A 63049-nucleotide genomic window follows, 5' to 3' on the forward strand; every position below is an offset into this window, starting at 1 on the left:
TGACCCTTTAAACTTGTTATTAAGAAGGATGACGGTGTCTAACACGACTGCAAAGATCACTGAGTCGGTCAATACGTACAGTGTACAGTGTGTGCTTCTTGGTCTCCATACATGCACGGTAGTGTGTCTCGATGTGCCTACATATGCACATGTGATTTATTATTTATGCGTGAGGGAGTGGAAAGTCACAGCAGGATGGAGATCAGACTTATGATCACAAAACAAGCCCTGTGCACCCTGCTCTGGGATCCCATCTGTCCCATAAAGAAGCTACTGGAGGCAGGTATGCCCTCAGTGAGTTTCTTTATGTGGGGGAACCAGGGGCCAAAGAGACATGTGTTTTCATGCACAGGAAAGAAGGTGTGGAGAGGACCTGAAAGTGAAGACCTCGACAGCACCCATCTTCAGGTTCGCCGAGGAGGTTATTATAAGCAGTTTGTGACTGCCAGAGTGTTTGTACTTTGACAAGCTTGTTAATAACCTACATTAAAAAGTGACAAAGATGTCTCTCCCCCCGCCCTCTTTTCCCTTTGTCTGCCTATTCTCCTAAGCAACATTGCCACCTAAGGTGAGTTCAACTTCTTGGCAACATGTGTTTACAGTTTAATATTTCAGCATGTTTTGGTTCTTAGAAAGAACAATGGTAATTTTCTCACTGCGCCCCGTTATTCATTTCAGTGTGCAGACTGCAGATGAGTCATATGGGTGGTGTCTTTTTTCCTCTGTCTGTCAGTTTGAGCAAACAAGACAATGCTTTTATTCTTCCATATTGGATTATTAGTATTCTTCAGGAAAAAAATTCACAGCTTTCCTCCAAGTGGATCGTGTTGTGTTTGTGCTTCGCCTCTTTTCTTGAGCTTAAGTGTTTCTTTTCTTAGTTGTCTGCGCTTTGTAATCTGCAACAGCCAAACACAGCCTCACATCAAAGGTCATCATACACCATTCATTCACACGGCATCCCTACGGTGCAGATCGACAACAAAGGCCCTGTGCGGCAACCTTTGGAAAATGAGTGGGTGAGGCGACTTTCTCATTAAAAGCACTGCAAATATTAATCTAGGCTAAAGACAATAGTTAGCGTTTGTTCTTTGGAAACCTGTTTTGAGCGTATCGCCTTCACACCGTCTGCGGGCTTTGTGAACGAGTGCTATCTTGTTTAAATTTCCAAACCATCCCCCTCCGTCTACACATACGCACACACATGCACCTTCACTGCTTCTTTCATCCTTTCCCACCTGCAGACAGACTCTCCCTGGTCATCAGCCCCATATCCCTCCCTGTTTCCGCCTCCACAACAGCTTATCATGATATGCCGTGTATTTGCATTGAACTCTACACTGGCATGTTCAGGTTTGTCTGACGTGATCCAGGTAAAGTCTGCCTTGGGACCCACGTGTGCCCTGTAATTACACTGCTCTCATTTCTCTTTAAGCCTAATTTTCCCCTCCTCTCACCTCTCTCTCTCTCTCTCTCTCTCTCTCTCTCTCTCTCTTTCTCTCTCTCTCTCTCTCTCTCTCTCTCTCTCTCTCTCCCCTTCTTCTCCTTCTTCTTCTTCTGTCTCTCTCCGTTCCACTACCGATAACGTATCCACCATCATCGGACCAAACCAGTGATATAAATCAGCCTCAGGGACAGGTGGACATCTGCCAGCCATGAGGAGATCCAGGCAGGAATGTGATCACCGATGCAGCTCAGAGAAACATTTAAATCAAAAGGCACACAGCTTTTCCCAAAACCCCTGCTCCAGCCCCTACACCTCCTGTTCAGTGATCGAGATGACAGGAGCGAGGCGGGATTGGAAGGATGTCTTTTTGTTTCGTTTGCATCCAGGATTATTTTTTTTTAATGAGGGGATAGGGGAAAGCCGAAATGTGAGATAGCAGTGGGAGGATGTTTGATTTGGAGTGATGAAAAGCCCAGTGGGTCCAGTATTCAATGCAATTTTAACTGAAGTGAGTCAATTACAAGATTTTGTGGCCACTTATCGACAGGCTGCTCAAGTTAGAGAGTGTTTTTATGAATGAAATATATAGGACGGAGCCCAGGGTGCTCTTTCAAGCCCCAGAAGCATGTAACACAATAACTGCTCTGCCCTGACGTTGACCAGTTGGGAGAATAAAATGAACACTAGATTTCACTGCTGTGAGCTTTTCTTCCTTATTTTCCCATGAAGAGTCGGGAGAAACGCTAATCAAAAGTGTCACTATGCCCTCTCTGGTGCATGGCTTTAATAAAATTTGGTGGAGGCAAAGCTTAGTTGCTACTGAGATCTACGGCTGAGCCCACAGGTTAGAGCAAGGCTCTTAAAAGTTAAAGAAACGTTGGTTGTTAAGCTGTTTGCAAAATAAGACACGCATGAGTTCAAAGTGTGTGCTGTGAATTCAAATGTTGACAACAATGTCCTGAAACAAGAAGAAGATCATTATTGTCAGCGTTGCGTCAGTTGTGTGGTCGATCGTTGACGCAATCTGCCCAGAGAGTTCTTTCAGCTCGCAGCTGTTAGCAATTAGTACGTCAACTCCTTCAGCATGGGAGTTGACATATTATTGAGATTACATGTTTGCCATGTTTTGTGCGAGGCCACTTTAACAAAACTAAATAGCCTTCACTTTATAGCTGCACACTGCAGTAACATTTCTGAATTAAAAAAATGAAAAAATTAGGGATTCTTCATCGTATTGTAAGCATCATGGCAGAGGACAAGGCATACAACAACACATTTACATCTTCAGACAGTTTGGGGAAGCTTATGACGCTTTTATGCCAGAAAATTGTAGTTTATGTTGCATGAACACACTGAGAGACTTGATGAATATACAGGCTCGTAAATATGAATGTGTTTCTTTTTTATTTTCATCCAACAGAACCAGAACCAATGCATTTCTTCATATTTCTTCATATTTCTTCATACATGATTGAACTGTCTCCTGTAAAGGAAACACGCTTATTTGCTTCCTTGTCAAGATTCATATGAGAACAATAGCTCTCATATCCCACCAGTAAATTATAGGGCTGCAGCTAGTTAGCCCAGCTTAGCATAAGGACTGGAAGCAGTCAAAGCTAACCGGCTGCTGGCACCTCACATTTAGCTTACAGGAGCGAGTGGTACCAATCTTCTCGATGAACTTTTACCAAGAAACAGAGGCGTATTTCCAAAAATGACAAACTGTTCCTCGTAGACTTACAAAACAACTCACTTGTTGTGAAAGTGTGCTTTAACAGCAGCAGCTATACACGTTGTTGTTGTTCTCTTGTCACACTGAACTGTGCATGGAAATCTAAGCTATTTTGCCTGGAGTTGCTCTCTGTCGGTTTCCTTAACAACAGAGGCAAAGCCCCCCCCCCCTCCCTTCTTTTCCACACACACCACACACACACACACACACACACACACACACACACACACACACACACACACACACACACACAGCTCTCCTCCCTCCCCTCTTCCCAGAGCGTGCCCTTTTTAGGCTGTTCCTTTTTTCCATCTGAAAAGGGGGATAGTATGACAGCTTTTCCTGCTTCTTATGGATTGGAGCCGGGAGAGAGAAAACTCTCTTACTCACCCCGTCTCTAACTTTGAGAGGAAGTTACCACCTCTTCCCCAGACTCTGTACACACACACACACACACACACACACACACACACACACATAGACACACACGCACACACTCTTCAGGACATGACCAAAGCAACAACAGGGAATTAACTGAAACAGTCGGGACTGTTTGAAATGCTGTGTGTCGTTCTAAATTTGGAGGGAAAGAAGGTTTTGCCCGAAGCTTTTCTGTGTGGACTGAACCGCTTCAGAGGGACGCTTCTTGTCATCACAGACCGGTGAGTTTGACAGTTTTCAGTGTGCGTGTATAGTACCATAGAAACCCCAGTTAACTGTAGCTTCTCTGTCACTGAGCTTGTACAGTGGGGGAACTTTCTCTGTAGTCAAGGTTCTGCAGTGTTCTGGCTTTGCATCTCATATGAACTAAAACGTTAGTTTGGCAGGCTTTGTTATTGGTGCTTATGTTTGGAAAAATTGTCGTGCTATAAACTTTGATTTCTGGTTTCCATTGCAGAAGCTCTAGTAAGTTTTTACTTTAAATGAATTATGATTTTCTTGCCTGATTGTTTGTTTTTATAATACATTGTGTTTGAATATGACAGAGAAGTGAAAACGCTCTGGTAAAAGCAAAATAAACTCCTTTATAAAGCACTGTTATGCATGCTGTTGATTTTTGTTTACAGTAATAACCATATCTTATTATGGTGTAGCACTCTGTTTTGTCAATATCAATTCAGGACAAGATTAAATATTCACATCCATTCAGGCAGTGTCAGTGCATCAGTGTAGTCCTGGTAAATGTGTGTTTTCTGCATGTATTTGATTTACCGCTGCCAAAGAGGAGCTGATGCTGTATTTAGCGGCACAGCCCGGGTATGGCTTTCCTGTACAGCTGCAATTGCTTAACCTTGTGGTGATTAATTAGCTGTCACCATGCTACAATCAAATCAAACATCCTGTCGCTTTTCGTGTTTCTCGGGAGGCGTGAAGGAGCAGACGTCCTCTAATCAAAAACAACTGAGGTGGGAGACGTCAGAGTCTCCAAATGAGACATGAAAAGTGTCCACATGGTGCATGTGGCTCTGTTTCTCTTTCAGCTGTTTCTTTTTTATTTTTTTTAAATGTGAACTCATAGAAACTTTCATAAAGTTGACAACTTGCTCTCTCTCTCTCTCTCTCTCTCTCACTCTCTCTCTCTCTCTCTCTCTCTCTCTCTCTCTCTCTCTCTCTCTCTCTCTCTCTCTCTCTCTACTGGTCCTATGTGGTTAGCACCGCTTATCAGGGAGAAGGCAAGATGAGGGAACAGGGAGGTGATGGGTTGACGCTGGAAAGGGCTGAGCTTCTCTCAGAGGTCTCCTTTAATTCACACAATCTGAGTGTGCCGGCAGCACTTTAACTTGTTCCTCCTCCAGTCGATCAGATAACCGTCCATAGGATGAGTGTGAATGCTTGGTTAAGTAACCCTTTCAAGGCCGACTGGGAAGAGTTGACTTCTGTGTGACCTCTCCGTGCTATTCATGCCAGCAGACTTTCCTTTTCACCAAACCACTGACTCAGTTATCAGTCGTCCTGTATTATCAGTCCTGAGGATGGTTGTTAACTTACTCCATTTACCCAGAGGTCAGAGGTCAGACTCTGATTGGAACTGCATGTCTAAACTCCAAGGGTACCAATCTGTTTACAGAGGGAGACACTGACCACCGTTTTTAATATTTATCACATTAAAGAAAATAAATAACTCCTCAAAAAAAGCCTGGAACAACTCCATAGGCAATGAATTTGGCTGATTTAGCAAAAAATAACCTCAATCGCCCCAAGAGATGTTGTCCCATTCAGACTATAAAGCATCTTATTTAATTTTCTATTCTAATTATTAGCTAATATTAGCAAATAAATTATCTTAGGTAATGAGGTAATTTGCAATTAAAGTTTAAGTTCAGCAATTAGGTCTTTTATGTCCCAGTAATACCTGGACACACAGAGAATTCTGCAAACAGAGGAAATGGAAAGGCTTTGACATACATACATTAGAATCAGCTTTCATGCTTACTCCTTTTCTCAAAACTCTTTAAGGCTAACGAAACACCGTATGACTTACAATTCAGCCTGACCATTTGCAAGACTGTAGCCCACCAGTGGCTCCTTTACACATTCCAGTCTGTGCTTTGGCGGAAAATATTTCCACTTTTACCCAAATCACACCTCTCTGAACTGACCTATGCCTCTGATTGGCCTCTACTTAAGACCAAGAACCGTCTTATCTTCACTGGAGAGATGAGTGATCAATGAATGAAACGTGGAGATACTGTGATAATAGATTTCATGGAGCATCTTTAGACAATGACATGCAGCCATTCAACCAGATCACCTTATCTTCAGCTGACCTCTTTGAAGCAGTCTTTCCCATAACAGAGGGGGCAGTCAACGCCTGCCATTCACTGAGAACTGAAAATGCATCATGGTGGCTATTACAGGTCATTAGAAGTCACACAGGCCTTTTTAAATAGCACAAAACATGGACCATCCTTCACTTTTACTACACCAACTTAGTTCCTGTCACAACAACATTTCTGAACCTCCTAAATCTTGTGGAGCCACACCATGTTCATGAGCTCTATAGAGTAAATGCTACGGACCCAATCACACTAAGGGCAAACATGTGTTTTGTGTCACGGACTAATCTGTAGGGTCCATGTAATTGATACAGTATGTGGTGTTGGCATGCTGCTGGATGGTGGCCCAGATCGATGAAAAGGGTGAAATCATGGCTCTATTTTTGGAGCTCTAAGTTTAGGTTCATCTAAAGCCCACTGCTTTGGAGAACCATGGAGGAACGTTTACATGAATCAATTTCAACATATGGGAATGTACGCAGACAATCAGTGACTACCAACACACAGACACACACAAATAAACCACATCAGCAAACACACACACACACACACACAGCCGAAGTTTTAATGTGGCTTCTGGATGCCATGAGCGCTGCTTGATTGGTACCGTGATAGCGACTCTATGAAGATGGAACAGGTTATCTTTGATTTACATAGTAAAGCATTCAGACTCTGCCTCACATCGGGAACATCTGGGTGCTATTAACCACTTGCCCTAACCCACAGCTTACTCCCATATCTCCCATTACCTGCCATTGTCCACAAAATGTGCTCTTCACAGGGCAAGCAGTGCATCATGGTTCCCTTTTTTTGACCTAAAGAAAAACAGGGATTCATTGGGGCAAGGGTTGCAGTTAATTTGAACAAAGCTGGCATCACAGATGCATACTGAGACATGTTCAATTTGCAACACTACTCTTGCAGAAAAGTGCAGTGTGTAAAGTAAAAGTATAAGTTGCCGACAATGCCTGACTGGGTTTGAGTCTGTGTTTATTCCTGAAAAGGTTTTTTTGTACTTGAAGCTGAAGCTGTTGTTCATTGAGTCTATGTCAAATAAAGTGCATGCCCAAAGCCAAAGACATCACCACATGACTAAACAAAGCTTTCTTTCAGAACTATATCAAACACCAAACCATATTCAAGAAGTTTGGATAAGATCAACTTGTCTAATGGAACAAAAATGTCAAAGTTTGAATGCTGAACAAACAACACAGGTTTATATCTCTATGTATTTTCAGTTAAGGCCCACTCAGGACGAAACTTAATAAAAGTTGGGCAAGTTCTAACTTTCCATTCACTGGAGCTGTTTGTCTTTGCAGCTGGCAGGGCACTGGAGTTCAGCAGAGGGTCAAATATGATTTGAATTGTGTTTGATTCATTGTTTTTACCTCCAGAGAGTGTTGGGTGGGTGGGTGTTTTTCAAATCAGCATAATTTAGTGTCATCTCTCTTGAATTAAAGCTCAATACATGCTGTCTCTGAAGCCGTCGTCAGCAGATGCAGATCTCGGACTTTGTCTAATTTTATTCATCATGGTTGAGGGTTGGGTCGTTCATTGTTGATCTCCTGTCTGCATGAGGTAGACATTGCCCAATGCGCTCCTATTGCTTATAGGATTGGTGCAGGGGTCAACTATCTTGCATGTACCTGGAGGTACATGTGTGGATGAAAATAAAGCAACAATTACAAACAAATAAAGCAAACTACATCTGCTGTTGAAGATGTGTGATATGGTTGAAAGCTCCACAACAAGCGAGAAAGGGGACTTTTGTTTGAGGTGTTTTTGTTGCTGCTGTTTATAAGTCAAGGTTAATAAACTCTCATTGACTACCTCAGGCTTTTCAACAAGCAGGGTTTGCATCACCCCATTTGTGTAACCTTTGGTTGAAGAGAGGGAAGCAATATGGACAACAATTGTCAGAAATCAGCTGAGTTTTTTTTTCTTATACTTTTGCGTGTAGCCACTCCAACTTGGCTGGTTTTACAGAATAAAAAAAGGTAAGGGTATTTGACCAGGGTCCGTCCGAGGTCAACATCACCTGGGGCTCCACATCGCTGTCCTGATGGCAACCACATGCCTGTCCTGTTTCCAAATGCAACACTTTTCCTCTCAGTCAGATACTCTGGCAGGCTTTGACAAGGAGGAAGCACCACAAACCGTTTGCACAGCTTGAAACTCAAGATCTTTATGTCAAGAGGAACTTGGAAGAAATGCGCTCTTACTTTCTACAGAAATGTCCGTTGCAACCTTCTTGGATGTGAAGAGAACTCAATGCGGCTTCCACGAGAAATTACCTTCATCCTGTCGACATTCATGAATGTTTCCACAGACAGCGTGAACGGAGATCTTGTTTTGGACCATGTTCCTGTTGACCGAATGGAACGTAATCGCCTGCACCTTTGCTGTTCAGGGAAGAGCTTAAAGTTCCATTTCGTTTCAGTACTTGGAGTCAGTTTTCTGGCTTGACCACCGGTGTGTGATGAATGGCTAGTGAAGATGTTCAGCAGACACTTTTGTTATACAGCTTGAAGGTTGCTGTTAATCTTTCATCAGCTGAGCTCTCCATCAGTGAGAGAATAACTGTGCCAAGACCGAGCTTTGATTCAGTATATTTATTTAAGAGGAACATGCAGAGTTTAAGAATGTGCTCCGCAAGCTGAAAATAGTGAACGAATTCCCCGGATTGGCTTTGTTTGATGCTGTGCATCATGAAGTTCAGCCACAGAATCAAAGCAGGAACGCTTTAATGAACATAATCAAGAGCAAAGACACCGTGTTAGATGCCTTCAATACTAATGGGTGCTTCTGGGATCTCCCTCAGAGTCTGTGTGGAGACTTAAGTTTGTGTGATTACATTCATGTTGTCATTCTGTGAAGCTTTGTCACAGGCGAACCACAGAAAGATCATCCGTTGTGCTAAGAATTGTTGCGGCTGCACTGAATATTGACAATATTTATTGCCGTGTGTCATTACAATGATGAAATAACACAGACTCAAATAACACAGACTCGCTCCCTTGTGACCTTTCCATCTTCAGCCTATAAATCAAGGGTGTCTTGACTCCCTGCATAAATTCCAGTGAAGGGTTACGTCTTTGATTTCATCATTGTGGAACGGGAGTTTTGTGGATGCTTTGTGAAACAAGTACTGGTGAAGTGTCGAGGGAAAGGGCTTCTATTCTGTGGCATACTTCAGCTCAAGAGGTCTGCCCCTGTGCAGAAGACAGCTTAGTCATTCTGTCTTTACATACTTATCTTAGACAATTGCAACGATCCTGATGGAGGGCTTTGACCTGAATGTTGTCCTGCGGAAGAGACAGACCCCTATGGGAAGGAAGCGCCATTGTGGTTATCACAAAGTGGATGACAACGAAAATATCACAATAGATGATAGTTTGGAGCGTTTCTTCGGCTCCTCAAAACAAACAATGCTCAGTCAAAAATAGTTTTTGACCTCTTCTCGGGCCACCTCTACACACCATGTGGTTATGCTGCCTGCAGTCTGAACACGTCTTCTCCTCTGACCTTACATAAATATCACATCGCTGATATGAGCTGAGCAAACCAATCATATGTTACTGGGATTATATTTTGTTTTGATTTAATATGAAATGAAGAGATGGAGACATGTTTTTCTGACATAATTTAAGGCAGGATGGGTTAAGAGATTATTTAATAGTCTGCAGCGTGCAAAGGACTCAGGAAGGGGATGCCTGAGTGTTTGACCTCAGGATATGAGACAGAGAAAGACAAACGGTAAGCTTGCTGGGACAGAAAATAGGACTAAACATTTACGTCACAGAAGCTCGGCCGAGGCACAAAGACACATTTCACCACTTGTTCAGCCAAATGATTGGAAAATATCTTCGTTCTGTTTTGTTTTATGCATTCGTCTCTCGATATGATTATTACTTGGAACTTATCAAATGAAAGCCAGAGAAAGTTTGTTGTAAATGCCATAAATGACAAGGTCCAACAGAATTGATATTGTATGCAGCTTTGCCAGACAGAAACACCATATGGTGTCTCTATTCTTGCAATATTCTCACTTTTCTGGCAGAGCAGTTGGTGTGAATGTTTGTTTTTTGTTTTTTATAAATTGGTTTGGTCTTTTTTTTATCAAGTCATCATGGTTATTGTCAGCATGTGATTGCATCAGGAAACATGAGAAGTGTTGCTTTCATTCATAGACTGTACCAGGCATTTTACGTTTGAGTAAAGCATGATGGGACAAAATTATACGTTATGCATGTTGTAAATGATGTCTTATTCTCAAGGCTGAAGGGAAGGGCAACATCTGCAACAGGCAAGCGAACGGAGTCACTCAGAGAAAATGTCTGAAAGTTGAGTCATAGGATAGCACATACCTGGGGAGTACAAGGTCTGTTAATAATTTCCTTCTTGAGGTAAAACAAAAACACAACAACACAACAAGGCAGGATAATTATGTTTGGATTGGCGTTAAACAGTTCTCCACTTGTCATTAACCAACAGTAACGGATGCCTGAGTGGTGATGAGGCCCAGGTTGGCTGCATTCCAGTGGGAGAAGAGGCCAGTTACTGTATGTAGGTGTCCAGTCATTAGCTTTGACCTTGGCTTGAGGGACTGCTGCAGTCATTTGAGCTCTTCACTTTATTTCCCTTGAGACAAAAACTAAATATCTCACTGAAAGCCTCTGCTCTCCAGCTCTGCTTGGATAATCATGAATAGATTCCATTAGTAGGGAAGGATTATGCTCTGCGGGAGAGAGGAGATGAACTTGTTCTTAATTGCAAAGAAAGGAAGGAAGCTCAGCAGGAAGACAGCGCGTGGGTCCATCCCTACGGTGCTCTGCAAAAACAAAAGGCCCACCGTCTCGCTCCCGCGGGCACAGAGGGGGTGGCCATGATGCATGTTACCATAGTGACCACTCTGTCACTTTGCCCCGAGCTCTGTCTCGGTCAGGCGCTCTGCAGTGTACACAGAATCTGCCAAGAGTCAGCAAGATCAAATCTACCCTGGAAAGCACAAAGGCTCTGTTAAACCAACTACAGCTGGCAGAGGAGCTTTTTCTGCACAGAGCAACAAGTAAGAAAACTTCACAGCGCAGCACTTTCCACAGCCCTCGATCCTCCACCTGGCATGTGAAGCACGAACCCCCCACACGTTATAGGCCTTTTATTGAGTAAAGGAAAGTGATCCTGGGGCCCGTGTTGGAGGACTTTGAGCAGCTTGTCGTGCTTTGAGCTGCTGGGGATGTGAGGGAACTTTGTGAGGGAACTTTGCTGTAGAAGGGAAACTTCAGATTTTGTCACACTCAACCAGGATGTGCAAAAGATAGCATTGTTTCAATGGGTCACTGAAATTTAAATTCTCTCCACTTTTTGAGAGAATATGCAATACATAGTGAATTTGTCAAAGTCAATTTTACAGAAGTTGAAAAATAATGTACTCTATAACATTTGGTTCCAGTTTAAATTGAGTAAAATCTACTTTTTTGACTTTATTTTAAGATAATGTTCTAGTGTTCATATTTAACTCTAAATGATGATGTAGTTAGTAGAATTGGATTCAACTCTAAAATTAGATTCAATTCTATATAGAATTGAATCTAATTTTATATAGAATTAGATGTAATTTTATATAAAATAGGTCATGCTGTTTTACTCCAAAAGATTTAATTCTAAATATTTTGTCTTGCTCTATTGGCTACGTCTAATTATGTTTCAAAATGATGAAATATTACTCCTTTAAAGGAAAATAGTAATAGCTCAGGAAAAATTACTCCTCCCGTTTTTTCCTGTGTATAAGCTACAATTACACTGCAGTTATGACTTTATGTGTCCACTAATAAAAAAGGACAAAACTTGATCGACTTCTGTGGTGCACTATGGTCCGTGGCATATGGGTGCAGAACAACAACACCATTAACTACACCCTCAATAATAAACATTTAGCTGTAGTGTCAACACAAAATGATTATCATAATCTTCTAAAATGTAGAATTTGTAGTAGATGTGTTGTATTCTATTGCATTAAACTGTATTTTTGTACTTAAAAAGTGGCGAGGGTATGCATTCCTGTTTGTTTTTCACTCTGTACAGGCTCAAGTCAGCACAGTTAAACCAGTGAAATATGAAAAGCCCGCCTCCAGTCTCTCGCTGGACCGTGTAGCCTGCAACAGGCCTGTTGTTGTTTGCATTGCAGATGCCTCACTGAGTTTGGATCTAATGTGGCTTGACGTCTGTCTGTGTGTGTTTGCTCTCGTCTCAGGGTGGCTAAATGAGCGCTTTAGCCTGAGGACCAAAGATCACAGGCCCTGATCCAACAGCGAGGGAGAGAGAGTCAGAGAAGCGTCATCATTTTCCAACTTCTTTCACACCATGAGCTGGCTCTGAGGACGTGCTTCATAGTTTCATTTTGTGGTAAGTTTTTTACTTTCTGCTCTCCACTTTCTGTTTACTCCTGCTTTTACAGGAGAATGTTTGCCGTGTTTTAAAGTTCATTAGTGAGCCACATTACATATAGTTTACTTGTGTGGTTTTATGCTTGAATGGAACTACAAATAAGCATTATGCTGCAGAAATCATTGAGGTATTCACAAATCAGGCACTGGGGTTATCAGTAGGTGCACTTTAGAAGTAAATGCATACACAAACATGTTGATTGTACAATATGAGGACATCCATATGTTCTGTCGTTATTGTGACATGTGGTTCAACTTAGAGAAAAGTGTGCACACATAAATGTGGGAGTTCATCACCATTTCACATGAGCAGGGTATTTGTTCTCACAGTCAGCCACAACACAAAGCACATGTTAAAGAGGAATGGTGTTAACATTTAGCTGGAACTATTAAAGGCACTTCCTCTTATTTTGAACTGGACTCTCCTCTGTTGCCATCTGCACTCTTATGTGCTTCATGGTGCCACACCATGATGTCATTAAAGTGCTCACAAAATGGCAAAGTGGAGGGTAAAAAAAGCCAGAGTCAGCAGGAAAGGGCAGCAGGGTGGAGGAATAGTGGAGCTGAGGAGGGGTGACCCAACAGCACAACCAGACCAGGTTTGGTATTTAATTAATGCAGGAAAAAAAAAAACATTTCAGATGAGAAACAGGCTTGTTTCTCAAGGAGACAAAAGCTACTGAGTGAGGAAGTAGTGTGAAGGTAACAGAGGATGTATAATAGCTAGTGTAAACAAAAAAACTGACTGTAAAGGAGAATGGATTTAGACTGTTTGACATCTGGTGCACGGCTCCACAGGTTTTACTTTGGGACTTACCAAAGACTTCCTTGGGAGTGCAAGGAGTCACGGCCACACACGGAATCAGTTTAAAACACAATAGAGCTCCTCAGACAGGCAGGATGCCAGGAGGACAGAACACTTAAATGTTAGGGACATAAAAGCCTAAACACAACGCACAAGTCAACAACACAGAGCTCCTTTCCACTAAGATTCACTCATTTATCTGGGAGTCCCATCAGGCAGGAAGGAGTCCTTTGTGGGCACTTGGAGAGTTGACTCCTGACCTCTATTATAAAGGCCTGTCATGGTTCAGAGAAAATGGCGGAGGCAGAGCGCCATGTGCCAAATGCGTTATGATGATCCCAGATTAAACCAGAACTTTAGGAGGACACAGAGGAACTTTTGTTTGACACTTGGAAGCCTCATCCCACCCACACTCCATGGCCTATGAAGAAGTACTGTGGTCAGTGGGTTTGACATCCAAGCTGTGCGCTGAATGTGACTCTGGAGGAAGGGTGCTTGGGGAAGACTTCAGAGACTTTCAGCACCTGAAGAAGCATGAATATACTGTCTACGTATTGTTGAATTACACAACAAAGTCTGATTTAATATGTAGTCATAGTGTTGTGTCATATGTTTGCTGTTTTTCAGGTGGAAAGAAATCAAAGTCAAGGTCACCATGGATGTAAAGAAAAAAGAAATGGACCTGCTGAGCAACAGCATAGCTGCATATGCACACATCAAAGGTAAGTCACAGCACAATATAGCGGTCATAGTGATCTCTGTCCAAAAGATCAAGTAGCAACATTACACTCCATTTACGTTCTTCATGTTGTTCTTTCCTTAGCAAACCCAGAGAGCTTCGGCCTTTACTTTGTGCTCGGAGTGTGTTTCGGCCTGGTGCTGACGCTCTGCCTCCTGGTCATTCGCATCTCCTGCAAGCCGCGGACCAACGCCGCCCCCGCCACGCCGGAGAAAAAGCACCTAAAGGACATCAGCGAGGAGGACGAGGAGAGCGAGGACGATGAAGATGAAGACCGGGACGATGTAGAGGCACCTATCCCTTTGCCCAGCACAGAAATCCCTGTTGGCAATCATACCAACCAATCAAATGGGACTCTGAGTGTAAACGTATTTACTTCCGCTGAGGAGCTGGAACGGGCACAGCGGCTGGAGGAGAGGGAACGAATCATACGTGAGATCTGGAGGAATGGCCAGCCTGATATCCTGGGGTCTGGAACAGGTACTATCGGAAGAGTGCATTACTACTAAGACACACAGGGCTTCAAGGGAAACTCTGGGAGCTCTGTGAAGGACAGACATTGACCTTGAGGTGGGCCCGATGTCCCTGAAGCCTGTGAGACTTCTGTTAGATTCAATGTGACATCATGGAAGCAGGATGACAGTGAAGAGACACTTTGATATGCCAATACTCAGCTCTGACAGAGCTGAACCGTGTGATATTGCACTTCTATGTAGCAATGCTATTTTCAACTGACTACATGACATATAAACCAAGAGGTGTCTTAAAGGCTGACTGATCCTTATGGAAAAGATGCAGCATGAATGTGGGATCTGACAGACACTTGAAGTATTCAGTCTGTTAAAATGTATGGCGCTTAATGACAAAAATGCACACAGCTCGGTGTATGTATGTTAGAAGTGGAAAATGAAAGCATATATTAGGACAATGTATGTATTGTATGTTGCAATGAAGATTTTTTTAAATTTGTAATGAGGACAATTCTCCTCTGGTTAGTTTGTGGGGGAAAGAAAACACTCTCAGGAGTCGGGAAGGAAGACAATGACATTGTTTGAACAAACACATATCAATCAATCAGATTACACAATATGATGTAAAGACAATTAAATTGGAGTCTTTAATTTATGGGTACATTAAATCCATGTCCTCCATCCTGTGTTTTCAGGGATAATTCCAAAGGAAATGACTGAATTAAAGTATTACGCTTAAATCATTTGCTGTTGTTTCTCTTCATATTGCTTTGAACCGTGAGGGGGGGTGAGAGGGGAGCGGGAGGGAAGGGAGGGAACTCCGAAAAGGAAGATGCTCTGATATCAGAACGAGATGAGTCGGCTTTTCTGGACAGCAGCCTGAGTCACACGTGTCAAGTGCATCTTCATAAAGGCGGCATATTTCACCTGTCACACCTGCTCACTAATGTGCTGCTTCTGCTGCTGCTCTTGTCGTCTTTTTTTGACAAACGTGCCTGAAAATTCCAACTATGTCACGTAATAATAACGGTTTTATGGATTTAAAATCCGTGCATGTGTCGCTCGTCCTCGTCTTTTCCGTTTTGTCACGTCAGCTCTCCACATAACGCACTTTACTTTTTTATATGTATTGTGAAGGCTGTCTTGTGATAAGTTGCTGGCAACAGAGGAAAGCAATGCTGCTTGTTTTTAAGCCGTGCTGGTGGCAAGCCCTCTATAGGCGGTCAGTTGGTCAACCCACTGTGGACCAGACTGAACTTAATGGATTGTCATGACATGTTTTACAGATATTCATCAAATCTGATAAATAGCCATAAAAATTCATTTAAGGATCCCAGATAATATATTTTTTCTTTATTGACTTTGACTCCCTGACTTTTATTCTTTTAATCCTTCTCTTCACTAAAGTAACTTATCCCAATGTTTACTGGAAAGATTGGCACAGACATTCATGGTTTCTTCTTTGAAGCATCTAAAACGTGTTCATTGTTAATTTCTGCACTAATACTCTTAAAATGCTAGCTGCTAATGTTGGCTCACATGCCGTTTAATATGTGCAGTGTGTTTGCATTGGTACTAATAGCTGAATTTATTTCCTGTCAGAGTTCACTTCTCCTCTTGCCTGTTTGGGATGTGCATAATGAGGCGTTGCTGCTTTTTAATGCAGGCCTTATTGGTTTGTGGCATGCTTCCTTCTATGCTGTTGAAATTGTTTTGCAGGGATGCTTCTGGCTTCTGGCACACAGCCTGTTTGAATCATTATTTTACTGCAATGCTTTAATATTGCCTGCATGAGCAAACACAGCATGTCTTATCATTTTCACATTTTCTTCGGACAAACTTTCATCTTCGAGAAATATTCCTGGGTTTTTGTGACGCCTGTTTTCTACTCTTCTGTAACTTCTACATTGCTGCTCAATTCTACCGTTTTCATTGCAGTGATGGTTATCTGGTGCTAGTCTCTGCTACTTAGCATATCTTCGTTGTCAGTCATGTGTCCACATAGCTGGTCTTATGCTCGATTTATTTTGTTTTGGGGGGAAATGTATTATCCTCACTCCCAAATTGACTTTCCCGCCGAGGTCTAAGCTTATCGTGGCCAATATCAACTCTGCATTCATGAAATAAACCTGCTTCATGTGAGTTCAGTGACGCTAAATAAAGACTTCCAGAACTTTGATGACTTGCCCACGGGTGAGTGTTTGTACTGGACCTCATCACAAGTCAATCGGTTAGTGGTTTGTACAAAGTAGTGAAAGCATGCATTCTTGGCATGTCAATGAAGTCACACAAAAGGAAAAATACACACAATACTCATCATGTTCGGTACGTGTCCACAGTCTTTTTGCTTGTCAACTTGGAGGCAGAAACTTTAGTATTGCGTCTTTGTGCTGTGAAGCTGGTGTGGCGTTGCTCGGAGGAAAGTCTTGGTTTGAGATGGAGGCCGGCAAAGAGCTTCTATTGAAGTCATCCTCAAAGTACGAACTGTGCTGGAGGAGAAGACAGGTTTCTCTCAGGTTTGCCTTCGGACCCGCTCTGTTTTCAGATTGAACCCACAACGAAGGCCTCTAATGTGGTCAAGAGCCTACATCAGTTGTGTCGATGCTGTGGACTCCTTAAAGTAGCTTTGTAATTATATTTGTATAAACGTCTTGTGAATGGCGTCAATACTCAACATCGTAGGATTTTTTTTATTTTAAATTGTCTCTTTTTCATTTTACATGATGTAATCAAGATGCGCAAGAAGCAACTTGTCTTCAGCTTATGGTAATTATACAGCTATGAAAAAATACATTAATCAAATTAAGTGATCAGGGAACTCCAGTTGGGGAAAAACCATAAATCTGAACCACAACAAGATCTTTGCAAAGAAGAACATAGAACAGACGTTTTTTGTGGTTCTTTGGCGGATTCCAGAAACCAGCCTTTACAGATGATAACCCCTCTAGCTACGTTTATGCTATTTGTCCATAGCTTTAATTGATGACATTTTATTATAATGGCCAAACGTTTTTCATCTAAAATTGCCTTATCTTCATGGCTCAAAAAAGGATTGTTTAAATATGCTGCTGCATGAGTTAACATTAATAGGCATGCATGAGGTCATGCATTTTGGTCCAGCTCTTTTCTTTGACAGAGGCGAATTGTTCTCCGTCAGCTTAGCTCCTCTTTCTCCATTTCTAATTTTAACTCAGAAGGTTTTTTTGGGGGGTATTTGACCTCTGAATTCCAAAATGCTCCAGTTATCGAGACTCAGTTTTCAGTTCTCCCAACAGGTCCATCTAACTTGTCTTACATTCCTCATAGATTACGCTGCATTGAGTCAAATGTACGTGCAAATATATAGCCTGTTGTATAAGCTGCATCCGTCATCACTGACATTGAATATATTAGAGGTCCCTCATTAAATAAAGTAAAATCTTGTTTTTCTCAATTCATTTAATTTATTTCACCCCTTGTCCAAGAAGGAATGTGCACTCAATGACTGTTATTCAACACAGTTTTAAAAATAGTATATTCCCATGGACGTTTCAATAGCACCCGGTCCCTGATGAGCTCCAGATGTTGTCCAGATGTGCAACACTACTAGGCTTAGACAGGAACAGACCACCACTACCACCACCACTGCCCCTGTTTGTTTGCAAAAACAAATCTATACTCGGGACTCCGAAGATTGTCAAGCTAAATGGCTCTCCCTAAATGGTGGGTGAAAATTATGTATCTTTAATCCTCTTACCTTCTCTACATTCATTGCGATGAATCACTGGGTTCAGGGTTTTCAGAGTGAGTCAGTTTTTCTGAGTGACACAGGATGCCTTTTCCACTTAACTGCAAAAAATGCAGCTGGCCACAACCTCTGTTTTAACTCCTGAAGTGTTTAAACAGCCTTTTATAAAGATTTCGTATCATACAATTATGCATTTACATCAGTCATTTTCTTATGTTTCAACATATTAATTATTTTTCGAAGAACTATGTGTTTTGTTTTCTAATGTGAAGTCACAATTGTATTCGATGTCACCAATCCTACTTTCACTGAAAAGTTTAACCCGGCTCTGTATATAGAATAGTCATACAATGCCCCCCAGTGGATGGATGCAGCATTACATTCTGATGTCAAAACAAAAAGATCTCCATGTCAAACCATGTGTTAGACAGTTGTAGTTAAGGCATTACCATTCATGGAACAACCTCTGGATAACTTACAATTATATTTTAGGTTTTTGCAGGATTGTAAGATGTTCTCTTATGTACAGCTGCATATATTACATATTTTGCCAGGGCATGTGTTGATGTTAAAAGTACAATAAAGGCAATACTTAAGTTAATAAAGGTGAACACTAGAAACAGAACAATGAAAGACATTAAGTTAACTGCCTAAGAACTACATTTCCAGCATTCAAATATGTAAAAAAAAAAAAAATCAAACAGTACATTATTTAAAAGTATTTTCAATTGAGTTTCTCCGGTCCAGTGCAGGATTAGTTTGATTCTATGTCCAACTACACTTTGTAATTTAGCCCTTGCTCATGTCACTGCAGTGGGAGAGCTAGCTTGTCTTTTCCATCTACATTCCATGTCAGACAACTGTTTATCCTGTTTTAAATTTGCAAGCCAACATGCCAGTGTCAGATGCTCAGTCACCGTCTGTGTTGGGATTATTTCTTCCTCAAACTGTGTACTTCCTCCTGCAACGAAAATAATACAAATGTTAACGATACATTTTACCACAGTCACGATCTTAAGAACCACAGTTTCTGTATTGTTATCTTGTGGCAGAATGCCCAAGGCATAGAGTATGATGCATGCAAAATTCAGGGCACGCCTCACCGACCTGCAGTGCCACTCGCTTGCTTCCCTCCTCCCTCAGTTGTTCTCTCACTTCCTGCATGTCTCGGCTGATCAAAAGAGATGGAAGCAAATGATGAGTTTTCAGACATGGGTTTGTCTAAATAGGTCAAGTGAACACTACCAGTCAATTTATAGAAATAAATACAGTAAGAATTTATAATAATCATTTATAATAATAAATTAACAGAAATCTTCTTATCCATTTAAAGCTATAATCAATATTTGTTATATTAAAATAATGTTTTATGCATAATGTTTTATGCACCTTCCTGTAATGACTCCACATAAGCACTAAAGCTGCTCTATAACTGATATGTACAGTAAATGAGCAACTGCCAGTCAACCTAAAATGTGTCAATGTTGTGTTTACAACTTGTTTCCTCTCCCCCAGAGAGACCCAAAAAAATAATCTGCAACTGCAACTTTGTATGTGTCAGGCCGTACAGACATGTCACGGTCTTAGGTTTTGCTGAGTCTGTTGGCTGTTTTCATTCTGAACGTCCCTGCCCCATGTGACCAGTACGATGTTAATTCCTTGCTCTGCCTGATTAGCTTCAGCTGCGTCTCGTCAGCCCTGCAGTCAGCTGACATCCTGCTCACTTGTTCCCGCTTTCACATTAGTCAGTGTCAATCCTTTTGTTCTTTGTAGGCTCATCTTTCATTCCTTCCTCGATATCACATTGAGTTTAGTTTTTCCTCCACTGCTTTTTGGGACAATCACATTGTAAACTCTGTCCTCATTGAAACATTAGATATCCGGCCGCGTGTGTTTTTTAGTGCACCACTGGCTAGCTAATTGTCGTCACTGTGCACTGTGCTCATACAAAGTTTTACCACTGATAAAGCCGTCCTGCTTATATTCCTTTTTTTCAGGTTTAAGCTGAGTGGAGATATACTCAGGATTACATGATGCCACAAAAGTCTCCAAACCAATAGATATGATTCCAGTAGGTTGTGACACTTGTATATGGGCAACAGAACCAACAGCAGAGGGAAGGAGATAATTCAAGCCCAGTTTGTGCACATTTACGTTCACAAGTCAAGATAAGGGAAAGCAACTGTGTGGGTGGACGACAGTTGTGTCGTAGCTTTTAAACAGGATTATATTTGTTTACAACATGCTGTTAAGCATAAATGTAAATATGCCTTTTCCATAATACACAAGCCTTTAAATTCACCTTTAAGCTACTCTGTAATCACCTCATAGCTCTGAAGTTCAGTTGCCAGGAAATCATTTTCCTACAACTGCACACAGTGTAGCTCATGTTTGGCAACCAGTCCTCTGTGATGATCAAAGAGATGCAAAAGATGTAACACTGTTTGTTGTGTGTTTCTCTCGTAGGTTTTGATTAGGCACTTACTGTGTGTGCTAGTGTCCACAAATAACACGAGAAATTAATTTCTAAGCAAAGGAGGAATGTTACGAAGAAGTCCCTCTTTTTGAGTCAAGATGACTGAACCATTTTTTTAAACACCCATCAGCTAACTAGTTAAATTAGTTGCTCAGGTTTTAAACATATCTACATTGTTAATAATAATAGGTCGTACTCACTCGTGTCGCGTTTGTAGCAGCTCCAGAGCCATCCTCAGCTCTTTTATCTCAGCCTGCAGGCCTTCCACAGACACTTCTTCTGTACGAGTCACAGCTTTGGCCTCCACGAGTACTTTTGATGGTGCTGGTCGAACCGGAGGTGACGTTTTAGTCCGATGATCGGGCTTTGCGAGCGATAGCAAGAGATTTTCTGGACTCTGCAGTGAATTTTAGGTGCCTTAGAGTCACAGACCACTGAGCTTCATTTGCTTTATGCTAAAACATCCATGCATCCAAATTACATGTAAAATGATATACAACAAAAATCATGTATATTGTGTTTTCATTCATTTAAACAAGTGGTGTTTTATCATGATTTTTTTTTTTAAATCCCGAAAGAAGTCATTGTCACAAACCTTTTGTAAGCCAGGTAATTTCTCTGTCTGAAACTTATTTGGGGATGATTCGGGTTCTGCCTGGTCAGTGGCCCCCTGAGCCTGCAAAGGAACATAAGCTGTGGTAATCATGGCTTCTAATCATTCCTCACAACCTGCCCTAAGAGCTCTCCCTCTCTTGTAAGTATACCAACCATTCAATTATTCTTTAAGGAATGAATTCCTTCATTTCCTTCATTAAAATCAAGCCCAAACGTGTTGCTGTCAGTGTAAATTGGGCATGTATGACGTATCCATTACCATGGACTTTGTTTTGCTCAAACACATCTGTATTTGTGTGTACAAGTGTGCACTTGTACACACAAGTACAAGTGCAGGTAGTCATTGTAGGAGACTGCCAAAGGTTAGGTCAACATGGGCAAGCCTAGGAAATGAGTTTCTTTAACATTAACCACTCATGGCACAGTTTGTGAAATAAATTATATTATGTAATTGTAAATTGTGCTGGAAATAACTTGTCATGTAAATATATAATACCGCTAAATAACAAACTGGTCCTAACAATTACTATGAATGTGTTCAGCTCCATTATAAGAAAGCAAGTACCTTTACTACACAATGCACAAGCTGAGGGAGTTACCCATTTGTTGCTGCGATAATCTCAATTTGGAAAGGTTGTGTATGCAGCACCCATGTGGTTAAGCAGATTGTCTGTGGTTCCTGCCTCGGCTACGTGTTCATTATATAACTCTTCCCTTGACTGTTCGAGCATGATGTGGGCATACTTGTGTTGCTGTAACCAGGCCTGATGGGGGTCTCCTCTGCGGGGGTTTGGCTCTGTCTGCTGTCGGATGGCAGAGTTTATCAGTCTGTACATCCAATCCATCAAATTGGTCGGTCTCCTTCTCTTCCAGCTGTTTTGGCAAAACAGCAGCCACGTCTCCATTGGTTCTGCTGAAAATACAAAAGATTAAAATGTATGTCAACCTTTTGATTGCACAAAGCAAAAAAGCGGGAAAGATAGATTCAATTTAGAATGAAACCTGCAGTGCACAAACCAGCTGTCTTTTTCAAAAGAAGGAAGAAAAAAAACATTTGTATTTTTTTAAAATATATATTATTTTCCAGTTGTTTTTTTTAACTCCAATGTGTGCAGGTGCAGAAAATAGCAGCTGAAGCACTCTGTCTTCTTTTGTGCCGTCACGTGTTTCACTTTCAGAGCTTTGTTTTCCATGTTGGCCGATCCTCTGATTCACAACTCAACTTAAATCATCTTTATGCATTGGTTAAATCTGACATAAGGTTTATCAATATTCAGACTTAAGAAAAGATTTGTCAAAATTAAGAATGATTCTTAATGAAGCTTAAGAGATGTCCCTTGTAAACTATTTTAATAAAAAGCTTGTTCTCCATTAGATGTCGACTAAAAACAGTGCTGTTTATGTTTTCACAGTTATTTTGTGTGTGTGTGTGTGTGTGTGTGTGTGTGTGTGTGTGTGTGTGTGTGTGTGTGTGTGTGTGTGTATGTGTGTGTGCCCGTTTGTGTATGCTTTGCTCAGGAAACAGGAAATGGGCTGCTCTCATGTGTTTAGGCCCAATCTGACTCATCCCAGAGTTTCCACCGAGCCACTAAAGGTCGGGCATCCTGGCATTCTTCTTTAAGGACACCATGGCAACTATAGCGGCCACCAAAACCTTTAATATCTAAAGGCTCCACTGCCGGTGCCAGACCAAAGGGGAGAAAGTGTTTCTGGCATTTCCTAAAGGCCCTTTGCTTTGGAAAGGTTGCAAATGAATCACTAATCAGACTCTGATTTAGAAGCCATATTCCCGAGTAACTCTTTAGTGTTTTTGCATGGCGATTAGTCGTGAGACACAACATCAGCATTGTGCATCTGGCATCGGCATCACTCACTTGGGTAAAACCTTGCTGGGTTTGCCTTTAACTGGAGGCGGACTGGGCTTATTGAGGGATGGCAGCTTGAATTTGTTTGGAGGATTACTTCTCAGGTCCTTAAATTCTGGTTTATCATCTGTAAAGAAAATCCATCCCGTTACTCCACAGCATTATTGATACGGAATGTGTCATTATAACATAATTGTAATAAAAGCCCTTACCTTTTATCTTTGCTGGACCATCTTTATCCATCGCTGAGGCCTCTGTCTTCACTGAGAAAGCAGAAGTGAATGAACTTGTTGTCACAAAGTTGCCTTTTGTATGTAAACAGCACAGCTGCGTTTTAGATAAAATATCAAAAGTATTTAATTTGCTACGCAAAACCACCCTATTTTCAGGCCCTTTTCTCGAAAATTGCATACCCAAACTATATATATCTCTGCAACCATTGGGGATATTTGAATAATTTGGTTACAATAAAAGGCTACGCATGTGAGATTTTGTTAAGACGTGTAAATATCAGTCAATGTGTTACTGGTTAAGCATAAATAAAGATGACACACAGAAACAATTTTAAAGGTTTCAGGTCCGCCTAGAAAAAAAGCACTTTCAGGATAATTATTTCAGAGAGCAGAAAAAAGTTAGAGAGGGTTTAGTGCAGAGAAAATTCAGACGAGGTCTCCCAAATTGGCATTGGGGCACATTTGCGCACATGTAGCAAACCATATATTTAACTTGTATATTACTTATGGTGTTCAATGTATCCAAATGCAGCAGTTTTGGGCTTTTTTTTCATAGAACAAGCTATAATTTACAGTTTTATGTAACAATCGCTCACTCTGCCCCTCCGAGGGGAGGGGATTGTTGTTTAATTAAGCAATAACGTCCTACTATACGATTTTATCAATATACCCACACTAAGCAACAACTTTGAGGGCCCTCAAACGGCTGTGTATTTGCAGGTGTCACTGTGGGTAACCATATGAAGATAGAGCAGGTTGTTACTAAAAAAGACCACGCATACTCAGCAAATCTGCTATTGATGAACCAAAGTTAACTTTCTTATGCAGGTGAGGCTTCTCCTCTAATATAGTACTGCTACACACTTTAATGTAAGAAGTAGGAAGAAGCCGCTGGCTTATTTTTAGTCGCCACATAATTTACATTTGAAACCTTAGAAAGCATTAGGGTTTAATGTGGTGGAGAACAACATGCCACTGATCTTTCTATGAAACAGCAATCTATGATCAGTTGCATGGGAAGGCAAAGTCGGAGCACACAAGGTCACAGCTGTATCCAATAGCCCTGCAGCAGCAGCTCCCAAAGGTCTCAACAAGTTCATCAGGGACTATCACTCTGCCTTAGCTCATAGAAAGAAATACAGTCCCTGAGAGATCTTGAATTATGAAGGTAATGTGAGAGATTCCTGTTTACCATGCATGTCAAGTGTTCATTTCAAGCAGAAGATGTTTAAGAGCCTGGTTACCACTTTGCCACATACATATAAGCACACATAAATGAAGTAAAACTATGCTAATGCATATAGCCCATATAGCCACAAAATAAAAAGTACTATACTTTGCACAGCGCTTAGAATCAGAGACGACTAATGGACCGAATAAGAACACAAGAAGCCTACCTTGAGTGTTCAAAGCATTGTGCAACATTCCCCCTCAAGCAAACCATCCACACAGCAACAGTAGCTCAAGTGCTGCTTCTTGTGTTGGTTGTGAAAATCTCTGTGACAGAGCTCTCCTCCGTCCCCCCCCCCACCTTCTTGTTTCCTCCAAGACTCCTGAACTGTGTCACATGACCAGTCTAACCATCCCCCATCTTGCTATAGTCTGAGACTTCCTGTGAAATTCTTGTGAGTGATACTGTGTGGGAAAACTGCTGTAATAAGTGTAATAAGGTGGCAGAATGAGACTGTGCTGATATTCAGTTAGTTCAGGTGATGTTGACTTATAATGGCACTGTTTCCCCTGCCTGTTTCCCCATAGGTGTTTTTGACGAGCACGCATATTGCATCTCCAATCGTGGAAAGTGTTTGGGGTCTAAATTTGTAAAATATATGTTTTTGTTTTGTTGGGACAATAATTTGCAAAATGTGCAACTTGCACCGCAGACTGCACTCCTCAGCTGAAACTTCACAGGAAGCCACATCCGCTGCATTTTAGTTTCAAAGGCTGTCAATGTTCCTTTGCTCTTTTTTAAATCAACAATATAAAGGAAATACTGGCTGCAAATACTGGCTGCAATAACTTACAGTACATAAAGAAATCTAAATTTTTAAACTTTAATGTTAACTTTTAGGATGTTAATCTACCACCAAAAAGTTTATAACAAACATCACCACCATTGAAGTGTAAGCGTTACTTTCGTCTGCTACTAGAGATTAGGCACATTGTAATTTGTTAATAGACCGCTAGTTATCTTAATATAATATTTCATCATAATTTATGTATTAATCTGATTTTAACTCTGACTACTAAATCCATTAATTAAATGCAGTAGAATGAAAAGTACAACATGTGCTTACAAATATAAATTAGCGTAAAATGGAAAAACTCTTGAGAAGTGCAAGGATCTCAGAATTACACAGTTCAAGTCGCTTCGGAAGCACATGAAACAATGACATTGATCAAGGGACCATTTTGGGCTGCCACGTGTTAAAAATCCCCCAAACGTTACAGTGGCCAGTTCCTCCATCTGCTTAAACAACAGTCCATCACAGTATATCACAGTCCAAGCGGTCGGTACACTGCCAGGCTAAAACGCCACCGCAGCCAGAAGCCATGAGTCAGAAGAGGACCTCTGAACCATGACGCCGAGCTGCGGTCTCTCATGTCGAACCGTTTGTCCCTGTGCTACTGCGTTTGATCATACATGTGCGTCTCTTACCTGGGAGATTAGTGTTGTTGTTGCGCGCAGGCGGTTGGCTTGTGGTCCCGGACTAGACGAGGAGATACGGAAAACTCACAGGTTGACATGTGCATCCCCGTGTGAATTAAAGCCATCTCTATTCTACACACTCTTTCCACAAAGGGGATTTTCAGTGAGTAATTCTAAAACAGAGGATGTTAGAGACGATCCTGACTCACTGCAGACTTGTTAAAGTAACACAAACAGCCAGCTGCAGAAAAATTGACATCATGTAGTTTGCATTTCAAGCCGAGATCAACAGATGTGAATTGCTAAAGCATATCCATAGTTTCCTGTATGTGCAATGCAATTTTCAAATCTTGAATATTCTCAAGATTGTGTTTTAGTCCACTCACTTGCAGATTGTCCGTTGGTGGTATCAACATGACAAAGTTATCAGGAAAGAAGCCGCTGCGTCCGTTTAGCTCTCCTTCCCACCAGCCTTCATCTTCTGTTTCCTTCAGATGGAGATTAAAGAGTTGCATTAGAAGCTCAAACGGGACAGTGTCCTTCGGGACACCAAATTGCTGCACACAAGGTTACCAATCGGTCAAGGAAGGCATGGCTGCCTTATTATCATGTCATTATGGAAGGTATCTCAGAAATCTATTTCTCTCCCTGATATGATTTGAGCAACTGTCCCGTGCGCGTGTGAAACTAAAACATGTGTTTCACCATGAAACGCCCTTGCCAGTGAAAGCAACCGGTTTGACTGGATCTACAGTATGACGCTTCCACTTACTACTTTCTTAGGAATGCAACTGCAACCAAAGTAATCTGTTAATGGCATGACATCATGGGAAAACAAGGTTGAAACAATACCAGAAAACAGTAAGGAAATGTCCTCCAACCTTTCTCAGTATAACAACAACGTCTCCTATTTTCAGATCCAACTCATCATCCGTCTTGGCCTTGAATTCAAACATGACTTGGCAACACTCCACCACTGAGGAGACGGAGGAGAGGACATGGTTACCAACAATCTGAGCATTATAGTACATGCGTGTCAAGGGTAAGAGGTTTTAACAGCGATGACTAATCTTATCAGCTCTGCATGTAACCTTCACATTGGTAACTCAAAGAAGAACCCGAAAGAGGTTGTGACAAACTGGAGATAAAGGTTGTAAACCTGGATCCCTGAAGGATATTACACACTGACGCAGCCCTCAGTAAAGTGATTCACCCACATTAGCCACTGGACTCCCACAACCTATTTAACATTCAGGTAAAAGAACAGGAAATACCACATCATAATATTACTAACCGTGTTTTGTTTTGCTCCTCACGCTTGTCCTTTGAGATATCTTTATGAGGACAAAACAAATGTTGAGTCAAAGGTAAACAAATCATGCATTTCAGGAACTTTATTTCTGCTTTACATGCCTCCTTGTTGAACACTGCGTCAGTGAGCTTGGGTCTGGCTTTGCCCTCATTGTGCTTGCTGTCTGTAAAAAGAATATCCCTAATAATGAGTGAAACTTCTTTTGTTTTTTAGATGATATGCACAAACAAAAGTTTTGGCTTTACCAACCTTTAGGAGAAACAAAAATTTCTTTGACAAAATTTGAAGGGAATGCTCCAAATCTGCCATTTTTCACCCCCATCCACCATCCGTCTTCAATCTGTTGGGTGAATTATATCAAGGTGAGACGGAACAAAGCAAGGAGCTTTGTAAGAAGAAAATATTGGCATTGTGTGGGTGCGACAACTCTTAGATTATATCTGCAATGTATTCTGTGTGTTCAGGGTTTTTGGCAATCGGTTTCAGATCTCTGATTACATGATGGCATTAATAACCATATGAATTATCAGAACTGCTCAGATCAGTTTGCATGCATTTCAGTATGGATGTTATTTGTCTGGGAAATATGCTTCATCAATCCTGTCATATATTTAAAAAACCCAAACAATCAATTCATAGCTTTTCTTCCAACACTTTATTTGCTCAGGGCAGATTAGCTGAGCAAACGTTTCACCAACGCCCAGATCAATGTACAATACCAAGGCTCTGGCCACCGAGCAGCTTCAGCTGCCAGCAGAGAAATGCTTTGCTTGCGGCTCATTTTGTAGAGCATCATTGTTTGAGTGTTTGAGCAGCAATACGAAGAGACTCTACCTCTCTGATGATCTCTATCGTCTCCCCAACAACCAGATGCAGCTCGTCTTCATTCAAGGGATTGTAGGCAAATGCTACCTCGCATTTCCTTGTTTGTTTCATCTTCTTCGCTGGAGAAAGACAAAGAATCACCAGCCAGCCACATCAACAGGCGGATGTAAAGTTGATAATCTAGCGGTAAAGCTAGAGCTCAGTAATGATGTGTTTAGCATGATGGGACATGTCTAATCCCTCAAAGACTGTTTATTTCTATCTGCACACTTTTCAAACATCATAATTAGGATTTGTGTGACCAAGGATGTGGTATAACATATATTTACAGTCTGCTTGCATGCTGCACAGTTTTGCCGATTGAATGCGCCACACCAACATTTTAAACGCTCAATGTTACAATCAAAAAAGCAACCTGACTTTAAACAGCATGAATAAATATTTCAACTGTGATTTACTGACATAATGTGCCTGGCACTGATGAAGGCAGAGCTCCAGATATACAAGTTTAGACACATTGAATTAGACTTAGTGTTGTACTTTTTCTGATGCTCCGTGGTTCCCTCTTGCTGTCCCCAATCAAATAGACTGGCACCTCCTGCAATGAAAGCCAAAAGGATGTTGATAAACATGAACACCCAGTACAGTAACAGGACAATGCTGTGGGATGTGTAGAGTTCACAGACCGTGACAAAGTTAGCAGGGAAGATCCCTCTCTTTCCTCTCAGCTCCCCCTCTAGCCATCCCTCTTCGCTGGCCTTGGTGACATTTTTGACCACATCCCCCATCGCCACTGTGATCTCGTCTCCCATGTTGCCCTCAAAGTCGACCAGCACAAGCACCTCTGCAGTGACCCCGCAAATAGGGCAGAAAATGAGATTTGTTACTCGCTTCACAAGTGATGTGGCCTGACATTTCTAAACCAAGACAAACCTATACCCAGTAGAGATGAGACAAAGGTTTGGAGGGAATGTAGATTGCTACGGATAAACAGCACTGCTTTTCTTTTGTCCCTCACCATTCCTCACAAGTTAAAACATGTTTTTAATGGTCAAATATATTATCAAATTAGAGAAAAAGTCAGCCAGCGTTACTGGATTTCCAACAGAAAAGAATCTCTGTGTACATACAAAACATACGATTGCCCTTATTTTCCAGAAAAAAACAAACACAGAAAATACACTCAGTCCATACAAAGTTATGTAAGGACATCCCTACGAAGTACCACTGATTTATTTGTATTTGCTTGCCAAATTCAAATCAAATCCTTGGCATTTCGTGCCAGAGATTCCAAACCACTAAATCTTTACTTTTCTTTTCTTTACTTTTCAAATAGTTTCTGTTTTTACCATTAAATCACCAGGAATCCAGCTAACAGACAGCTGATAGGATTAAAACATACAATTCCACCAGTCTACAAGCGACAACACAGACTCACCCATGGCCTCTTTCTGTCTTTCTCCCTCAGATTTGAATATGTGATTCCTTCACAAAGCAGCAAACAAACCCTTGAGTAGAAGGAGAACTGAAAGTGTGTGATCGTGGTGTCTAAGGCTGAGCGATGTGGCAACCGGGGCCCTTCTTCCTACTCGTCAAACATTAACATTGAGCAACTTCTTCTGAAGCTAGTCATGACAAGTTTACAGTAAGGAGTAGGATGGGTCACAGAGAGAGAGGGGGGAGCAAGAGAGTGAAGGAGGACAGAGGGAGGGAATAGGGAGGAGAACAGGTACGACAGGTTTACAGTCAAAGAACAAAGCTTATAAGTGAGGCTAATGGAGCGTGATGTCTGTCATCACAATAACATTGGACGCTGAAAGTCAGCATTCACAAGCAGCACAACACATTTAGGTCTGCTTTGCTCTTTCATACGCCTCCATACTCTATGGTGTGCAACTTAAAGATATATAAATAAAGAAACTCAATGTATGTTTGTCGGGAGGGGCTTGTTTGTTATGTAATGTTGTTTTTGTACATCGCTTGAGGCAAAGTAGATGGACAATTATAGAAAGCCGAAAAGGGGAAGAGAGAATTTCATGAACCAAAATAACATCCTAAAAAGTAATAAAATAAGACATTACAACATAGAAAGATAAAAAAAAAAAAAAAAAATGCTGTTACAATGTTGTCGTAATTCATGCTCTCTGCCATACTTTTGCTCAACATGTTGGGTCACTATGTCATTACTCAAGTACTTCCTCATCTTTCTTGTTACTAACGTAAACAAGTCCTCTTGGTCTAGTCTTCAACATTGTATAGGAAAGGGTGTTGTCTTTTTGATCCTTTTAAAAAGGTTTTCTCCTGGACAACATTTAGTGAGGGCTGTAAAAAAAATGTTTTAAAAGTGTTCAAACTGCTGTTTTTCTAAATGCACAAAAAATAACAATACAATGATAGGACAGGGAGACAACTGGTTGCTCTTTGTACTCAAACATAGATAATAAAAAAAGTCAGGCTTAACAAGAAGGCAATTCACACACTGCAAATATAATAAAGACTATTGTTTTTTTTTTACTATTGTCTTTGGCGTTGGTCTCAGATTTTGGAGTAACTTGATTACTTTCCTAAAAATTCTATAACTGAATGATCGTAGAGCCTTGGTGTACTGTACACAGTAAGAAAGTGTTTTCTTTGACGTTTCCAGAGAGCGGCGGCTGCGTGACGGTCAGAGTGGAGAACATGCACAGCTTCTGAGATGATCAGTCTAATGCTTATTCATACAAAGACCACCTGGGGAGAGACTCCAATGACTGTCATGGCTCTGAAGCAGATCATCTTGGCCTTCTGTTGAACAGAGCGGCCACAGCCCGAGATGCTCTGATGGTAAAAAGAGCCGCACAGTGTGCTTCACACAAAATATCGTTGACTAAGCCGAGTGTTCAGCACTTTTTATTGTTGTCAGATGAACGGGTATGGACGTGAATCGCTCTAAGTTGTAATATGTCTTTGACACAGTCATGGTGAGTAGTCCGGTCGGGTTAAAACACTGATAAAGACCAACAAAACCTGAATGACTTGTCCTAAAACACAATGTCATCAGGAGACATAAGCATGTCGTTGGATCCTGTGCAGCTGGTGTATTATTTAAATGAGCTGTCCGAGGGGGACTCACTGTTTATGGTCATGGGTGCAGGCAAGTATGATAATCAGCAATGAGCTGCACCTCTTATTGCTAAATGGGTTTATATTCATATGATGCAGTGTTTTTGGAAGAAAAGAAGGCTGTTAGCTGAAATTTACAACTAGTGGTTAGGCACTGGCATGCGGTAAAGATGTTTATTCACCAGATGAACAATAGTGTTAGTGTGTTAAATTCCTCACCTGGAGTCACTGTAAAAACAGGTGGGAGTCTAGCTGAGGAGCATCCCATGAGGAAACTACAATGACTGCTATTAAGTAGTCTTCTTAATGTTAAACCTTGAATTGCACTTATACGTAAAATAAATAAAATGAAAAAACACACCTTTAAAGCGAACATTAAAGAAATCAGTGTCTCTTTAATTTACAGTCTCCAAAAAAAAACCAGTAACAACACCTATTTAGAAAAGCAACATTCCCCAAGCAGGTAACCTTTAAACATTCAAACGTGAATCTCAATCTGTAGGCCTGAAGACCAGCGGACCCGCAGCAAGGCACAAGAACAAGTATTTCAATTGTATGGGCAGTTAGCCAAACAGAAATGAGCCTAATCCTAGGTTTAAAACTATGAGAGATATGCACTGAAAAACATTCTTATTCTAGGTTTAGACATAGTGTAACCCTTGCTCTATGAACTGCCTTGTATTGTATAAACAAATGCAAATGTTGAGCCTCTTCTATCACAATGTTAACACAGTTGAACACAATTTACAGAACTGACTAAATCAATATTGGCTGGAGAAAAATTAGCAAACAGCAAATGAAAAACATCTAAATCTATGGCAATTCCTTTGCAGACAAAAGCCCGTTTAGCCAGGTACCAATAATATGAATGTGTTTGAGAACAAAAATATAATCACTATTAATATTATACATTGATTTATGGTGTCCAAGATCAGCAAAGACCTACTGTAATGTGTAAAAATATATTGACTGCAAAATGTTTTATGAGCAACATATTAAATGTACATCCTCATAGTATCGGTCTCGTATGTCGTCAGGTAGTATTGTAGATCTGTTGGCTGTAGTACGATGAGAGACAGTAGAGCATGACCTTTGACCCCGTACAGTTTGGTCCCATGTCAGATCGGGGTCTTGTGTGCTGCATTAAACATCAACTACAGTATACATATTGCTGTTATTCTAATCAAGGCTCAAAGCAAACTGTTGCTTTTTAAAAAATATTTCTCTTATAACTCACTCACATAACATTTTTTTTTCATTTGCATAAGGTACAAGCTCATTTGATCTATGTTGTGATTTCTCTTGCTACTTAAAAATGTCAAAAAGAGTACTAAATTTGCGTAAAATTACCCCAACCCATATCAAGCAATAAATCATTTTAAAATAAAATCCAACTTCTTATGAGAAACAGCAAATCACCCTGAAACAGTGCTTCTACTAGTCATGAGTTATATCCCGATGTGGAAAATCGTTCTGTCAAGTCAGAGCTACGCTGAAGGTAAGGCATAAAGAAGTCCTCGTCTGCATTTACGAATCCATTGTAGTGGATAAAAATCACTGATTCAGATCCCATAACAACACAGAAGAAAATTAAGATTTTCAACACCCTGCTTTACTGATCAAGTATTCTGTCCTCTCCTTCTTTATGGTCCTGCTCCGTCTCCTCATGCGCGTCACCTTGCTCCCCGTTGATCTGGAACTTGTCATTGGCCCATTTGGGGCTGTTGGTGTTGGCGCCTCCGGTGGCTTTGCGGATGATAAATCGCGCTCTTCCACGCGAGGAGCTTCCCCGTCCTCGGCCTCGGCCTCGGCCGTCCACCATCTTGCACTCTGCCTCCCGTTCTCTATCGTCATGCTGGGAGAAGGAAACAAAGGATTGGAAGTGCGTTAAGACAGCAATCGGAAAAAGCACAAGTGTGTGCTAGATGAGACTGATCAACACCACATTGGCTCATTCAAACGGAGATGGAAGGCATGATTGGAAAAGAGATCAACCCTACCAAGTAGTATTTCCGGCTCTTGGGAGTGTACTCTGGGTCCCAGTCTTCATTTTTTGGCTGAATAGCCATGGGTGCCATTACGTTACTCTGTGAACAGTTTCCCTGATAATTGCCTCCATTCCAGCTCCTTCCACGAATACGAACTTGCTGCGTTTAGACAAAAAGACAAGAAATTGAAATGCAGGCTGTAACTTGACACATTCCTTCCTCCAAACTATCCTCTATCAATCCAACATCATATGTTAAACTTACAAATCCTCCACGTGGCCTTCCTCTTTCAACCGGTCCCGGTGACTCGGTTTGGCCCAGTTGGGGCCGGTCAAAGTCTTTATCTTTGGGCTCAGACTTGCCATGGGGCAAATCTTCTTTTTGGGACTTAGAGGACGAGGAGGATGAGGACGAACTTGAGCGAGAGCGCTTCTTCTGACTTTTCCTACATGAGAAATGGTACATGCAAAAATCTTCATAGTAAACTCTTTATCATGCAGGGTGGATGATTGAAGATAATTGGAAACAATACAGGGCAGTTGCACATACTTGGATCTCTCGCTCGATTTGGATAACTTTTCCTCAGATTGGTCTCTACTAGAGTCTGGGGAATCTCCCCCATCTTCTCTCCGATCCTGATTGTAATCTTTGTCATGGATGGAATATTTTTTACGGCGCTCGATATCCAAACGAAGGTCCATCGGGTCACCCGTCATTTTTTCCCCACCATCCTGAGCAGATCAAAAACAGAACACGTCGTGGACAGATTTTGGATTAACATGTAGATACTATCACTCTGTTTTTAAACTAAACAGTGAAGGTCCATGGGTAAAGGGGGAAAACCTTGATAACTGACAGCTGGCATGAATGAAAACAAGCTTTTGTGGAGGGAACTTTCCAGTGCACTTAAGCAAAACCAGAAGTTTTGCCTCCTTTAGAATTACCTTAAGATTTAAACCATTCTCCAAAGCATATGTTTTTAGATTGTTTTCTTTCCGCCTTTAAAGCAGCTATTTAAATATGTGAGGAAAATCAACTTGAGTCATTTGCTTCAGATAGGCAATCCATCACTGTCGATATTTAGTCAGCTGTTTTTCTGTGTTAAAGTTAACTTATTGCATGGTTAATCGTCAAAAGGATGTCATTTGAAAACCTCCTTACTGGGTGTTTAAATGCTTGTGGGAAAGTCTAGCATCTAAGGCTTCAAGAAACCTGCTGCACTACAGCAACAAAGGGCACCGGCACAGTTCACGTCCACGTCCTCCTTGCTTGTATGTCTTCCATGTGTAACATTACGTCTAGCAGCCAATGCTCACATTTTGACCATCACAGCTGAGGAGACGTGGTGCTTCCAAGAACTCAGTGTTTTCAAAGCCATCCCTGAAAGTGCACAGTGATGTATTTCCTGTTTCAAACAAGTTTAAAGTCACTAAAGGGTTGATTATCAATCTGTTTCAAGATTAACTGAAACCAATAGCTGCTTGTGAGCTGGGAAATCAATCTAAAAACTTTAAGGCATATGCTTTGGAAAATAGGTGCGGGTTCCTGCTATAAAATATACACACTTCGTAGATGTTGAGCAACTGTATGATGAGCATAGTTCTTTAACAATTGTGAAGAAAAAGAAGATAGGACTGTTCATGCTAATTTAAGTTGACTCACTTTAATATATTTTAGTAGTATTTGCGCTCCATGTTTGAGCATGTGCCCATGCGCATTAATAAAGAGTGTTTTCTCAGAACGTTAAGCACGTAATCAAAAGCACATATGCATAAAGTGCTTGCGGTTTGTTAATTCCGTTCCTTATTTTTTAAAGAATACTTACGAAGACAATCGCTTAGAGTCCTTTTGAGCGGCTTTGGCACAGTGGCTTCCATTTCTGAATTTATATGACTCATTAGCCTCGGTCAGGCTTGTGCCCACAGTCTAAGCAATTCACCATGTGTGAAGGCGATATATAACAAACAACAAAGTCAAAGTGCCTTATTTTTCATTTGCATTTCTTAGACTCTGCATGTCTCTTCAAGGAAAGCCACAGGCTTTCAGAGAGCGCAGTCTAAAAGGCATCTGGCTTGCTCACTCGTTTGCTGTTGTTTGTTTTTTCCAACGTACTTCATTCTGTAAAATGTTCAGTCACCTTGTAAGTGCCATCCTCTGAGCTTTTCATCGCTTCAAAAAGGTGAGAGTGTTTCTTAAAAGCTCTTGGTGAAACATCAATTCTCCTGTAAGAAGGAAACACAGTTAAAACAAGATCATTGATGCACATAGCAAAGAAACCACAGTACAAGTTCCCAAATGACAAACTGTGAGCTACATTCAATTGGAAAAGACCACACCGAATAGACCCCAAAAACAGAAAAATTGGTAGGTGGGGGGGGGGGGGGGACTGACCTCTACCGAGCATGAGAACAAATAAGCCAAGATGGTGTGTTGATTTTCAGGGAGGAAAGGTGAGAGAAATACCTGAAAGCTGTTAAAAGAGCCACAGCACACTGAAGGTGAGAGTGTCACTCAAGAGGCGACTCTACCTGTGTATCTCTGGGCTTTTTCTTGGCTTCATCGTTTCCTTCTCTGCAGCTCGTCTTTGGTACATGGTGAATCGCTCGTTTAGAGTCATTCCAGACGACGGAAAGTGCTGAGCTGTGCATGACACGGTAAAAACAGCTGTTAAAAGTAGTAAGTGCTTCTACTGTTTGTCAGTTTTCCATCCAACTGTGATACTGCATTGAGTATAATATTCCCATGTGACACAGGATTTTATATACTGTAGGAAGTAAAACATTAGTAAGCGCTTAAGGCCTGGTTTTACAGTCCCCTAAAAAAACATAATGCATTGGTTTGAGGAGAAACTGCAATTGTCATGATTTTGTTTTTGACAAATTTGAAGGTTACAGTGCCAAATACAGCTGAATGTAATGGCTAAATCTTAATAAACTAAACATGTGTGCCTTTTGAAAAAGAGTTGAGGACTCACCTTTAATGTGGTGAACGATGGTGACAATGTGTTGAGCAAACAGCTCGGAGGGACTCCTCTGTGACGGAGCCGCATGAACATGTTGAAAGATAGAGCGAAACTCCTGATCCTTTTTTGAGGACTGCACAAGATCTTGAGACAACTGTCGCTCCTCAGCTAAAATATCTGACCTGAAACAGACAAAAAATGAATGAGGACTGTTGCTTATTTTTGGAGATATCATTCTTTTTAGAAATCAGTTCATCATAAGTTTAGTATGAGGATGTAAAGATAAGATGTCGAGCTCATTATGTGACGCTCACCTCATCAGGCTATCGCCAAGGAAATCCATTCTGACATTTAATTTAGTTTCTTGTTTTCTTGAGGACATGAACTGTGAGTCCTCTCCCCTGAGCTCTCTGTCAGAGCTCCTCCTTGGTGGTGGTGTCAGAGATGAAATGAAGGGAGAATTTGCCATCCTGGCTTTGCCACCCATGTCTAGGGACAGTCCCTCACATTTTCCTGCCAACTCCCTCTTGGCGAGGGCAATGGCCGCTGCTTTATCCTGCTTTCGAGTGAGATATAAGTCCTCTGCCATGGCGTCAAGGTCACTGTTGGCTATCTGTGAGTGGGCCACATTCTGCCATTTTCCAAAGCATTCATCAAACAGTTCCCGGGCTGAGTGAGTGACCTTAATCTTTGTCTTGGAGGACTCGTCCCCATTGTGCCACTTTTTGTGAAGGGACTTCAATTGAGGCTTGATTATGGCCTCCTCCTCTTCCTCCCCGTCAGCAGACAGAAAAGGAGAAGCTTTCAAAAAGCTTTTCAGAGAGACTTCCCCATCAATGTCCTCTCTGTACTTTCTTTGCACCGAGTCAGAGATATTCGCGGATGCTTTGCTCTTTGTTTTCCCTTGTTCCATATCCACATCATTGGCTTCTGTGTTCTTGCCATTTTCAAAAGCTTTGGCTTTTTTTTTTTTTTGCTCCTCCAAAAACCTAAAGAATGACAAGAGATAAAGAGCTGCATCTGATTGGGCATGCAACTTGAGACAAATCTGACAAGATGTCCAATTAGAGCATTTCCAAATACAAAATACTTTACCTGACACAATTTTTACACTGGTGTTTTAGACAATCTTATTTGTAAAGGCTCTAATTTGACATTTACATAATTTGCCTTGTTAAACAGTGTTGTAAACAATGCAAATATTGTCAACAATCTGAACAACATTTAATTCAAGTCTGTTATGATAACCACATGTGACGACGAGGATGAGTCAAGAAAAAATTCATCACATTATATCTGTAAATTTGCAAGGCTTGCATCGTCTGATAAAACAATTTGAGAAAATAAGTGTAAAATCAGTCTTACTGTCTGAAGGCAACAGAGATGGCTGTCTGATCTCCATCCAGGTATTCCTCGTTGGAGAAGAAGTCAAAGCTGGAAAGCATTGGATTTAGACCTTCGTGTGTTTTCTTTTTGGTTGAGGATGAACTACTACACACCATTTTCCAGGAGGGGGCGCCATTGCCCATGTCATTTATGACTTTAGGGGAAGGACTTAACTGGTTAGAAGTTTGGCTGTTCTGACCAACGATACCAGCAGAGCTTGCCAGATGACTCGTTCTCTTTGGACTGCACTCAGCCAAGCTCTGCCAGCTTCCCTCCGTTTTACCGCTGCATTTGCCTTCCTTGGCATCTTCTGCCGCCACCCCGGTGAGCTCCACCGGCTCCTCATCTCCCCCTTCTCCCGTTTGGACCTCCTTGGAAGCAGAAAGCTCCTCCTTCACATCTTTGGAATTCTGATTAATCTGCAACAATGATGGCTTCCATTTGGGAGAAGAGGAGTGTGAGGAAGAGGAAGAATGCTGCGAGTGTCTGGACAAAGGCGAGGAGGATCGGTCAGAGTGGTGGGACTGAACACGAGGGGGGCTTCCGGAGCGTTGCTGCAGGTTGTGAGAGCGTCCTCGTGAATTGCTTTGCTGCTGCTGCTGCTGCTGCTGCTGCTGCTGCTGCTGCTCCTGTTGCGGCTGCGGTTGTTGCTGTTGCTGTTGTTTTTGAGGGTACTGCTTGTAATTCTTCCAGTTGGGGCGGAAGTTGTTGTTGTTGTTGTTGTTGTTGTTGTTGTTATAGCCACCACGCTGGTAGCGTCCGCGTGGGAAGAAGCCCCGCCCTCGGCCCCTGAAGTTGTAGGGCCTCCGGAAGCCGCGGTGGTATCCCCGGAACTCACGACCATTCTGGTATCCCCTCGAATATTTCTTCTCCCGGTTATGAGATGGAGAATGAGATCTTGACCATGACCGAGACCTAGACCTAGAGCTGTGAACGAGAGCAAAGAGGAAACACAAGCACATCGTTATCTCTTAATACACAAATTAAGATTAGGAGATACACTTAACCCAAATCTTTTTTGGAGGTTTCTGAGAAATGCAACGCACTCTAATACAACATTTTCTGAATCTTTAACTGACTCTACACTAAACTCTTCACATCTCACATCACGGTTTTTATAGATGTTAGCCAGGATGCAAGGCTGGACTAGTCCACATGGTGGCTCTGCTGCACTTCTGATGAGAAGCCTTGTGTCGTTCTATGGTCCGAACCTTAAACACAGTCTATAGATCATACCCGGGATACAGAATGTTCACTTAGTCATTTAGATCGGTCCAACATGATCTTTTCAACCCATTTCAACACAACATCCACAACCTTCCACGAACATCTTTGAGATTATGAATGTCGCAATACATCAAACTAGTTCTGTTATTTTTCTGTTAGTATTTTCTCTACAGCAACATACTTTTAGACAACTGTCGATACACAAAAAGAATATGCACTGCTGGTTTTCCTATTAGAATCTATATATAATTTAATATAAAGACCTGCTGAAACGTGAAAGTTTTGTTTAAAAAACAAACAAAGTCTACACATTGCAGCACAATGATCTAAAGGGACTGGGCAGAGCAGTACCACGCTACATGCAAAGACATGCTTAATCCATATAAAAAGGCTGAAAAAAGACTCACCTAGTGTGTTTTTGCATTGGAATACAGCGTGAGCAAAAAAAGCAGCACACTGAGCCGCACTGCACACTCACATTGTGAGCTACAGATACTTTGTCTCGTCTGGCCAACTATGGTGGAGCAGAAAGTCACATGGACCATTTCAGGGGGAAAAAAATCTTCTACTCCAGTTCTTTGACTCTGTGCTCGCCAGCTATACTGGCTGTTTACCCAGTCGAGTGAGACATTTTTACTATGCTGTCTGTTCCACCAAAATATCACACTATAAACATCTCAATGTGGTCTTAATATATAAAATACACTATGATATCTCTTTTTAAACATTAAATAAGGCATTTAGAAAAGTCTAAAGTGAGTGTTTTGCTGCAGTCTGCATCTGTGGCTCATTTAACTACTGAGGTGATAATTGGAAGAGATGCTGACAGAGAAAGGTGAGTCATAAGAAAAATAGTTTGATTTTAGTCATCAGACCTACAAACAAGTTGGAGCTGTGTTTTTTTTTTGTTTTGTTTTGATGTGTTTTGTGTTTGAATCCTTTTTATATAAAATAAATTAGGCTAATGTGTGCAATCAGGCTTTCACAGTTCCACTGTGACCACAAACCTATTTGCACATGAGGAAGGTGGGCACAGGAAGAGTAAACCCTTAGATTCCTTCCACGTCTCTTCTTCATGCTAATTTTAATATGCGCTACAACACTGCCAGGAAACGAGCCGCCCTGCCATTTTATTACCGTACCACAGCCTTTCTGCCAGAAACGGCAAAGGCATCAGAGTGAATCCTCACTTTTTCTTCAAGATGCACATCATATCCAGCAGATAGCTCCACAACCAGGACATTGATATTCAAGCAAACCAACCAACAACAAACGCTGTCCTCTTTTAATATTTTCATATGCAGATGAGCTTGACTAATATGAAAATGTTTTCCCACGAAATACAAACTGCAATAATATTCAGTTGTAGTGAAGTAAATTCACAAACCTCCAGCTGAACTCTTTCTAAAACACCAATTTCCTCTTCATACAAAGAGCCCAAGTCCATTAATACGCTACATGCTGAAACGGCCAGAGTTCCTGAGAACCAAAGTAATAAAGTCCAGGACAAAACGAGACAGTCTTCCAGATGGAAGTCGATAAATATGAAGCGGAAAGGACACACTGACTATAAGAAAACACAAAGCTGCCTGTTAGCATCCCCACTGTCGTAACAAATCAACCTGCATACGCATTTTTTACATGTCAAATCTCACCAGCACGTTGCATAGTCAGCTCTAAGAAATAAGAAATTTAGTAGAAAAATGTAGTGGGCTTAACAGGAAACAGAGGATGATCCATAACAAGGCAGCACTTCCCGTGCTGCGAGTGTTTCCTCTCTTCATCACACTCATTTATGCTTAAAGCATTAAGTTGGGTGAAGACATTCCTCATTCATATGTACTTAATACTATCTTTTCAATTGTCAAACGTCTGGTCTGGCAACAAAGAGGCAACTTTGGTAATGAAGCAAAATGCAGCTGATCTTAACCACAGGAAAGCCACACAGCCGATAGATAGTTCAGAAAACGGGACTCTACCGGTGGTGGCGCTTCCTTGACCGGGATCTGGTGCGACTTCTGGAGCGAGAGGAGGAGCGGGATCTTGACCGGGACCTGGAGCGGCTCCGAGACCTGGAGCGGCTCCGAGACCTCGAGGCGGATTTAGTGGCTCTGGACATTACTGCAGCCAGCCCACCACAAACTGTAACACAAAAGAGTTGAAGAGCCCAGTTAGGATTTTGTAAACGGCAAACAATATATGTAACGAAACAAAAATAAAAATATGATTAAGTCACCTTATCAAGGCACTGGCTGCATTGAATGGATATAAATCCTTAACAATTATCACAAAGAAAACTAGAAAGCAATTTAAAGCAACGCAAGAATCAAAAAGTCAAGAAATTCAATATCCGACAGAGATGAGTCATCTGAGATGCACTTCAAAAGCTGTCTTAATGGAAAAGCTGAGTGAAGAAACACAACAGCTGTGAAAAAAGAAGAAGGCAGTAGTGTAGGGCATCCAAACAGAACCAGTTTTATTTGGTCGCTGATCATTTGCATAAAGGGCAGTCGTATGTCAGTCATCTGACAGTTGAGCCCACTACAAATACAAAGTTACAGCTATCAGTTAGATATGCTGCAGAATATATACCGTAATGTTATTTAAAAAAAAACAACTGACAGACCTGCTGTTCTATAGTTACCGTGCTCACAAGAAAAGCCAAAACTTTCTTCTTCAAATAAGGTGACAATAGCAAAGTCAGCAAGTTCAGTACTATTTTTCTTCAAAGTCGGCCTCAGTCCATCACTAGATTTCATACATACAAGACATGACTCTTCAATCAAATCCAAACCTTGCCGGTTATGCACAATTTCAATACCTAAAATGCACTATAGTTTGCATTTATTTAAAACTAGTGAACTCCACCAACGGACACTAAGAATGTGACAACAAGAGAAAGTTAAAGATCGAGGCAGATGTGGCTTATTCAGCACAATCGACTGAGCTGATCATTTTTAAAGAAGTAATAACCGACCATGTTATGATCTGTGCCTCTGAATTATAATGCAAAGCTGCTAAATGTATTTTCACAGCACAAATGTCGTCTTCCCAAGAATTTTATAAAATAAATGCAAAGAAAGAAGACTTGTCTTATTTCTTTTAAAGCCTTGTTAACTTCTGAAATCACAGCTTATTTGTCTAAATTGAAATGTTTAAAGTTCACCTCACTAGCTGGGGAAAGACTTTATTTCCCATGTCACCAGTTCACAATAAACAATTTGCATATAGTTAATATTCTGCTGTAAATCTGCCACCAGAGAGATGCTCACTTTGCAAGTTCTGTGCACTTCTGTACACGTTTCACTTCAAAGGATGCTTCTTCTCCACTCCGCTCTATAGCACACCGTTCAGTTCTTTCTAAGGTCCACATGGCATTATCTATGGCATATGATCCTCCGACTGCAGGACATGCCAGGGATCAAATAAATGTTCTTTCATTATGAGAGTCATCTTCAGGGACTTTGGCCATAGGAAATTGCCAACTGCACATGACAGGGATTTAAAAATCAGTGCACGCTATGACATGAGGGTCCCGGTGTGCATCCATAGCTACTATTTTGGAGAGTGCACTGAAATGTATCCATCTTTCCCCGCCTCCTCCTCATGCTCTATGAACTTCCCACTCTTCTCATTCTTGGCAGCTTGTTGTTTTTGGCTTTCAGAGAATAATTTCCTGAGGTTCCAGCCTCAACAGACCGGTTTAGCTTACACTGCACATTTCAAGAATGGCATTCAGATGTGCCCCTTTCCAGCACATGGTAGCTGAACAGTAAAACAAATGAATTGCACCAGTTTTCTTAATTTAGCTTTATACACCGCGGGTATTAGCCTTGAAGGTTGAAAACTTAAAGGAGCAGTGTGTAAGATTAAGCTGGATTTATTGGCAGAAGTGGGACATAATATTCATAACTATTTTAATGAGTGTATAATCACCTGAAACTTTGTGTAACCTTAGAATGTGCCATTTATATCTCTTCCCGGACTCTGTCATGTTGCAGTGCCAGGTTTTCTACAGTAGCTCAAATGGACAAACCAAAACCCGGCTCTAAAGATGGCCTTTGCTGTTTGTACGTTATCTGCCACTGTAGTCCTCTGAAAGAAATTGTAAAAGGAGGGTTAAGCGGAGGGGTATTCATTTGTCTGCAATTTGCAACTTCACCACTAGATGCCACTAAATCATAAACACTGCTTCTTATATGGTATTGGATTCTTCCACATTTGCTGTAATTGTTGTTGTGAAATGTTTGAAACCAACAAATCTGTGTTTCAGACATTTTTCATATGGCTGAAAATAGTTCCCTTTGGAATGGGTGTCAATACAAAGCTATGATTCCCGAGTCTAAGCAGTATTGCTTTATGACTATGTTCAGAAGATGGCTAGAGAGTGCAATTAAAGTGCCTCCTTGCCTTCTGTGTTCATTATAATAACTAGTTTGTAGAATTGAGCAGTGGGATCTGTTTCAATGGCTTTTCTCTTAACGCTTGATTGATAACCAGCTGCAGCTGTCCGAGCAGCACAGTGTGTGGGCGGCGGCCTAATCACTGAGATTTCAGCCTCTCTGAGAGGCCGTGGTGAGCTTAGTCTTTAATCACTCACTAGACGTGGATACAAAAACGCAGTCACTAACACATGTGGACACACATGTGTCTTGCTGTACTTGTGGGGACTTTTAGTTGTCCTTAATTGTCCCTGTTAACACATCCTGAACAACCTGCTAGCCTCATTCATGTGCGTGTCACAACAGTGCTAACTCCGCACCAAATTCTACAGTTAATGATTCAGGCACAAATGACAGCAGCAGGAAAAACAACATTGTTCCTGGTCTGAAGTCTAAGGTAGAGTTTTATCACTGAGTGTTCTTGTTATTTATTATCTAACGCTTGTATCATTGAGTGTAAGATTTGGAGATGAGTTTAAATGAACTTCCGTCACAAAAGTGTCATCTTGCAGGTATGTGACCGCTATCTTAAACCACAATCTTGGTCACCTTAATTGACCAGGAACAAACTAGAAAAGTAGGTGTTCAACATTGCAGGATTGAAAACGCATGAGAAAGTTTGGTGAGTAAACACATTTTAAATATTAAAACAGAATTAAACTGATAATACTTTGTGAAGAGAGAAGTTTAAGAACACACACACACACAATTAAGAGCCCCCCTTACGAGTATGGAGCGACAGCTGTATAATCCTCATCAGCTGTTTATTTCATGTAACGTCAAAAGTAGCTCTGATCAACAATGGTCCAGCAACTCGATACAGAGCTCAAAGCGTATGAGAAGAAACACTGCACTCATCAACTGCCCTATCATTAAGACTTGGATGCCGCAGTGGCAGCTGGAATCACACTTGCTATCTATATGTGCCCCTGAGACACCCCGCTTGCTATTTCAGAAAAGCCACAGCAACTGTCACTGGCACAATCTTTGGGTTATTGAAATGTGGCAGTCCCTCTCAGTGCTCCCTCTAGACACTTCACATGCTGAGGCAGTTAATGGATGGCAGAGCCGCCGGTCGACCTGTTCAGCACAAGATAAACCTTTCAGCTTCCCTTCGTGGTAAATTAAATAAATAATTTTAAAAAAAATCCCCTATTAGCCTGATTCATTCAGTTATGTCTGGATGCCTATGAGCTGAGTTTTGTTTGTCTTTAGGGAGCTACTGTAATGGCTTGAGAGACGAGACAAATGGATGACCTCATGCAGAGTTCCTGCAGCATTATTCTTTGCTTAGCGCCGACAATGAAAGGTGGGAACACAGTTCAGCTTGGCATTGAAAGTTTAATGATAACACGATCCAAGTTGCAGCTAACTTTCTACAAACTAAAGTGGTTCAATATCATTTGGCTTTGTTCTGCTTTTTCATCGTTTTAGTTTTATTTGAAAATGTTCCTTATCAACAGTTTGTAATAGGTCGTCACAATTTCTAGGCTGCGCTACTTTGATATCAAACGGCAAAAGGGTCTGTGAGGCATCCTCACACCGTCATGCTCCTCGGCTGTCTGTCATCGCCATGTTTGTGGAACTCTGCTGCATACAAGAGGGAACTCATCAGCTAAAGGTCCTCTCTATTTTGGACAGTTGGGAACAGCCTTGTTAATGATGAGAGGACAAAAGCCTTTATTTCCAAAATGCATACAGTTGTTAGTGTTTCCCTGCGCCTTAAATCAGTTAGAAACGGTTGGTATTCATCTAGATAATTATGGGTGGCATGTTGTATAACCAGAATGCTTTCATTCTGAGAGTCAAGTGTTCCGCTTCTTGACACCCTTTCTGTCAATGCAATGCATCCAAGCCACATATACAGACAAATGCAGCCACATTAATAAATGATCAGTATGCCTATATATCACAAAGAAGGTGGCTTCCACAAAAGTGAAAACAAAACGAAGTGATCTTCAATGCTCCTTCTGTAAATGCAATATGGGCACACCTTTTCATGGTGTGTGTACTTTTGTGCTGCTGGTGTTTGTTTTAGAGGGTCAATGTCAACCATGACCCGGCAGCTCAACAGGAAATTACATGATAGTGTTTTTAAACTGTTTTTTTTTTTTGCATCACTGCTCGCCAGAAAGAGTTTTATGTTGGACCACAAACCCCATTTAGATAAGCATTTATGAGAAACTCTAAGTTCACCTCAAGTCTAAAAGACAATTATTCCTCTCTTTTTGCTCTGCATGACATGTTGGCTTTGGTTCAGGATGTTGGCTGTTTACAGTAGGTGGAGGGACAACTTAGTGAAACCTGCAATCACAACAGTCATTGGGCAGACCACTAAAAACAACTGGTAAAGTTAAACTCAAATATTGAGTTTCCCCTTCAGTCCTCCGGTGGTCCAACGGGTGCATATTAAAAGTCACTGAACCTTTAAAACAAAGTTCAGGATATGAACGTTGACTGAGGCTGTGACTGCTCGAGCTCCCAGCAAATTATTCAACCCTTGCTACTCCACAGATAGTCTCACTGCACTTGGTCAAATGGCATCACCTTACTCCAGAGGAAAGCTTATGGAAGCCAGTGGGGTCATGTCCTGGTCAGGATGGACGGCGCATCTTTCCGCAGTTTCCTCATGTGCATCCTAATGCACAATGACGCGTCAATCCAGCGTGACGGAAAATAATAAAACGAGAAGGAATACGCACCCAACGTCCTCATCATTCAGCACGATGTCTCCCTCTGAGGGTCAAACAATGTACTTTCCATACTTTTCTTTACACCATTTGTGCGCAGAAATGCAATTTTGAGCCAGAGTTTGGCGGCAAATACTATCAGACAGGGATTTATAAAAATATTGGCATGGTTGATCCCTGTGCGGCACAACGATCGTTTTGGTTGCTGCCAACCATTGAAAATAAATTGTTTTCTTTACATTTCTTTTAACTTTCGAGCACGATATAACACGACATAATAAATAGAGAAATACAAAACAAACACTCACCGGTCACGGGTTGTCGTGCAAGGTTGTCGCGTCACATTCAGGCAGAGCGGTGTAATATTGCAGAAACAAGTTAAAGGCAATTTCTCCCCTAGTCGTCTGTGTCTGCGCTGCTGTGCCCAGTGTATGTCAAGCGTGTGTGTACGCGCGCGCGCGCGCGCGCGTGTGTGTGTGTGTGTGTGTGTGTGCATGCGTGTGTGCGTACGTGCGTGTCTGCTGGAGTCTGCGGTGTTCAGAGAAAGGGGGTGTGACCGCTCCGTGCGGCTCCGAGCTTCATGTTTCCTTCCGCCTTCACGTTGAGAGTGAACGGGAGTGAGTTCAGTAATCCGTGTGCTCGAAACACACTCTGCGAGCAGGTCCCTCGTCCTTTAATGACATCATTCTGTCAAAGACGCCTTTTAATCCCCGATGAAAACTCGCCGTCGTGGCCGTGTCCCGACAGGGAACAGCTACTGTGCACAGCTACTGTGTCCGTTGTATAGCCAGCCTACTGGTGTTGAGCAACGTTTACCATAGTGCTACTGTGAAATCATAGTTTCCCATGTGTGTATTATTAATATAATGGCATTTATTTGTTCCTTTTTGGTTCGTCTCCAGCTAGCCTATTAGTGGACTGCACGTTCATTGTAGTAAAGTCCAGTTTTGGTTTGTGCTTGGCCTGTTAGCATTTTTTTTATCTGCCAGTATGATACACCTGTGCAATTTAAGGCAATCCATAACAGACCTGGCAGGTTTGTAGTCATTGTGACTTGGACTTGAATGGACATGCGTTAATTATACTTTTCTCCTCACTATGTATCTGATAGACATGGTTTGCAGACATACTCTTTTAACTGTATTTCAAAGTTGTCAGTTTGCATATTTTAGTTAAGTTATATTGTACTATATTATACATCCACAAACATTTTTGTCATTTGCAAATGCATTTCATAGGAACCAAAAGACATTAACTCCTTATTTATTCAATGGTAAAATCAAATTATAAGTATGAAATATAAGCTCAGCATCGAAGAAATATTCCTGCGTAATTGCTATTAAATCACTTGGACTATACTAGTATATAGAATATGCCTACCACAGTTTATTCAAGTTGGATGAAAGTAAGACTTGCTGAAAAACAAACTTCTAATAGATTTCTGTTCCATTCATGACTAAGCAGATGGAAACAGTTGATCCATTTAACTCTCTGTCCATCATATTTAATTAAAAGAGTGTTTATAATTCGATTAGTATTATTTTGTTCTACATTCTTCTACCATTTGTTGTTTGAATGTACATTGCTGTGGCAAACATATCTCCATTTCTTCCATAAAGGTTCTCTATACAATATTTAGAGCACTAATATAGCAGCAGCAAACAACTTTTTGCTATGTAAAGACATACTGGAGTAATGTTTACCTGAGCAGAGATTTAGTCACTGCTCTCTGTTATAAGTCAAGTTTCTTTGTGCTTCGATTACACAACTGGACCGGTCGCAAGTGACGTCACTCATCCCACTGGCTAGCAAATGGTCACATCCTGGGCTCAGCTCTTCATGGTGCATATGGTAACAGCTGATAACGTTATCTTGACAGACAGCAGCAGTGCAGAGAAGTAGCACCCTTCCTCCTCCAGTCCCCTATTCAAGTAAACACTGTTAGCTCTGTCAGCTGTTGTTCGCACTGTTAGCTTGTTAGCACCGTTAGCTGTGCATCGTCGCCATTTTGAGAGCAGTGTAGAGGCAATCCATATGCTCTCGATTATGTATGAACACCTGTAAATCTTCTGTTATGTCATTCTATTGGCTGAGTACAATTCTTCAGTACAATTTCTTCATGCAATCCAATGTGTGAGGATTTACTAACTCTATACCTGATCAGCTGTGCTATTCTATTAAGTATCACACTAATAGTATTCCATTCATTCATACTTACATGCTAGCAGTGGAGCAGGAGAAGCTTAATGAGAGTTTTTGTAAAAGTCAGAAATAGGTCCTGTCTGTTGAGAATCACACAAGTTATGACTTAAGGATATCTTCTGTTTTTTTTGGCTGGTCAATATATGTTCAACAATTAGCACATTTCAGGGGAAGGAAAATCCAGTGTGCAGAGCAGCCATATGAACTCTATCCCCTTGAGTGTTACACAGTATTATATAATGCATATTAGCTCACAAAAAGCTCCACCACAAGGACACTTTTCTTTCTCAGTCCGAGGAAAAACAAAATAGTTTCTAATCATCTTGATAACGCAAATACAGTGCAATACTATGTGTATGTACATGCATCAAACCTACTGCTATAATCTGTCTTGTCTACCTAGGTCCGAGACATAGGCAACTTGCTGTCTATGAAAACAACATACTTTGGGATTTTTGGACTTAAAGTGAAAACATTCTTTTGGATTAGGACTGATCTCTAAATACTCTTAATGTATACCAAACTACAGTTACAGGGTGATAATGGATTTACAGCTGTGCAGTTTGAGACTTATGTGGCATTATCTGTACAACTGCTGGTCTGCGTGGGGGTGGTGTGTCTCTTTGGTGTCCAGAGTGCACTTTTCAAATAAGAAACCCTTTTTTTTTCTCGCAACTGCATATATTTATATATTTTTTAAGCTTTTTAATTTTTTTCAAATATATTACCTATACGTTACTTGACAAACTGCACCAGGAGCACAAGCTTTCTCTTTAAATATTGCATTTTGACTATTTTAGACATGTAGATAATGAGGAAATATATCTCTTCTTCATACATACCCCTGCCTGTCCAGGCACAATGTGTTGTGACAAACTACGCAGTGTATATTTGCATTGGAAAACATTCACCCATAGATGGTTGCGTGCACATACCACAGATACATCCTGGAGGTACATCTCATACATGCTCATTTGATTAATTCAAAATGTGACGATCAGTAAATGGACACAGTAGAATAGTTTGGTTTATGGAGCTGAAATGGTATCTAAAGTATCAGTGTGGCTGAAAGATGCAAAAGAGCTCAGGCAGGAAGTGACATTTTTGTATTTGTGTAAGTTAAGAATCTTAGTTCTTCACTCCACAGTAAACACGTGCCAACACAAGACTAACTGTGCTCAAAGCCAATAATCCCCAGCAAATGAGACAAAGCATCTTACATTTTTAGAGGGTGTTTTATTCAAAACAATCTTTTAACCTCAGCTCGCCGCATCATCAGGTTAACATTTACATTTTTAAAATATGACATTCTAATCAGCCTCAGCTGTACTTTAGAATGGCAATATGCCAACTCACTAAACTAAGATGGTGAACAGGGAAAACATACTTAACATCAGCATCTTAGATAGAGACCGCTCTGCTTCCAAGGTAGTCCAAAAACAACTATTTTTAATTATGTTATACACTTATAGATACTTTTTTTCTGACAATATCTGAGTGAGGAAGTATTTCTGAATTCTCTTGACTAATTTTCCCAAGCCTCTAATATAAAAAGTCTCAAACTTTTCCCAGGTCAACTATTCATTCTAAATTCAATATACTTACAATGCCTTAAGCAGAATACAATAACTATTGTCTACCAACCGTCACACTATCTTTGCTGAAAGTCTTTAGCACCTACAGTTTGCCCTGGGCCCCTTCCCATCCATCTCTCTCTCGCCTGTTGGCTCTGCATCATATCGCCACCGTCCAGACACTAGGCAGATTATTTTGGGCAATCCCTTTGACAACACTTTCACCATCTGTGCCGGGATAAAAGAGTTCATACTCCCCCTACTTGATATCCTTTCCACCTGTTGGTGCTGTCCGTCTCCTTGCTGACATGCCTGAACACACAGAGCTTCAACATTACTTTGAATTACTGCACCATAATCCCCAAGGGGTGGTGGACCTTGAGCCACATATTACTGCTACCTTCACAAAGACTGTACAGAAGAAATGACTTAATTTCTCAGGATGTTTAGCTGTGTGGACTTAACATCTTAAAAACACATATCCTGAAATTTAGCTGCTTGTTTATTAAGCTGTTTGTTGAGCTGGATGTTGGAGCTCTTTCTAAAGAAATCCAATAGAATAAGAATGTATTCTTGTAAATCAAACAACTGGTTGTTGGGTCTTTCTTTTGCATAATATAGTCCCATCTGGTTGTGGTTACCTCTCGTAAAGAGCCAAACTCTTCTTAGTGATGTTGTTGTGCGCTGAATCATTGTGTTATTCATGTTCAGGGTACTTTGGTGGCATTTTCAGGAATTAATAGTTTTTAAATAAAGCTTTTATTGTTCTAAAGACAAAAACATATGGAAATAACCAGATCATGTCCACTCAATGCTGTTAAATTGTCATTGCTTGTGAAAGCACATGGCTATTTCAGTATGACTCAACAGAATGAGTCCTACTTATAGTCCTAAACCATACCATTGTAAATATGTCAGTGAGCAAAATGTAATTAAAGTAACAAAAGTAGAAATACTTGTTCTACAGATAAGTTGCTTATGTATTGGTTTCATTATCAGATTGTTGGTACAGATGCTTATGAAGTCATATTTTAAGGTTGCAGCTAGATGAGGTGGAGCCAATGATGACCACTTTATCATCTGTTACTGTTACGTAGTTGGATCTATAATATTTAATTGTATTTATTTGTGCCTTTATATATTTCTTATGGAAAATTTAAATCTGAAATATAACTATAATGTAGCTTCAAATTGATGACAGGAGTAAAAAGTATAATATTTTCTTCTGAGATGTAGTATAAGTAAAAAGGAGAATACATTGGAAAATAGCTCATTGAGTAAAAGTACCGTCATGGTGGAAGCACCCATCGTCCAGTTCCCCAAAAGGAAACACAGTTAGTTCTGTCGGCACTTCGTTGTACAGCCGTTGCCATGTTGAGAAGTTGTGGAGGCAATCACTTGTAATTATGCTCAGTATTTTGTATTGAGCACCTTTAAGTGTAATACATGAGTCAATGTAATCTTATAATAGTTACATTGACCCACTGCTTTTAACAAAGCAGTTCTTCCAATAGCAACCTGCTGAATATAATAACGTGAGAAATTGTTCAACACTTGTATTGCTGTCAAATATACCTAATGTTTCTGCTCACATATGAATTGGGGTTTTAATTAGTTAATTTTGCTTCAACCCATTCAGATCCAGCTTTGCCACCCTATTAATGTTTATATGTGGACAGAAAGGGAAAAGACACTTCTCATGCCTGTACCACCATTTGTACTGTCCTTTACCGTATAAATGCCAGGTTATCTGACACCTCTCCAGCACAAGATGAATGTGTCTCTTGTCCTCTTTGATGTCAACTCACCGACCAAACTGGGTCTGATGAGACAAACACGTAAGCAAGACAGCTGCCCGGGCCTTCTGGGGATGCCATGACCCGTGTTCAGAGTCTATTATCACCTTTTAGCTGTTTCTGCAGGGCATGAATCCTTTGCATCAGACCCGGTGTCAGCAATAGGAGAGAAAAGGTGAGAACACAAGTTGGAGCTGCTAGCTCAGGAGGTTTAATTGTGTTTTGAGTAAAAGCTTGATGTGATTAGTTGAAATAAAGAAAGAAATACAATTGGTACCTAGCTTTATAAGTGTGCAGGTGTTTTAAACTAAATAGCACAATAGAATAATACATTCTGTCCCTGCATGCTGTGTTTTTTTAAAACAGTCAGTTAGTTTTTCCTTCGATCACCATTAAGAAGTACAAATCTCTTTGACTAACATATCTTGAGAGAATCGCCATATTTGCAAAAAAAACCTGTTGAGCTTAAGAACAAATTAATGCTATAAAAAGGAAGACCAATGAAAGTAAACATTTGCTTTAGCAAGGGACAACACAAACAGAGTAGACATGACATCTTGTAGTCTTCCACTGTAGTTGAGTGGCTGAATATTAGGCACACCATATAATAGGATATAACAATTGCCATTGATATACATTTACAAAAAGCTCTAAAGTGTAGAACCATAGATTGTATATACTGTAAGTCATGAGCTAAACATATACAACACCTTGTTTTGGCGATACTGCTAATATCACTTGGGTTCATGTCTCTGGGTTCTAAATTATTGATTTATCTCTAAAATATAGGCCCTTTCCATGTCATTGCTCACTGACATTGATTCACCACAGTGTAAAATGATGTCACTAGATGGTCCTTCGAGAAATTACAGTTATTCACATACTGTACAGTTTCAAATGTAGAGAAACAAATATATGTTCTGGGGCATTGATACTGCTAAAATAAACGAAATGTAATGTTATTAGGGTGGAATGTCAAGTGAGCAATCATGCCTTCGTGTTATATATATATATATATATATATATATATATATATATATATATATATATATATATATATATATATATATATATATATATATTATGGGATCATGATCTAGCTACTATCTCAAATAAATGCCAGAGCATGAAACAATATGGTTTTAAACAAAGAGGCCAGTGTGTTTTAAAGATATATGGAAGCACATGTCAGAAAACTTCACCTACTCTCAATGGGATTTGCACTTTCATTTTTTTCTCCAGACTAAATTACATACTAGAATGTAAAATAAGACTCTTTACTGACATCATTATGAATTATTAGACATATGCAATTACCAAATCAACCATAAATTGGATTTGCTCAACCCTCCAATTGTCACTTGTTGTTTTTTCCCAGCTAGCATCACAGTATAAAAAAAAACACATTCCAAGACAACTCCTACATGCATGTCCAAATTTCAGTACTAAAATACCGCATGGAGCTCAATTTATATTCTCTTTGTTCCAAGAGATGGTTGTTCCTGAAACCAAACCTCTTCTGGCATCGGATCAGATCCGACAAGAAAGTTCTCTCCCCAGTCTCCTCCCTGGACGTCCACTGTCTCAGTGCAGAGTAAAAAACACCAAGAGGAGAATGGACTACACACACTCTTTTCTCTAGTGATCCCCAGGGTCCCCAGCAGGGATCTTCTTTCAACTAAATTTGGTTCTTAAGCCCCAACTTATTCATAAACATTTAATGAAAATGGCTATAATTTAATGGTTTGATTCTGGAAACTGTCTTTTAACTTTAATTTGTTGTTGGTGGGAGGCAGAGTAAAAAACACCAAGAGGAGAATGGACTACACACACTCTTTTCTCTAGTGATCCCCAGTGTCCCCAGCAGGGATCTTCTTTCAACTAAATTTGGTTCTTAAGCCCCAACTTAGTCCGTGCCAGCGGTCAAGACCTAAATAGACTGACGCATATGATGCAGCACAGCAGCCTCATAAAAGAGGAACTCTTCCTGTGCATGTTACTGACACACGCAGCCCGGCAGCTGGGTCAGTTGGAGTTACAGTACAATCTACGTCAAGTGGGGGGTTGTTGGTGGGAGGCGGGGATCAAGGTTTCCATGTATGAGGGTTTGATGAATCAGTACCTGGGGGATTCGTAAAGGGCTGTGCTTATCTAAAATAGCTAACATGACCGCTATGAACGGCTAAGCAGTGATGGAGCAAGTAGGGAGACTTTGCTGGCTCAATTTTTCTCTCTAATGCAATTAGATTTATGATTGCTTCATTTTGGGTTCAGGAGAAATCGACAGCAGGTGGTTAGGCCGTACAAACGGCCAACGATGGCTTATAAATGACAAGAAAGTGAACTTGGGGTCGAAGGCCACATGACACCTCTTGTGGCATCTCCCCAAATACTGAGGAACTGGATCCAGTTTGTCAATTGCCTGCTTCTGCTTTACAGCTTCTCAAGTTTGATATTCTATCAGCTTACTGAGGGTTAGAGCAGAGAGCCTGGCTGTCTGGGCTCAAGGGGCTTATTATGCTCTAGGTGTACTAGGTGACTATGGCAACACGTTGGCAAGTCTGAGAACATTTTGCCAGAGAGATACTATAAAACAGATGTTGTTGTGCGTTTCAGCCCTTGCAGCTGACATGTGAATATTTCCATCCACTCTATGCTGACAAAAGACATTGAGGAGTGCATCACACTTTGCATCAAATCATCCTAATTAAGCACAGATGCAAAGGATCAGATGAAAAGAGGAAGTGGCCTTTTCTCGGTGGTAAACGGTTTCTGCATCAGCCTTATCAATTAGTTCAGTTGCTTCCTTCAACCCTGGCGAGAAACACGGCAACAATTTGTCAAGATAAATCTGACTCACAACAACACAGTTCTTCAGCTGGCAAGGTGATAGAGTGTGCAATCTTTTAGACATGTATTTGTTTGCGCGTGTGAAATGCACATGGGACATCATGGCGCATAAGGAAAAACACTTGAGCTTCCATCATCGCTCTATTTTCTTCAACCCCAAGGGCAGCTAGATACCCACAGGATGGACTTTGTTATGGAGAGCAGCCGAGGCTGCCACCTTGCCCTCAGGCTCAGTCTCAGTTAGTCTGCTACATCAATAAAAAACATCACAAGCTCACCTCTCCCCAGCTGCAGTCAGCAGGGCTGCGTGACATGAGAGGTCGAAGAGCTTACCTGCTTTCATACTCATGGACACAGACTTTGTTTTATGCAAAGATGCTAACACAGGTGCACTTATGCTCCGCAGCTTCTATCTGTGGTCTTCCATGGATAAAATTAGCACCTGTGCAAATCCACCCAACCTTCGGTGCCCCATCTTTCCAAGCTGTCACTCAGCGTAATAGCCTGTCATCGGTTTCCCTTACAGTTAGCGTTCCAACGGATCAGTGGTAACCTGAGAACATAATCAGGAGAGAAGCAGCAGAGAAATAGGCTCCAGATTCAATCATAAAATGTGCATATAGCGTCCTAACACCTCACATACTTTAAAGCTTGTGCCCCTTTTTTTTACATTGTGGTGGCCTAAGAGTTATGCAGCAGGTTTCATTTTTTTATAATACCATGTGACAATCAAAACTTAAGGAGGGGCTTATGCAATCATTAAGTTAAAATGCATTGCATATTAAGCAAACTATATTTAATCCGAATTGTAGTTTCTTGCCCTTTTCAGCTCTCCGAATATAATTTTTACAACTGTGAAATATAAACGGGGGAGTTGACATCATATAAATTATATTTATTTGTTGATCTTTTCATGCTGGTATTTATGGGGCAACATTTTTTCCAGAGGTCATCTCCTTATCTGTAACTTAATCATAGCAATGAATGGATGGCATATATTATGAGAGATAGAGGCTCTGGGCGTAATGCCAGACCCTTCGGGTCAATTTTACAACTGTGTAACGTTGTGAGTTGGACACCACCGTTCAAATTCACAGATGTGAAACACAGCTTACTTAAACTACTGGCCTCTTTATGTCCACAGAGAAACATGCCAAACAGTCCATGTGGACCCATTCGCTTACTTTAAGAGATTGCAAATCTTGTACAAAATGTAAAAAAAATATTACACTATCAAAGACTGAATTTGTTCAGATCATTAATGGCTTTCATGAGTAGAAGTGGCGTTTGTCAGATCAAGAGTTATTACAGTCTCCGGTACCTTGTGTTTTTGTAAAACATACTATGCCAGTCCTGATAATATGATTAAAAGCTGAAGACCTTACCCCCTCTGTTCTGTTTAAGAATAACACTCACTCTGAAATTGAAAGTTTGGTTCATTAAGTGAAGGCAGATGCTTACTGCAGGGTTTCATACTTGCACTACTACCAGTGGAGAAACACAAGCATAAACAATACAGCGAATGTTAAAACTCTTACAAATAAAAATAATACATTTCACATAATTTGATACATACAAAGAAATCGGCTGCATTTACCTAACTCCAAAAAAGGCTTTCAGGAAATGAAGAGCAACGGAGGAATGCTTTTGGAAGACCACAGTGAGTCACTTTTGGTCAAAAGAAAAACACCCTGCCATACCACTTGTGTTGAGACAGAAAACTGTCTGAAAGGTATGGCATATCTCTTTCTCTGGTACATGCTAAGAAATAGTTGTGACTTTCTTAAATACATTCATCATTTTAACATTTGCAGCCAGATGACACTGAATATTTGACATGTCAACACCATAGAGACTCTTACACACTTGCTGTTGCCATTAACTTCTATCATCCAATGGCGTGGATCCATTTAGCTTGTGGCAGAAATGGGTATAACACTTGTGGCTAACACAATGACTTCTTGAAAGCTTAGCCTGACAAGTCATGTTGTGTCTCGCCTCCTCAGTCTGGACACAAGATGCCTGTCACTGGCCCCGCGGCTAGGAGAGTGGTGAACTGGAGGCCTTTACAGCCTACTGTTGCTGACAGGGGCCCAATTTTTCTCTCTCAACATGAAATGGACAAAAGAAGGTCAGACTGAAAGCCTCAACATATACTCAGTCATGATTGGGTCTTCTTTAGTTGAGGGCAGATGGGTGTTTATGTGCTAGAGCGTGACCTTTCTGAGATTTCTGTTGCCACATCAATGCGATGGAAGTGAATGGAATTGTGTTTGTGTTCTTCTTAAAAAAATGTAAAAAAGTATTAACCAAAAAAAATCTTTGGATTATCTAGAAGTAATGGGAAATAGCAGAAATCTCAGAATCTTGGTAGATACATCAAAACTATCTGCACAGCTAGAAACCACTAGTGGTGACTGAGAAAATATGCATTTTTTTGCTGTAATTTGGGTGAACCAACCCTTTCATTTAAGTTCAACATCACACATCAGAGGCTCTTTAGAAAGTCTCTTTTTCTGCCTAGTGCATTTGAGTTCAAATTCATTTGGACTTTTTCCACTCTCAATATTAGTGTGTTGGTGTTGCTGTTCCATGTACTTGGCTACGTGAATGTCACATGTGGGCACTCGGTGAGGACGGACTGTGACTGAAGGTAGAAGTGAGGTTTGTTTCGGCAGTGTGGAAGTTTATACCTCTCAGAAGATGAGCGGTCATTGGCCCTCTTTCAAGCCATGCCCTTCTTTGAATATTCAGTAACACAGTCATATTCAGAGCCTATCCAACAACCACAGTCTACGACTGTTTCCTGCTGATCAACTCGACCAGTGCAGTAAAGCTTCTTTCTTCAAGGCATGTCAACAGTAGCCGGGTGAGGAAGCGGAAAAATCTACTTATTCACATGTCTGCCCAGACGTTTGGGAGCCAGTTTAAAGATTAAAACCAGTGATGAGCTGGTCACAAGCCCACTTCTCAAACTCGGAAGCTTTGATATGAGTGATGTGCTGAGTGATTTGCAAGGATATGCTAGAGCACAACCTAAAACTGCAACCACGGACACGTTAGCTCCACGTGACTGCATTTGCTGACTGATAATGTATGAGAAATCTCCTTGGAAGACGTCCTACAATATGGCCTCTATTTTGTAAAGCCTTCACAAAATTAATGAATAAGATTGTGAAACTCAACTATAAGTGACATATTTTGGCAATTGGATGATCAAGTGAGTTTCGTCTGGGTAGTAATGTATAATTTTTTTGTTGTTTCTTAGAGTACCTGTAACTCCTCTGCGCCTCATATGACCTTTTTGGCTGCTGACGACAGAGATTACAAACTTCTAGCTGTGGTTTGTAGTAACAGAAGAAAAGCAATAACTTTAATGAATGTCACATGACTGTTGTGGTGGAAGATCTGGTAGTGTGCGTCTATGGCTGAATGACTACGTAAAACATAATGTCCTATGATTTAAGATTCTGAGGAGCCCAGACCCACATGTTCTCTCAGGAACAGTATCCATCGGTTGGAGAGCTTTAAAATCACAAAACAGTATGGTAGTTCTGGTTATGTTGTGTATCATTTTTACCAATTTTGGAAGTGAAATCAAAATTCAGAGATGCAAAAAAAAAACAGTTTTGGTGACAGTTACAAGGAGATGAAACCGTTGACTTGTTAGTCAGCAGAGGGGAGTTTCTAAGTTTCAAACGTGTGACCAAAATAGGATGACCAGATTTGTAATTGTTTTTCAGTGTGCTTAAGCCCAGAGGAGACGCCGACAGTGCTCATGACTAACATATAATGAGAGAGGTCAGTGGGGAAATCATCATATGGGCAAATGTGTCATACTGTCCCTCTCTCTCTCTCTCTCACACACACACAAACACACACACACACACACACACACACACACACACACACACACACACACACACACACACACACACACACACACACACACACACACAGTTGTAATATTTTGACATGCATTAATTACTTTTTTTGGGGGACTTTTTTGGCATACTTTACAATTACTTTTTTTTTTTTTTTTTACATGGATTGCTATCACTTTTTCATACTAATACTTTACTAAAACTTTGTTAATTATTTTTCATATACATTAATGTAACTTTGTATATTTTTTGAAATTCTACACTTTTTTAATGTAGTTTTAATCGTGTCATCTTGTAAGTCAGCTGACTTGTCTTGAAGAAACACATACAATTAAACGTCATATTGCAAGATTCAAATACGTTATATTGCAAGGATCAAATAACGTGTTTCCAATGAGGTATTCTTAAAAGATCACTGTGTCCTTGAACGTCTCTGTGGCCAAAATTATAAACCAAATGTCAAAAACGTTTCTTCAAACATTTGTGTCTACTTGAAATTAGTAGAAGGAAACATATAAAATCTGAGAAGATGAACAGCAGATGAACTCCGTTTATTTCCAGTATCTACAAGTTCACACCTCTTATGATCATAACAGACAAACAAGTCCTTTAACTTCATAAACTTAATAGGTGACACTCTTGTTATAAATGAGAGGAGGCAGACAGATTATGACCGGTAAACAGAAGAACCTGGAGGTGCTCCCATCCACTGTGATTTGCCAGAATCCCATCTGGGTTTAATTCCCTGTCACACGGTGTTACTTAGAGAAAATAATTGTTTCCCAGAGAACTAAAGTCTTCACTGAAAGTAAATACAAATGACAAAAAACAACTTAATTTGCATCAGATGTAGTGTAATTACAAAACATTAATACAACACACTTTCCTTCTGACTCTTAAGCACATCTATGGTAAATGTGGATGTTTGAATGTCACTCCCGTCTTGGTTTGCTTGTTTTCAGAAATGTATCAACTTTCAGGGCATGGAAAATAGCTACATTGGAAAAAAAAACAACATCTAATTCATACGCAGTTTGTTAGTTTTTAGCAAACTGAAGTATAGGAAGAAGAGATTCAGCAGTTTTTCTTTTTTTTATATTTTCCCATTTTAGACAGAGACCCTGTGGAAAATGGCCTGAATAGGTTTGTGTGGATGCAAAGCTCAGTGTTGTTGCACGTGAGTTGGCTAACCAAGGTAATGCTAAGGTATGTTTTATTTATTTTTGGAGCAGTTAAACAGACTTCATTCAACTATTATGTTGACTAGTAACATTTGACCTTCAAGGAAAAGGTTTGAAGTAAGGGTGTAACGGAGAAGTTACTAGTTAAGAGACACACACACACTGTCTAAAGATTCAAATTTAACTTGGCTTAAGAAATAAACAAAGTAGTTGTGAACATCTTCTTCTTCTCTTCTCTCTCTCCTTCTGTGCTTTCTCGCCTCAAGTTTCCATGGATCGTGGCTTTCTGGAGCCGGTCCTGTCTCCTGCCATGGCGACCCTGCTGATGCCCCTCCTCTCTATTTCCTTCTGCTGACATGGATTGTGGGTATTTGGATCATGGTCAAAGAATCATTTCAAAAGGTGAGCAAGTAAGTAAAAACAATTCTTGTAAAAATATGAGTTTAAGCTATTTTTTTTTCAGAGAGTCAGAGTCAGGTTTAAAGAAGCAAAGTTGAGTAAAGAGTGTCAAAGTGGAATCATACTATGAATTTATTCTTCCGCTCTAACTCTGGCAAGGGAAATATTTCAGTCCCCTCCGCTTCCGAAAAGAAACAACTCCACAAGGAAAAAATGAGGCCACATCAGCTTCAACTGAAACACATTGTAGTTTCTTGTCTTGCATCCTTATTTCTATACAATTAAACCTCATTCTATTCAACTAAGACACATTAGATCACCTGCTTTTTTGGAAGATGGAAAAATGCTCTTTCTTTGTTTTACATTAATTATTTTTTCAATTTTTTTGTGTGATGGGAAAAAAAAAGAGTGATCTCATTTTAAACCCATTCCAACTGGTGCCAGGGGAAAATGGTTTGGTTTGAATAGACCCACTGTTCTGCTCTGTTCGGCTCTGTTCTGTCCTGCTAGGCGTCTCTACTCAGGGATGCTGGATCCAGACCTACTTTTGTGGCTTTTGGTTCTGCTCCAAGATTCAGTTAAGCTGTATTTCCCCCTTTTCCCCTTCTCCGTCTGATCAATGCTGCAGAAACATGCACAGTCTGTACATGCACTTACTTTTACACATAATGCAAAGATCACCCATGTTTGTCCCACATGTTTCATTACTCTTTCTCCTGTTGATACACGCAACGTCTTTGAGCTCACAAACACATTTTACACAACAGAAGCATTGACAGGTTATTCGTGACTGTCGTGGGGCGGAAGGAGAGGGAGCAAGCTGTGTGTGAGCCTTACCTCCAAGGCTATAGAGATCAGAAGGAAGCTCTTGGAGTTCAGGAATAGCAATGGCGTTATACTACACCTTTGCAAGCTCGCAAGGCACTCTGAAATTGTTCCTCTCATAAACAACCTAAAGCTGTAAATTATCAAATCATATCAAGTTCATTCGAAGGGCGCAGACTTTCCTAAATGGTCTCACCCTTAACCTATTAAAAACTTTTTGTTTAGTTTATTTTTTTCCTCTGAATGCAAGAGAAAACTTGAGCGATCTGGTTTTGTAAAAGTTGCAGATAAATATGATTCTCTTCCAGTTCAGAAATGTGTTTCCCACAGTCCCAATGAAATCCAAGATGTTGCACAAGTTGGACTTCTTCTCTGCGCCCATGCAAGCATTAAGCATGACCAGTCTTTGGGAAACATTTTATGATCATTGTGTGCAAAGATACTTGGCTTATTTTGCAAAATAAGGAAGTATCTTGGCACTGGACCCATTAAACTGTTCCCATCATATTCAACCTCCCACAGCCAACTGAGATTGTCTGTTTTACTGAATTTTGATTTAGTGCCTTTTTTCACACCAGATGAAGAACATATGTCAAAGACTTTTGGTTTTCATGTTCCTCCTTCAATTGTTTTTCTTTTAAAGGAAAGGGGGGGGGACACTTTTCTCCCTGCCAAAGCATGCAATTGCTTGATCATCGATTTTGAACAAGGATTACTAAACATCAATACAGTCATTGGAGTGTGTTCTAAGAAACACAATAGGGTGTCAACTTCATTGCTTCTCTCATGTACTTGACAAAGTATCTCTGACTTAGATGCATGGCGCCATGCAAGTGTGCCGGTATTATTTTTTTTATATCTGCACGTATTTATCTCCTCTATTAACCCAGAGTAAGAAAATGCTGGACGCATAAGCGATAATCAGCTCCTTGCATTTCATTTTAATTGTTTTTTTAAAGGGCAATCAGATACACATGGGAACACACTGTGCTCGTCCTTGTGTTCCACCGCATTGTTCTTTATCCACATAAACAGTGTTGAGAAACCATTTGCACAGCAGGTTGCTCCCCTTAGTTGTTTTTTTTTTTTACTAAAAACGAAACACAAGCTTCCCTTAGAGCATATGCCCCTGTCTTAATTGATGAATGTCAACAATTGCATGACAAAATGTATATGTACTATGTAAGCACAAGTTCTCTAGCACACTGCAGCCCATCTTTACTGCACATATTGTTTTTGGATCAGAGTTATGCAAGTTCACGAATTAAATAAAGTCCAAAGCAGTTTTAAAGTAACCAGTACTCTCCTCCATGCCAACCCAGCGAGTTTATTGATGCCTACCATCGGCAACTATTTCCTTGTTTGGCTATAACAGCGTTGGAGGGGGGTAAAAACCTCAGCAGGACAAAAAAAAACAACATTCTGGAGCTACTGGAAGTGATTAAGTACATGCAACATGACACTACTTTACCACGCAAAAATGGAGTGTGATGGCTTCAACATTGTGGAGCTGTAGAAGTAGTTCTATGTAGACTGTTTTGGGGTCAGCTGCCATATTGCTGAACAAACACCATCGTGAGAATCTGAGAACCGAGGGCAGAAGGGCAGAAGGTTATGGTGCTGACAGAGGCAGTGAGCTAATAGATGACTCCAGGTCAGAACCCTGCGGTGGGATCTTGCAATGCTTCTATGAAAATGCGGGTCTCTAATAGCTGACTTTCAAATATAAAATTAGGGTGCAAGTTTTTTTTCATGATGGTAGAAAGTAAACTTGTGGCTCCAAGACTCTTGCAGACAGCTGCTGTTTATTTTTTAATTAGTGCTGGTCTGAGAGGATGGACAAAAAGCATTGCTGAATGGTTTAGTTATTCTATCGGTGTATCATTTCACCACTTTCATCCAAACTAAATATCTCTACAACTTGCCATGAAATGTTGTGCAGACATCAATGTTGATGATAAATCCGGCTGATTTTAGGGATATCTTGACAAGATGTTCATATTTGTTGTTGTATACTCAAGACAATTTATTCAATATAGCCCAATATCACAACTCACAAATATTATGGGAAAATGTCTCAAACATAATTGGGTGGACGTCCCCATAAGGATGAATTATTATAACTTTGGTGACCCTCTGACTTATTATGCAGCGCCATCATCAAATTTGGTTTAAGGCTAAACTTCCATTAGCCTCAGCTGTACTGTTTGCTATTGCTAATTAGCAATGTCAGCTAACAGGCTTAACACACATGCCTCACGGGGCTGCTAGCATTACTGTAGAGTCACAGTAGAATTACTGGAGACTGTAGTTTTACATTTATACACTTTGAGTTAAGTGTGTCACTCTGACTAGCATCATGTGGTTATGATAACTTAGTTTATTGTGTATTTACTATTTATGCTAGCTAGGGGGTTTAAAATGA

At 40.7% G+C, this 63049-nt stretch overlaps 3 protein-coding genes across 6 annotated transcripts; 1 reads left to right on the forward strand and 2 right to left on the reverse strand.

The window, feature by feature from the left end:
* Positions 1 to 3579: 3579 nt before the first annotated feature.
* eva1ba (eva-1 homolog Ba (C. elegans)) lies at positions 3580 to 15142 on the forward strand. The gene is made up of 4 exons (XM_068570330.1): positions 3580 to 3838; positions 12207 to 12358; positions 13832 to 13926; positions 14028 to 15142. Exons 3-4 carry the CDS (start codon positions 13860 to 13862, stop codon positions 14450 to 14452), a joined length of 492 nt encoding a protein of 163 aa, XP_068426431.1. The 5' UTR covers positions 3580 to 3838; positions 12207 to 12358; positions 13832 to 13859; the 3' UTR covers positions 14453 to 15142.
* A 2035-nt stretch (positions 15143 to 17177) lies between these two features.
* sh3d21 (SH3 domain containing 21) lies at positions 17178 to 29630 on the reverse strand. Of its 3 annotated transcripts, none has more exons than XM_068570122.1 (17): positions 29555 to 29630; positions 28803 to 28960; positions 28657 to 28714; positions 28126 to 28235; positions 27541 to 27631; positions 27393 to 27454; positions 27274 to 27313; positions 26861 to 26955; positions 26366 to 26467; positions 25989 to 26040; positions 23309 to 23359; positions 23106 to 23223; positions 21976 to 22141; positions 21212 to 21292; positions 20817 to 21013; positions 19248 to 19311; positions 17178 to 19101 (listed from the first exon to the last, which is right to left on the reverse strand). In XM_068570122.1, exons 1-17 carry the CDS (start codon positions 29556 to 29558, stop codon positions 19072 to 19074), a joined length of 1479 nt encoding a protein of 492 aa, XP_068426223.1. In that variant the 5' UTR covers positions 29559 to 29630; the 3' UTR covers positions 17178 to 19071. The 3 variants fall into 3 exon arrangements, with proteins under 3 accessions (XP_068426223.1, XP_068426222.1, XP_068426224.1); XM_068570121.1 differs by having other exon boundaries at positions 21976 to 22144; XM_068570123.1 differs by lacking the exons at positions 28803 to 28960; positions 29555 to 29630 and having other exon boundaries at positions 21976 to 22144; positions 28126 to 28230; positions 28657 to 28680.
* Positions 29631 to 31601: 1971 nt separating this feature from the next.
* On the reverse strand, positions 31602 to 46336 carry thrap3a (thyroid hormone receptor associated protein 3a). 2 transcript variants are annotated; one of them, XM_068570601.1, is made up of 11 exons: positions 46222 to 46336; positions 40761 to 40923; positions 37534 to 38481; positions 36483 to 37157; positions 36181 to 36350; positions 35735 to 35846; positions 35344 to 35428; positions 33756 to 33937; positions 33471 to 33651; positions 33219 to 33365; positions 31602 to 33073 (listed from the first exon to the last, which is right to left on the reverse strand). In XM_068570601.1, the coding sequence occupies exons 2-11, from the start codon at positions 40898 to 40900 to the stop codon at positions 32831 to 32833; spliced, it is 2883 nt and encodes a 960-aa protein (XP_068426702.1). In that variant the 5' UTR covers positions 40901 to 40923; positions 46222 to 46336; the 3' UTR covers positions 31602 to 32830. The 2 variants fall into 2 exon arrangements, with proteins under 2 accessions (XP_068426702.1, XP_068426703.1); XM_068570602.1 differs by lacking the exons at positions 40761 to 40923; positions 46222 to 46336 and adding an exon at positions 39189 to 39255.
* Between the last annotated feature and the right edge of the window lie 16713 nt (positions 46337 to 63049).

Source organism: Clinocottus analis, unplaced genomic scaffold (assembly GCF_023055335.1).
Source record: "Clinocottus analis isolate CAN_PGR_092001 unplaced genomic scaffold, fCliAna1.0.p SCAF_9, whole genome shotgun sequence".
Classification (NCBI taxonomy): domain Eukaryota; kingdom Metazoa; phylum Chordata; class Actinopteri; order Perciformes; family Cottidae; genus Clinocottus; species Clinocottus analis.

Excerpts from the sequence above, each read along its gene's own strand:
- eva1ba (XM_068570330.1), top strand. The coding sequence starts at position 13,860 with ATGGATGTAAAGAAAAAAGAAATGGACCTGCTGAGCAACAGCATAGCT. Across the intron at positions 13,927-14,027 it reads TGCATATGCACACATCAAAG|CAAACCCAGAGAGCTTCGGC; the intron begins GTAAGTCACAGC and ends TTCTTTCCTTAG.
- sh3d21 (XM_068570121.1), bottom strand. Across the intron at positions 27,314-27,392 it reads ACGCAGTGTTCAACAAGGAG|ATATCTCAAAGGACAAGCGT; the intron begins GCATGTAAAGCA and ends GTCCTCATAAAG. Across the intron at positions 19,102-19,247 it reads GCAAGCGAGTGGCACTGCAG|GAGGAAGTACACAGTTTGAG; the intron begins GTCGGTGAGGCG and ends TTTTCGTTGCAG.
- thrap3a (XM_068570601.1), bottom strand. The coding sequence starts at position 40,900 with ATGTCCAGAGCCACTAAATCCGCCTCGAGGTCTCGGAGCCGCTCCAGG. Across the intron at positions 33,652-33,755 it reads AAATCGAGCGAGAGATCCAA|GAAAAGTCAGAAGAAGCGCT; the intron begins GTATGTGCAACT and ends TTTCTCATGTAG. Across the intron at positions 33,074-33,218 it reads AGAGCCGGAAATACTACTTG|CATGACGATAGAGAACGGGA; the intron begins GTAGGGTTGATC and ends TCCTTCTCCCAG.